At 35.7% G+C, this 60,948-nt stretch overlaps 4 protein-coding genes across 6 annotated transcripts; 2 read left to right on the top strand and 2 right to left on the bottom strand.

The window, feature by feature from the left end:
* The first annotated feature begins 20,181 nt into the window (after positions 1 to 20,181).
* LOC133824779 (probable arabinosyltransferase ARAD1) lies at positions 20,182 to 24,961 on the top strand. Of its 3 annotated transcripts, none has more exons than XM_062257754.1 (3): positions 20,182 to 21,607; positions 23,347 to 23,897; positions 24,512 to 24,954. In XM_062257754.1, the coding sequence occupies exons 1-3, from the start codon at positions 20,639 to 20,641 to the stop codon at positions 24,714 to 24,716; spliced, it is 1,725 nt and encodes a 574-aa protein (XP_062113738.1). In that variant the 5' UTR covers positions 20,182 to 20,638; the 3' UTR covers positions 24,717 to 24,954. The 3 variants fall into 3 exon arrangements, with proteins under 3 accessions (XP_062113738.1, XP_062113739.1, XP_062113740.1); XM_062257755.1 differs by having other exon boundaries at positions 24,515 to 24,954; XM_062257756.1 differs by having other exon boundaries at positions 20,185 to 21,607; positions 24,492 to 24,961.
* Positions 24,962 to 26,997: 2,036 nt separating this feature from the next.
* On the top strand, positions 26,998 to 40,374 carry LOC133824782 (S-sulfo-L-cysteine synthase (O-acetyl-L-serine-dependent), chloroplastic-like). Its single transcript, XM_062257758.1, has 12 exons — positions 26,998 to 27,231; positions 35,535 to 35,759; positions 36,423 to 36,532; positions 36,839 to 36,896; positions 37,065 to 37,328; positions 37,458 to 37,595; positions 38,238 to 38,289; positions 38,382 to 38,431; positions 39,123 to 39,182; positions 39,272 to 39,352; positions 39,699 to 39,868; positions 39,990 to 40,374. Exons 1-11 carry the CDS (start codon positions 27,013 to 27,015, stop codon positions 39,777 to 39,779), a joined length of 1,338 nt encoding a protein of 445 aa, XP_062113742.1. The 5' UTR covers positions 26,998 to 27,012; the 3' UTR covers positions 39,780 to 39,868; positions 39,990 to 40,374.
* LOC133824781 (cytochrome P450 71AU50-like) lies at positions 28,336 to 30,666 on the bottom strand. The gene is made up of 2 exons (XM_062257757.1): positions 29,691 to 30,666; positions 28,336 to 29,201 (listed from the first exon to the last, which is right to left on the bottom strand). Exons 1-2 carry the CDS (start codon positions 30,579 to 30,581, stop codon positions 28,587 to 28,589), a joined length of 1,506 nt encoding a protein of 501 aa, XP_062113741.1. The 5' UTR covers positions 30,582 to 30,666; the 3' UTR covers positions 28,336 to 28,586.
* A 1,546-nt stretch (positions 40,375 to 41,920) lies between the features above and the next one.
* On the bottom strand, positions 41,921 to 44,023 carry LOC133821716 (replication protein A 14 kDa subunit B-like). The gene is made up of 3 exons (XM_062253866.1): positions 43,950 to 44,023; positions 43,601 to 43,859; positions 41,921 to 42,185 (listed from the first exon to the last, which is right to left on the bottom strand). Exons 1-3 carry the CDS (start codon positions 43,962 to 43,964, stop codon positions 42,121 to 42,123), a joined length of 339 nt encoding a protein of 112 aa, XP_062109850.1. The 5' UTR covers positions 43,965 to 44,023; the 3' UTR covers positions 41,921 to 42,120.
* Positions 44,024 to 60,948: the final 16,925 nt, after the last annotated feature.

A 60,948-nucleotide genomic window follows, 5' to 3' on the forward strand; every position in this document is an offset into this window, starting at 1 on the left:
TTTGGGACATGCTTTATATACTGAGTATGATACTGTTCAGAGCTTGAGCCTCTGTGTTTATGCATGACCCTAATAGCACTACTACCTGTTTGGTAAGCATGCTAAATGCCTCATTTATGGATGTGGAACATGTGATATGTGATTGGTGGCATGTCTTACTAGTGAAAGACACTGACTAGTCAGGGACCGACTCTAGAGTCGAGAATTATGCATTGAATGGCTCTATGGCATTAATGCTAGACTAAACCTAAGGTCGAAGAACTTATAAGCGCTTGCCTGGTCTATGACCAGATGTTTATGGCCAAGGTATATGACCCCGGTGACCGTTTGTCACATGGCTAAGGGACGTTGTCCATAGTTTCGACTCTAGAGTCGGGAGGAAGGTTATGTTGGTGACTAATCACCTTGCACCTGTCCTAAACAAGCTTAAGTCGAGAATCACGCATTGAATGGCTCTATGGCATAAATGCTAGACCGACCCTAAGGTCGAAGAACTTATAAGCGCTTGCCTGGTCTATGACCAGATGTTTATGGCCAAGGTATATGACCCCGGTGACTGTTTGTCATATGGCCAAGGGACGCTGTCCATAGCACGACTCTAGAGTCGGGAGGAAGGTTATGTTGGTGACCATTCACCTTGCACCTGTCCTAATCAAACTTATGAAAGGATCACTTATCAGTTGAGCCCTGGTGACCTTATCGTCACATGGCTAGAAGGAGCGATGCTCATTATTGTGACTTTTGGCTATTGTCACCTATTTTCTTGGACTGATAGTCCTAAATGGTTATTATGATCGTTGTTGATATTATATCATGCTTTATTGTGTTTTCTTGCTGGGCTTCGGCTCACGGGTGCTACGTGGTGCAGGTAAAGGCAAGAGGAAGCTGGACCATCCTTGAGTTGGAGAGCTTAGGTGATGATGTGTACATATGCAGCTGCTCGTCCGCCACGGCCGAGGTTTAAAGTGGAACTAGGGTTAAACCCTGTTTTGCCGCTTAGAACGACCTGTTGTAAATATTTTCTGTAATAAACTCTGAAACTTTATTTTCGGGATCCCAATGTATAAATTAAACGTTCGAGTGAAACGTTACATCTTAACCAAAGTTTTTAATCCCTAAACCGCTAATCATACTTAGTTCACGATTTTGGCCAAATGACTCGGTTAGCGAGTTTAGCACTGTTTACAAGGCACACCGTAACGGTCCCTGGGGTTTGGGGCGTTACACCTGAGGTCCTTGTACCACGAGCTGGGGTGGGAAGGACCTTCACCTCAAGAGATTTTATATCTCTTTTGTTTAAAAAGTAACCCCTCCCGAGCTCGGGGAGGGGATGGATTTTACTACCTCTCGAGCTACCCCAAGGAGACGAAGGTTTTTGGGGATCTTCCCAACCACCCGCCTGATTTCAAAAGAGCCTTCTTCTGGACAGATGGTCTGTCCCCGTCTCGACATTATTCGTTCAGGCGGATTCATAAGTATTCTCGTTACCTTTATTTCTGTGCTCGAGACTTTAGTTCATAAATCCCTATTTAGTTGAAGTGTGTTTCGCCTTTCAGCTAATTTTCAGCGTCCTACCCCTGATGAAGCAATGAAGGGGCACAGAGAGGCCTTGCTCCAACTCCCTTATGGCAGGAGGTCTCTCTCGTTCCTATTACATGAGGACAAGCTCCGAGCTTGTGGGCTGTTGGGAGAGGGCCAGTCAACCTATGACTGGTCCAATAAAAAATATGAACACTGGGAGGAGGTGCCACTGCCCACAGGTGCCCTTCCCCCGAGGAGAGAATCGAAGCCATCGCTCCCAGTTCGCCTGAGGAGTCCGCGATCTGGGAATGAGGCCAATGATGAGGCTTCGAGCTCGGATTCAGATGAAGGTAAAGTCCTTCCTACTTCAAGAATGTGGTCCCCCACTTTACTAAAACACCGGACCAATAGGTTAGTCTCGTGCCCACAGGATAGATACCACTTCTACATATGGAGTTGGGTAGATGACTGTGTCCATAGGTTTGATAGTGGGCTCGAGAAATACGACACCATGTACACCACGGACAAGGTGTGGAATGGGATAGCTATGTAGTATGGGACCAATGATTATAGGGACCTCTTGAGGTTATCACCTACTTATAGGGAAGGCACTCCCCCCGCCTCCTCTGAAGACGGGGGAATTTCATGGTCCCCAAGCTCGAGCTCGGGGGAGAGTTCCAGTTAGGTTTCTTCTATCATCACTCTATATGTCTGATACTGAAACAACTTGTGTGCTTCACTTTACTCACCGTGTTGTGACTTGTGCAGGCGAGATGGACTCTGACCTTGACACCCTCATCGACACTGCTGGTGCCAAGAGGAGCAAACGCCCTAGGGCGGGGTCGCTGAAGACCGGCCAGCCGGGCAAAGGTTCTAAGAGGTCCAAGAAAACACCTCCCTTTGCTCCGTCGGTTCCGAGCTCTATTTCCGCATCGACTGCTCAGGCCGGCACTTCCACGACGGCGCCATCCTCGCAGGCCGTCGCCTCTGCAGTGACACCGACTACGCTAGTTGGTGCCTCCATCATGGTTGAGCCCCAACCTCTTGTGGTGGGTCAATCATCCTCTGCTCCGCTTTCCAAAAGGCCTTCTGCTTCCTGAGTTCAGAAGCTATCAATCTCCACCCATATGGACGCATATGCGGTGGACAATGCTGCTGGGTCCCATGGATCCACGCTGGTCTCGGATGTCATGTCCCGGATCGGCCAGAGCTTTGGCAGCCTCGAAGCTCCCCAGTGGCAGTGCTTAAATGATACCCGAGACTGCACTGCTCTTTATGAGAAGAGTATCGAGCACACTGCCGCGGTAAGCATTCTTCTATACTCCTTCCTTTTCTACTTGTAATCATACTGACCTGGAGCTAATGGCGGTTTATTTCCTTTTTAGGCTCTTGCCTTCACTGCTCAACTCAATTACCAGTTAAACCATGAGATCCATTCGAGCAAGATTCATGCTCAAGAGGCGAAAGATCTTCACCTCAAGGCGAGGGATGATTTGAAGGCAGCGAATGCGAAGCTCGAGGCGGGAGTTAAGGAGCGTGAGGGTATGGCCGCCGAGCTCGGGAAGTTGAAGGCCGAGCTCGAGGAGCATAAAAAAGAGATCACCCAGCTTCGGGAGACCAATAAGAAGCTCGAAGAGGACAAGGCCGCCACCTTCGGCATCATGGAGGATGCAAAAGCTCGTCTCCTTGCCGAGTACAAAGAGAAGAAAGAAAAGGCGGTCGACTCGGCCATGTACTGGATGTGGGCCTATAATGAAGATCTGGACACCAGCTTCTTAGGTCCTCATGAGGCGCCGCTTCTTGAGAGGTGGAATGCTCGGCTCGAGAAGGAAGAAGCTGAACAACTCGAGAAGGAGAAGGCTGAGCAGCTCGAAAAGGAAAAGGCTGCTCGGGACGCCGTTCCGGAGGGAGCTCAAGAGGATAGCCATGCTATTCGTCCTGAGGAATCCGGTGCTGCAGATGCTGAGAAGGCCAAGGAGACCCCTCTTCCTTGAATCTGACCTCGGGGAGATCATTTATTGGGGCTGCGTCCCCCTATTTTGCTATTATTTTAATTTATGCCCACGGGGCTGATACAATTTCTTTAACTATTCTTTTACATGCTTTACATTTCTTGGCTCGAAATATTTTGCACATTTTATTTTGATGAATCAGTTATGTTTATTTATTCATATAAACATAGTTTGGATTTTAGGCTCGAAACTCGATGCATTCATGCATAGTTTGATCGAATTACCCGCTTCCGACCTCGTTATTTATCAAGGTCGGATATTACTTTAACCATGAACCCGGAAGTACTTATATGGTATGTAACGTATATGGTTTGGTTATATCTTTTTGTTTAGTCACTTTTCCTCATCCTCAGTTTTTGCTCCGAGGTTAAGAGTTCGAAACTATTTTTCTTTAAGATATTCCAGCCTCGATCTCGACTCATCTCGAAGTAGGTTTGGGTTCCTACTTATCATCAATTAATTTTTTTGGTCGGTTTGTTCCAAACCTGTTAAGTTTGCACATCTGGTCAACTCCAAATGTTTTAGGTTTTTGATGGTTTGGTTATGTCTGAACTATCTAAGCTCGCGTATTTAGTTACATCCAAATACTTTATGTTTTTTGATAATTCGGTTATGTCCGAACTATCTAAGCTCGCGTACTTGGTTATATCCAAATAATTTATATATATTTTTTATTTTGTAAGCTGATGGTATATATACCAATGATGCCCCCTTAATATCCTATGAGTGTGACCATAGGTTATTAAATTAAGAGAGATTGCAAAAATAAAAAACAAAAAGAGATTACATATTGAACAAAATAGATCTTTTATTTGATGGAATTCAAAAACAGACAAGCTAATACATATAGAAAATCATGGTTACAGGCAACACACTTTCTACACTACTGATAGTAAGGTCTAAGGTGTTCGCCATTCCATGCTCACGGTACTAGGCTCCCGTCCAATCTCGCAAGTTTGTACACGCCAGGTCGGATGACTGACTCTATCTGGTATGGTCCTTCCCAGTTTGGCCCGAGCACTCCAGCTGCTGGGTCTCGAGTTGCTAAGAATACGCGTCTCAACACCAGATCTCCCATTCCGAACTTTCGATCTCGAACCTTCTTGTTGAAATATCTGATAGTGCGTTGCTGGTAAGCAGCATTTCTCAGCTGAGCCTCTTCTCTTTTTTCTTCGATCAAGTCTAGGATCTCTTCGAGCTGAGTGTGATTTGAATTTTGATCGTAAATTTGAGTTCGGATCGTTGGGATTTCGACCTCGATGGGCAACATTGCCTCGCAGCCGTATGCTAGAGAGAACAGGGTATGTCCTGTTGATGTCCAAGCTGTGGTCCTGTACCCCCAAAGGACTTGAGGCAATTCCTCGGGCCATCGTCCCTTTGCTTCCTCCAACTTTTTCTTTAGAGAGCTCTTGAGAGTTTTTTTAACGGCTTCGACCTGACCATTCGCTTGCGGGTGAGCCACTGATGAAAAACTCTTTATTATGCCGTTCTTTTCGCAAAAGTTGGTGAAAAAATCGCAATCGAACTGGGTTTCGTTATCGGATACGATCTTCCTCGGTACTCCGTATCGGCATACGATGTTCTTTACCACGAAATCAAGGATCTTTTTCGAAGTTATGGTCGCCAATGGTTCAGCCTCCGTCCATTTCGTGAAGTAATCAACGGCGACTACAGCATATTTTACTCCGCCTTTGCCAGTCGGGAGAGAGCCTATGAGGTCGATGCCCCATACCGCGATAGGCCATGGGGATGTCAACATGGTCAGCTCGGATGGTGGAGCTCGAGGTATCGTGGCGAATCTCTGGCATTTGTCGCACTTCTTCACATACTCGAAAGAATCCGTTTTAATGGTTGGCCAGAAATATCCCTGGCGTATGATCTTCTTGGACAGGCTATGCCCCCCGGTGTGGTCTCCGCAGAACCCTTCATGAATTTCTTCAATGATTTTCTTAGCTTCGGGGGGGGTTACACATCTGAGAAACGGCATGGAATATCCCCTTCTGTATAGTTTTCCGTCTAAAATGGTGTAACGAGGAAGTTGATACATCAACTTTCGAGCCTGATTCCGATCTTTTGGAAGAATTCCATTTTCGAGATAGTCGACTATCGGACTTATCCAGGTTGGCTCCGTTTCGATCATACTCACATCTTCCCTTTCTGGCTCGTTAATGCTGGGTGCTGATAGGTGTTCTATGGGTACAACATTCAGCTCTTCATTTTCGGTGGATGTGGCGAGTTGAGCTAAGGCATCTGCATTTGAGTTCCGTTCTCGGGGGACCTGTTCGATCGCATAAAACTCAAAATACTCTAATGCGGATTTTGCCTTCTCCAGATAAGCTGCCATTCTTGTGCCACGAGGCTGATATTCTCCCAAAATTTGATTAACTACGAGCTGGGAGTCACTATAGCAATGTATAGCTTTAGCCTTGAGCTCTTTTGCTATTCGTAGTCCCACGAGTAGAGCCTCGTACTCGGCCTCATTATTCGATGCTTTAAAGCCAAATCTTAAAGCGGAGTGAAATTTGCTCCCTGCGGGGGTGAACAGAATAACCCCTGCTCCCGCTCCATTTTCATTTGACGAGCCATCGACGTAAAGTTTCCACAGCTCGTGGGCCGTGGTTATTACCTCATTGTCGGCTATACCGGTACATTCCACTATAAAGTCCGCCAATGCCTGTGCCTTAATAGTCGTCTTTGGATGGTAGGTGATCTCGAACTGTCCGAGCTCAACAACCCATTTAAGAAGTCGACCTGAAGCTTCTGGTTTAGACAGGACCTGCCTAAGTGGTTGATCTGTCAGTACATGAATGGGATGTGCCTGAAAGTAGGGGCGGAGCTTACGAGATGAATGTATTAGACTAAGGGTGAGTTTCTCCATCAATGGATATCTTGACTCTGCCCCCAGTAATCTTTTACTGATGTAGTAGACGGGTTTTTGCACCTTCTCCTCTTCTCGAACGAGCACCGCGCTTATCGCGTGTTCGGTGGTTGAGAGGTATAGGTACAATACTTCTCCCGTCTCAGGTTTTGACAGGATGGGTGGTTCAGCTAAGTGCTTTTTGAGCTCCTGAAAGGCCAGCTCACACTCCTCAGTCCATTCAAACTTCTTACTTCCTCTCAATAAGTTGAAGAATGGGAGGCCACGATCCGTTGATTTCGAGATGAATCTGCTTAGGGCTGCCATCCTGCCAGTCAAGCTTTGGACGTTTTTTTGCTTCCGAGGTGAAGGCATGTCAATCAGGGCCTTTATTTTATCGGGATTAGCCTCGATTCCACGAGAGTTTACAATAAAGCCCAGAAATTTTCCCGATGATACCCCAAAAGTGCACTTCTGAGGATTTAGCTTCATGTTATACTTCCTGAGCACGCCGAAGCACTCTTCGAGGTCATCAACATGGTTCTTGTTGAGTTGAGACTTTACAAGCATGTCATCAACATAAACCTCCATGTTGTTCCCAATTTGTTCCGAAAACATCATGTTTACGAGCCGCTGATATGTGGCTCCAGCATTCTTGAGCCCGAATGGCATGACATTATAACAATATAGCCCTTTATCCGTGATGAAGCTCGTATGTTCTTGGTCTGGGGCATGCATGGGAATCTGGTTATATCCAGAATAGGCATCCATGAACGACATCAGGCCATGCCCCGCTGTGGCATCCACGAGCTGGTCAATCCTTGGTAACGGAAAACAATCTTTTGGGCAAGCTTTGTTGAGGTCTGAGTAGTCAATACAGGTTCTCCACGTCCCATTGGGCTTTGGGACCAACACTCGATTGGCTACCCAGTCAGGGTAAAAGGCGTCCCTAATGAAATGGTTTGCCTTTAACCTGTCAACCTCCTCCTTTAGTGCTTTCTTCCTGTTTTCGTCCAGCTACCTTTGCTTTTGTTGCTTCGGGGGGAAGCTCTTATCTATGTTTAGAGCATGGCTTGCTACATTCGGGCTTATCCCCACCATGTCTGAGTGTGACCATGCAAAGACATCCTGGTTCTTCTTCAGGAAGCAAATTAATTGCTATTTTGTCTCATCTGGGAGGTGTTTCCCGACCTTCACCTTTCTCAAGGGTTCAGCTTCCTCGAGCTGAATTTCTTCGAGCTCCTCTAGAGGTTCGAGGTCTACTTTCTCCTCAATCCTCGGATCAATCTCCTCGTCAATTTCTAAAACCGTTCCGTCTTTATTCTGGACGACAACGAGTGCCTGAGCACTCGTTTGCCTCTTTCCCCTCAAGGAGATGCTATAGCATTCCCTCCCTGCCAGTTGGTCTCCTTTTAATGTCCCGATTCCGCTAGGGGACGGGAACTTAAGGGCCAGATGCCTTACAGATGAAACTGCCCCCAGCCCGACCAGGGCGGGTCTCCCGAGCAGTACATTGTAGGCAGATGGTAAATCTACTACCACGAACTCCATTATCTTGGTCACCGAGACTGGGTAGTCTCCCAGAGTCACAGGGAGCTCAATGGATCCCATACATGCAGTTCCTTCTCCTGAAAAGCCGTACAAAGTAGTTGCACATGCCTTCAGTTCGCGAAGGGAGAGTCCCATTTTCTCGAGGGTTGCTTTGTAAAGAATGTTGGCTGAGCTCCCATTATCTATGAGAACTCGGCGAACTCTTTTGTTGGCGAGCTGAAGAGTAATAACTAGCGGATCATGATGTGGAAACTGAACATGGGAGGCGTCCTCCTCAGTGAAGGTTATGGGTTGTGTTTCAATCCTCTGGCTTTTAGGCGCCCTAGGTTCGGGTTCATAAGGAGACCCGTCCCCTGTCTTAAGCTCGTTAACATATCTCTTTTGGGCATTCCTGCCCCCTCTTGCGAGATGAGGCCCTCCCGAGATGGTTATTACGTCCTCTCCATCTATCGGTGGAGGCCTGTCTTCTTCCCGAGATCGGGAGTTATTATTTTGTGTCGTCGGAGGCGCGGCTACTTTCTGGCTCGCGGCCGTCTGTCCAAAACTCTGGTTTTTGACATAATTTCGGAAATAACCTCCCGAGATCAACCCTTTGATCTCGTCCTTCAGTTGTTGACATTCATTAGTCGTGTGCCCGGTGTCTCTGTGGAACCGGCAGTACTTACTGGAATCCCTCTTGGACTTCTGATTTCTCATTGGGTCCGGACGCCTAAAGGGGACCTGGTTTTCATTAGCCAGGTATATGTTTTCTCGAGACTCATTGAGCTCGGTGTATACCCTGTACACAGAGAAATACCTCTCCCCTTTCTTTTTATTTCCTCCCTCAGCTTCGGGGTTATTTCCTTCGTTCTTTTTCCTCTTGGAGGGATTCTTGGAGGTAGGCTGTGGAGTCGCTGGGTCAGCCGAGGTTGAGGCAGAGTTGATGTTTATCGTTGTAGTTTCGGTCTGCGAGGTTGCTTTGAGCGTTGACCTCGCCTCCTCTACATTGACAAATCTCTACGCACGTCTGTTAAACTCGGTTATCGACCTCACCGGTTTCCCTTGCATGTCATCCCAAAGGGCACTTCTGGGTAAAACACCAGCTCGGATAGCCATTAAGTGCCCACTGTCATCCACGTCCCGAGCTCGGGCGACTTCCAGATTAAATATGGTCAGGTAACTTTTCAGTGTTTCTCCCGGCTGTTGTCGGACGTTAGTTAGGGTGGATGCCTCTGGTCTGACTCCCATCATAGCTCGGAACTGCTTCTTAAAGTCTCTAGACAACTGCTCCCACGAAGTTATTGAGTGTCTTTTATATTTTTCGAACCAACTTTTGGCAGGTCCTGCCAATGATGTTGGAAACAACATGTACCTGAGCTCGTAACCCACGTTACTGGCTCTCATAATAGTGTTGAACGTACTCAGGTGACTACACGGGTCAGTCTTTCCTTCGAACGCTGGGACATGAGGAATCTGGAACCCTTGAGGAAATTGAGTGTTGGAAATGTGGGGAGCAAACGGCTCGAGCTCCTCATCAGAGTCCTCATATCGACCCAATCCTCGTTCATTCTTCAAAAGCCTAAAGGCTTTTTCGAGCTGATCGATTCTTTCTTGGACTGGGTCAGTAGGAAGTGCTGTCTGAAATTGACTGTCATTGATCGTAATTCCAGGCTCGCGTCTCCGCGAGGGATCTCTACGCCTATTCAAGCGATCCCTCAGGTCCGGATTTGTTTGATCTCCCTTCCCCCTACTCTGATTCAGATGATTTCGCAGGTCGGGACGATTCTTGTGACTTCCAGTATTTTTACGACCTCGGTTGTGTTTACAGACGGACTTGATCTCTCCGGACTCATCACTGGTGAAACTCATTGCTTAATCATTTCGTGATGGATTCTTCCCACGTCGCCTCGTCTCTGCAGTGCGAGACCGAGACGTCTGACTTCTCTCAGATGGTGCGGCTCTCCGCTCCTGGAAAGTCTCCCTGTTTCCTTGTCTTTCCCCTGTACGCCCTTGATCCTGATCTCGAGCAGGTTGAGCGTTTCTGCGGGGCGGCGAAGGATACCTTATGGGTGACGGAGGGAACCGTATTGGCAATGGTGGCTGCCACCCTTGCCGCGGTCTAGAGGGTCCTGAATTTTCCCGAGACGGGTCAGTTGCGTTCTGTGCGCTACCAGGTACCTGAGTCCGCGCCTCTGCAGGGGTTCGGTTATTCTCAGTTCCTGCAGGCACTTCTACAGGCGGGTTAGGCGGGACCCGAGCTCGGGTACTCCTTTGAGGCCTAGGAGGAGCAGATGGTTCTGCTGGTGCCGAAGGTTGAGTTGGCCTCCTTGTGGCAGCATCCTTTCGTGGACGTCCACGGGGCCTCCGGGGAGGAACATCCACATCCCTTGGAGGAGGGACTTGGTTTTCGCGCGGAGGCGGGGGTTGAGCCACCTGCACCTCTGCGGCTATCCTAGTCAACTCCTCATTCCGTTTGTTGGCCTCTGCTAACAGCTGTTTCAACTGCCGGTTTTCCAGTTCTACAATAGGAACGTAACGTTCGGGATTGTAGTACATGTCCTCATCCCTTGGCGGAGGCGGTGGTCCCCGGGAATCAGAGGACCCACTTCTCTCCTCAGCATCCAGGTTCTCCATTGGTTGTTTTCCAGGACGCCTTGGGTAGTTTTCATCAGGGGTGTTCTGATTGTTTGCGGCCATGATTTTTTTTTCAGGGATGAACGCTTAAGGATCTCAATGAAAGCACCAAACTGTTGACGCCGTTTTTCGTCAACAGTGAAAGAAGAGCACGTAAACGATAACTGAAAATGGCCAATTCAAATAAAACAATATAAACACACGATTTTTACGTGGTTCAACAGTTAAATCTTCCTAGTCCACGCGTCTTTGTTATTAAACTCAAGATTATCTCCAGAAATTCTTCAAGAATGAATTCTCCAGAGTTTTCTCTCAAGGATCAGAATTTCGGTCCTTTACAATGGTGCATGGCCTCTCTATTTATAGGGAAGGCTGCAGAATACTATCCCACATATTTTGGGTAGTTACTCTTTTTGTATATATAAAATAAATGGCTTTAAATGCCTATAATCAGATATAAAAGGAAACGTCTCCTGAAGACCAGGAGACGTATAACTGACCAAATAATATCCCACGATTCTAGGGGATTTATAATAATAAATGAGGATGACATCTCATATTTATAACACTTGTAGGTATTCAAGGCGGCTATCGCATATCTCTAAGGCTTTTGCCTCCCAGGTTTCCAATCATCTATCGAGCTAGAAACATCTCCCGAGGCCACATGGCTTTCGAGATCGTACGCGCGTCGAGCTCGGGGACTCCTGATCCGAAGTCGTCCCTGAAGATGAGTGTGTTGCCGGAGCTATCTTTCGAGATCATGAATACTTCGAGGTCACCATACTCGAGGTCGTCTATATCCTGCAAGCTCGACATACAATCCTGGAGCATGTTTCCAACCTTATGAGTCCACTGACTTGCGAATCCAACTTTCGAGGTCATAATTAACATAGCTCGAAATCTGGGTGTAACATCATGGGTAAATGCTTCTATAAGAGTTGAAACGAAACCGTAAGTCCACATTTGAAAAAAATTCCACTTTTCGATGGCAATTTTTGCAAGTTTTTCCCTTATGTTCGTACATATCTTAATATTTTGGTCGTATTACCCTCAACACACCTCGAAATTGCACGAAACTTTATAAATAGAAGCCTAAGACATAGGGCTAAAACTTTCATGCCCATTACACAATCAGATTTCTTAGTATTCACATTCAAAATATTTCTCGAATTCATATTATAGAAATCGACTTTTTCTGAAAAGGGTACCCCTTTGGTAAATTGGAGATTTCACTAATTTCTCTATAATGTATTACACTAGTGTTCTACTCGTTCGATATTTTTCCCCATGACATATGATGGGTAAATGCTTCTATTGGAGTTGATAAGGAGCCTTAAGTGCTCATTTGAAAAAAATTCCACTTTTCAATAGCAATTTTTCCATGTTTTTCCCTTATGTTCGTACATCTCTCAGTATTTTCGTTGTATCACCCTCAACACACCTCAAAATTGCACGCAATTTTATACATAGAAGCCTAAGACATAGGGCTACAACTTTTGTACCTATTACCCTTGTAGATTTCTTAGTATTCACTTTCAAAATATTTCTTTAATTCATATTATAGAAATCGAATTTTTCTAAAAGGGGTACCCCTTTGGTAAATTTGAGATTTCACAAATTTCTCCGTAATGTATTACACTAGTGTTCTACTGGTTCGATATTTTTCCCCATGACATCTCATGGGTAAATGCTTCTATAAGAGTTGAAACGGACCCTTAAGCACACATTTGAAAAAAATTCTACTTTTTTATGTCAATTTTTGCATGTTTTTCCCTTATGTTGGTACATCTCTCAGTATTTTCGTCGTATCACCCTCAACACACCTCGAAATTGCACGAAATTTTATACATAGAAGCCTAAGACATAGGGCTACAACTTTTGTGCCCATTACCCTTGCATATTTCTTAGTATTCACTTTAAAAATATTTCTCGAATTCATATTATAGAAATCGAATTTTTCCGAAAGGGGTACCCTTTTGGTAAGTTGGAGATTTCACTAATTTCTCCGTAATGTATTACACTCGTGTTCTACTCGTTCGATATTTTTCCCCATGAAATATCTTGGGTAAATGTCTCTATTGGAGTTGAAACGAAGCCTTAAGTCCACATGTGAAAAAAATTCCACTTTTTAATGGCAATTTTCGCAAGTTTTTTCCTTATATTCGTACGTCTCTCAGTATTTTCGTCGTATCTCCATCAACACACCTCAAAATTGCACGATATTTTATACATAGAAGCCTAAGACATAAGGCTACAACTTTTGTGCCCATAACTCTTGCAGATTCGTTAGTATTCACTTTCAAAATATTGCTTGAAATCATATTATAGAAATCGAATATTTCTGAATGGGGTACCCTGTTGGTAAATTTGAGATTTCAATAATTTCTCTGTAATGTATTACATTAGTGTTCCACTCGTTCGATATTTTTCCCCATGACATCTCATGGGTAAATGCTTCTATAAGAGTTGAAACGGACCCTTAAGTCCACATTTGAAAAACTTTCTACTTTTCGATGGCAATTTTTGCATGCTTTTCCCTTATGTTCGTACATCTCTTAGTATTTTCATCGTATCACCCTCAACATACCTCAAAATTGCACAAAATTTTATACATAGAAGCCTAAGACATAGGGCTACAACTTTCGTGCCCATTACCCTTGTAGATTTCTTAGTATTCACTTTCAAAATATTTCTCGAATTCATATTATAGAAATCAAATTTTTCTGAAAGGGGTACCCCTTTGGTAAATAGGATATTTCACTAATTTTTACATAATGTATTACACTCGTGTTCTACTCGTTCGATATTTTTTCCCATGAAATCTCATGGGCAAATGCTTCTATTGGAGATGAAACAGAGCCTTAAGTCCACATTTGAAAAAATTTCCACTTTTCGATGGCAATTTTCGCAACTTTTTCTCTTATATTCGTATATCTCTTAGTATTTTGGTCGTATCACCCTCAACACACCTCGAAATTGCACAAAATTTTGAACATAGAAGCCGAAGACATAGGGCTACAACTTTCGTGACCATTACTCTTGCAGATTCCTTAGTATTCACTTTCAAAATATTGCTCGAATTCATATTATAGAAATCGAATTTTTCTAAAAGGGGTACCCATTTGGTAAATTGGAGATTTCACTAATTTCTGGGTAATGTATTACACTCGTGTTCTACTCATTCAATATTTTTCCCCATGACATCTCATGGGTAAATGCTTCTGTTGGAGTTGAAACGGAGCCTTACTCGAAACAACATGTTTGAACTTAATTTTCGGTACTGTAAACTATTCTGAATTTTCTGGAAATTGGTAGGATGCTCTAAATAGCTACAATATACACGGTTATAAAAAAAAATCGTGCCGAAAACTGTTCACGGGTCGAGAACACTAAGAGCCCCACCGGTAAGGCATAAAGTGAAGCCCCTATAGAATAATTATCCTATGTTTATATAAATATATGTAATAATTCTTAAAGTTTTAATAATCAACAAATTTTTTTTTAAAATTATCCTTATAATATATATATGCCTACTTTAATTTATTTTCCTTTTTTTTATTTGATATTATTGTCTTTTATTTTAGTAAGTAGATTTATGTCCGACCATAGTAATGGGAAGAAAAAAAAACAGTGAAATAGTTTTAAAGTCATGTTGGGAGTACTATAGATTTTGGAAAATTTTGCACTAAATATGATTTTAAATGAAGATTCAAGAAAGTCTAAATTGGCATACTAAATCTTTGCATATGGTAACTCCATTTATTAAGTATTTAATTATTACAAAATATATTATTTGGTATTACTACTCTTATTATGAAATTTTCTTCTTAATTTTCATAATAATAAAATAAGTTTGGTTCCTTTCGAGCTAATTAGTCAGTTTCCAGCCACCCAACCAATAATCCTCTTAATCTTGCTTCTTTGTCCACACATTGACTAGACTGTATACAGTATGGTGAATTGACATTAATATTTTTATTAAATATTAATAACAAATAAAAACTAATTTAGCACATCTAAAAGTATCACTTATATCTCTTCTATATAAAAAATATTTAAATAACAAAAATTCTTAATTTTAATATTTTTTTCCGTTAATTTTAACTGAATATTCTTATATTTAACAGTAAATTGTAAACATGACTTATACTTAAATAAATAAATAATTAAACAAATTAAAATAGAATATTTTTGAGATATTTTACAATAATAATTATTTAAAAATAATAAAACCATGCATTTTATAACTTAAATAAAATTTAATTAAACTTAATATCATATTAAACATATAATATATAATATTTTGTTGTCACTATCAAATTCAAAAACTAGAATAAACATAAACTTAAGCAAAAATAAATTAATTAAAATAGGATATTTTTAAGATACTTTATGATAATTTAAATAATTAAATCATATTTATTTTAAAATAATAACTACATACATATCATTTTTTTATTTTATAAATTTGTATGATAGTTCGTTTTTTATCAAGTGATTGGAGCTCTTTTTCTTCATAAAACTCATCAAAGGTTATTGCGAGATATATACACTACTATCTACACTATGAACTAGTTTTTATTAAAATTATAGACAATATTTACAATTTTAAAACCAAGCAAACGTGCATTGTACGTTGCTTCTACCTAGTGTTAATTAAATGTATGCTTTTTTTTAAGAATATTTTTTGTAAATATTATAAATTTAATATTGTAATTTTACAAATAATTTTGATTCTAATAATATAATTTTTTGTTTAAAATTATTTATATTTTCCTTATTTTGTGTTAAAAAATAAAATTTAAAATTTGATTGGCTTATTTATTCCTTTTTTTTAATTGAAAGTATTAATTTTTTTAATTTACTAATTAAACTTTTTTTTTAGAAGGTTGTGAAAATAAATCTTAAAAATTTATAAGAGATTTATTTAGAAAGGGGTGAGAAGAGAAAAAAAAAACAGTGTACATATAGAAACATTCTTTGATTTATCACCAACTAAAAGCATTCATATAATCAATCATGGAAGAGTTTTGGATTCAAGACATGTGAGATGAGCATTCATAGAATCATGGAATGTATTATTACCGAAAAAATTGATTTGAGTATTAAAATGTAACTTTTTAAAAGATTAAACTATAGATCTACAATGGTGCAATACTAACAAAGATATTTTTGGATCAGTTTTTGAATGGACAAAGTCCTAACCTTAAGTAATAAGTTCTTGTATTAATTGACTTGGAAGAATTTTGAAATAAGAACTATGGGAATTTTTGTACAAGTTTTATACATGGGAACTCATATATCAAGGAATTTTTTGTATAGGGGCTTCACTTTAAGTCCTATCAGTGGGTGGGTTCTTTAGTATTATCGACTTGTAAACAGTTTTTGGTACAATTTTATTATGACCATGTATATTGTAGTTATTTAGAGCATCCTACAAATTTTCAAAAAATTCCAAATAGTTTACAGTACCGAAAACTAGGTTCAAATATGTTGTTTTCCACGCGCATAAAAAAAATTAGTCACGTGTGCAACAACATGTTTAAATCTAGTTTTCAGTACTGTAAACTATTCAGAATTTTTTGAAAATCGCGCCGATGCTCTAAATAACTACAATATACACAGTCATAAAAAAAAATCGCGCCGAAAATTATTCAAAAATCGAGAACACTAAGAATTTCACCAATAGGGTTTAAATTGAAGCCTATATAAGAAAATTGTCCAATATATATATATGTTTATTATGAAGTTACAAGCTAAAAATTGAAGATCTAAAAAGAAATTAGTTTTCTCCAATCATACACAAATATCCTATATCATTCAACAAGAGCTAACTCATTACATTTTAAATTTGTTTTTAAGGGAAAAAAAATCTCCCTAAAATTGGAGAAAGAAAGAGATATGTTTGGGAATTTTTTTAATTATAGCCTTAACCAAATAAAACCTTAAAATCAATAATAAGATATGAGCTATATACTAAAAAACAAGATCTGTCTTAGATATGATCGCCAACTTATTATTAATTATATTGCTTTGTTATAATTATTAAACAATTTCTTAGATAATCCTTCCAACCTACGCAAACCAACCATGTCTTTTTTTGGGATCCAAGACCAATTAAAACGAATTTAAATATAAAATATAAACTCTTTTTTTTAATGAATAAAATATAAACTCTTTGATCGCATCTTAGTCTCACACTTGCTATACCTATATTTACTATTTAAATACAATATTAATATTCTATACATCAAAGTATCATATCTAGGGTTTAGTTACAAGTAATATATAAAAATATATATATATATACTTGCTAGTAGGTCTGTCCTTTTTATATAGCAATTATTATCATATGTTATTTATTGCTTTGATAATCACATAACTTTATTAATTACGAGTGCTTTTTATAGCATAACAAAATTAGATAAAGTAAAAGTGAATTTTTAGTGAATGGCTTGTTAAATATAAATAATTATATGTATAATTCTATTTGTGTAAAAAATTTAAGAGAAAATACGTTTAAAGGATATTGATTTAGGATTTAGATTCAACTTTTTAAACTTTCTCTTATAAAACTTGAAAACAAAATTTTATTATTTCTCTCTATTTTTTTTATCATGTATTTTGTCTCATGACTTATTTGGACATTGTGTTTTAATAAATTTATTTTTGGAACTTGTGTTTTGTAAAATGATTCAAATAGATTCTAAACTCGATTTAATAAAAAAAATTAATATAAAAATACAGTTGTTAGGTAAAATAGTTGTACTTTTGGAATTATTTGTGATTTTAGTTCAAAAAATTTTGATCAAAATTGGATTTAGAGTTTTATTTGAAATATTTTACAAAACACATGGTCTAAAAAATAATTTATCAAAACAGAGAGTCTAAATAAATAATAAGACAAAACACAGAATCCAAACTATAACCGTTCTTTTTTTTTATTCATACGAAAACAACTCACCAATCAAATATATATTTGAATCCACTTAATTTTAAACTTCCAATAATTAACATTTTTAAATCGTAAAATTTCATATTATTATCTATAATTTTTTTTAAGAAAAAACTATTTTTTATTTTTTTTATAAAAATAATAGTAATATATTTGAAATTGAATCTGGTTGTTGAAAAGAGGTAAAGTTGATGGTGGCAGATAAAACCTTCCGAGTAAGTACCTTTAGTAGAGAGCATCATTATTTATGATATTATTGATAGATATTAAAAAAGATAGGTAGAAATTACACATTAGATTATTACAAGCCTCGATCAGGGTGTAGTTCATATTATTGTAGGAATAAAATCAAATAAAATAATATTAGCCCAATTGACAGTAACACATTTATTACAAAGTATTATTTTATTTAATATTATAGGGTGAATCATTACCTAATAATTTTAAGTCAAGTTTGCAAAGTATTAAATTTATTATATTTCTAGCACTTAAGTACTTAAATTATTTTTCTAGTGGTGAAAATACATTTTATCTATATTTTGGTACAGTATAATACAACCGTCAATTCTCACCGTTAAGTTTAATTATGATACGTAGGCGAAAATACCTAATTAAATGGATATTTGTGACGAAAATACCTAATTAAATAGGTATTTGTAGCGAGAATACCCAACTTAAGATATATTTGCGCTGAAAGTATCCAAGTTATAAGTAAATTTCACGTTATGATGGTGGACTTAACGACGAAATAGATAAATGCACTAAATTGTACCAAAATATAAATAGAAGGTACTTTGGTTGCCAAAAAATTAATTTAGATACTTATCTGGTACAAATTCAATAATTTAATTAATTTCATGGCAAATAATATATATATATAAATAAATTTAACTGCCCTAATTCCAAAGTCATACTATCAGTGGAAAATAGGTACAATCTCTCACTTACTCTAATAAATTCAATGTAAGCATGCTTATTAATTATTATTACATAAGATGTGATTTTTTTTATATATAAATTTTATTTGTGAAAAACGAAATAGTAAATTTTGTCAACCAAAGATTAATATGCATGAGTGAATGAGTGGTTATCCTTAGTCATTATGATGGTGATCAATTGTCATTAAGGATTCACTAAAGTTGTGATTATTTTGTACACAAGCTTTTTCAAGATTAGAATAATGCACTATTACTATACAAAATAATATCTAATTATTAATACAATTTTAACCCCAAAACCAATAATGGAAGAAAAAACAACCAATTGGTCCAATTATAAAACTTAACAACAAATGAAGAAATTCTGGTCATATTTTTGTCAAATTTAGTATGTTGTATATCAATAGAGAAATTATGGTAAATAATCTTATTATTTCACAAGTTCTCTAAGAAAAAAAAAATCTTATTTCACAAGTGCTTATCATATTATACATAATCAAAAAATCAAATGTTTTTTTGGTATAGTAAAGAATGATTTTTTTTTCAAATTAAGATGAAAAAATTCAAAAAATAACATCTAATAATATACAATAGTAGACATATATTAATATTGACCAATTAAATTTGAAGTTGAATCTACCAAAAAGAGAGAGATATATTGTGATGGTTAGCCTAATTCGAAAGGGACAATCTTGAAGTGGACTAAAACAAAAAGGGGAAATCAACTCAAAAATGTTTAAACATTAAGAAAAGCATTTATCAATAAGTAGGAAGATTAATTGAGAAAATGAAAGAGCTACCCTTTTATTTTTATCATGTTATTAGTTTTATTCTATATTAATTATTCTAATTCCTATAAAGAAAAAAAAATACTTGGCTCTCTCCTTTGAAAAAAAAAAGTAGGTATGAAATTGATTCTCTATAAACTTTAGGTACAATTATGCAAGGAGTAGGACCACAAAAAATGTGCATATAATGTATGACTTTTATACTATGTCTTGTCTTGATCTAGAGAAAAATAATAGTAGATATATATATATTAAAATTATATTTTTTTCAACTAATTATATTTATTTATTGACAAATATAATTACATTTATTTAAAATTACTCAATAAAAAAAATCACTATAATAACAAAAAATTTGAGCTTAAAAAATGACTCATTATTCAAATATATGGATTTTTTTTTCTTAGATGATATGATATATTAATTAGAATGAACATTTTTTCAAAATCATAATTTTTATTTTATTATTAGACTTATAATGTACATTAATTATAATGTACAATAATTGGTAAAATTTATACATGTAGTATTAATTTATTTAAATTTATAAAAATAAGATTTAGTGACCTTTTTTTTTGTCGGGCTTAATAGTTAGTAACTTAATTATTACTTATTAAATGTTAGAGTAGGCACTAAGCACATATATATATTTAAAAACTTATTTAATAGAATGTTGGAAACATATAATAAGAGAAATATTTTTCTCAAAAAAAAAAAGAAATATTTTTTTTAATATTAAAATGCATAATTGATTCTCTAATTTCTTAAATAAAACAATAAACTTTAATTACTCCAATTCACGGTTGAGTTTTTATTATTAATTTATTAATATGAGGAATAAAGTAATCATGGTTAAGTAGTATTATTTTGACTAAATAAATTTATTTTATTTTATTATAACTCAAATAAGTCTCATTGGGAGAGAAAAGAAGAGAACCGTAGAGCCAAAAAAGCTTTCCCGGTTCCATAGAAGAAAGATATAAAGAAAGGAGAGCCCCCTAATCCTATTCTCACGCTTCTTCTTCCATAATCCATTTCATTCGTTCTCTCTCTTTCTCTCACACACAAACAACAAACGACAACAAAAAAAATCTAGTACGACAACACCCATCATCTCATCCTTTCTCCATTTTCATTCCTCATTAAACCCAACAAGAAAAATCCAATCTTTATCAGTTTATCCTTCCCTGCTCCCATTTTCTGTTCTGGGTTTTCTTCGTTTTGCATTTTCCTACGATGGGTTTGGCCGGAATTGATTAGATTCCATCTGGGTTTTCTCTCTTTTGTCGTTTTGTCGATGTAGAAGAAGGAAAGAAGGAAGCTTTGGGTTCTTTCATTTCTATGGTACTGAATGCTTTTCTCTTTTTTTGTTATCTTTGATGTTTGATATCAGAATTATGTAAATGAAAACCGAAATGGCTGAGAGGAATGCTTTGGCTCCTGGAATCGTTGCTCGTAAATCATTGTTTTGTCTGTTTACCATTGCTTCAATCATCTTTATATTTTCGTGGTTCTTTGTATTGCGTTCCACCGGTCGTCCTCGTTTCATCGATCACAGCTTGCTGCCAAATTCTAAGGTGCTTTCTTTAATCAACAATGGCGGTTCTACTACACAGAGTCAAAGTGATCAATCAGTCTTGGTAGATAATGAAGAAGGAGATGCAGAAGAGTCTTCTTCTTCTTTTTCTTCTCAAGATAGCCATGGTGGTGTTGCTACATGCCAGACCAATAGTAATAAAGCAGCCCTTCTTAAGGTGTATATGTATGATTTGAACCATGAATTCCATTTTGGGCTATTGGATTGGGAACCAGAAGGAAATGGACAAGTCTGGCCTGATCTTCTAAATAAAGTGCCTGATTATCCTGGTGGGTTGAATTTGCAACATAGTATAGAATATTGGCTTACTTTAGATATTCTTGCTTCAGAACTTGCTAATCCACCAAATGCTGATTCTGTAATAAGAGTTCATAATTCTAGTGAAGCTGACATTGTTTTTGTACCATTCTTTTCTTCTTTGAGTTACAATCGGTATTCGAAGACGAATCCGCACCAAAAGAAGAGCAATAACAAGTTACTTCAGGATAAATTAGTGAGGTTTTTGACTGCTCAGAAGGAATGGCAGAGATCAGGTGGAAGAGACCACTTAATTGTGGCTCACCATCCTAATAGTTTGTTAGATGCAAGGATGAAACTTTGGCCTGCTACTTTTATTCTTGCTGACTTTGGAAGGTATCCTCCTAACATAGCAAATGTGGAAAAGGATGTGATTGCACCATACAAGCATGTGATTAGAACCTTTGTCAATGACTCATCTGATTTCGACAGCCGTCCTACTTTGCTGTACTTCCAAGGAGCAATCTATAGAAAAGATGTATGTCCTCTTCTTCTTCTTCTTTCATGTATACTTTCTTTCAAACATAACTTTTATTCCTTCTTTGATATGACTGTTAATTTTCATTCCTTGAATGTAGAGGTAAAATATTTCTTTGTTCTGGTAATCCTGGCCTTGCCATGTTCTTAACCTTAACCAGGTTTTCTGACATGTTTATAAGAGCAGCATGTTTAAAGAGTTTTGCTTATGAAGATGTTGATATATGAATACTTAGATAGTGTTGTTGTTGTTTGGTATATACATGAAAAGAATTTTGCATTATATAATTTTTAGATTGTGATTTGTATTTCTAGTTAGTTTGGTCAATGAAGCAGGATTGTTAATCTTACTGAATTATGTCTATGTTAGAAAGTGTAAAAGAAATAATCATGTAAAGCGGAATAGTATTGGACAAAAATGTAGTTTCTCAATGAGACTTAATTCTCACATTTTTTTTTTGATAACCGAGAGTATCAGGGGCCCCACCCCCACTAATCCCTCGAGGGCCCCCACTAATCCCTTGAGGCCCTGGCACTTGCAACCGGCATATTTAACCGGTGTTCGACCTTGAGACTGCCCCAGTGGCCCCAAGAGGTATTTAGACGCTCGTGGGGAATCGAACCTGGGATGGGTAAGATCTTCAAGTTCACCCTTACCACTTGAGCTACCTCTTGGGGTTAAAGTTGGTCTATTTTTTAAAGTCATTTTGCACTCTAGCCTAGTTTTAATAATTCTTTGCAAAATGGCCTCTCATAATTTAGATTGATGTTCGGTCGAAAATTTTAGACGGCTATCGAATTTTAGAATTTTGCAAAAAATTATCAACCAGAGTGCAAAACCACCAAAAAAAAAAAAACACCCTATTTTCACCAATTTCTCTTTAGACAATCATCTTTCTGATCATTTGCTAATAATCTGCCCAAGTATGGCTTTGTTAGGAACCACAAGAAATATTTATAAGCCTCCATCCCTGCCCAAGGATTCCAACTCTGTCTATTATAGGTAGCTAATTATTAATACGCAATCCAATTGTGCTCAACACTGCTCTCAGATGCATGGATAAAGGTGATGGTAGTTGGATGTCTTTTTCTTAGGGATGCCAGTGACAGTTCATGTAGGGAAGCATTTAGAATTGTGGTTGGGTTAAGTTTATGTGCTAACAGTCATTGAATTCTCATTATCCATTGCCCTGTTTGGTGGTTGGCTCTGTATAATGACAACTAAAACGACAATCTTTGCATAAATAATTGATGCACAACATCTAGACCCTCAATTATGTGATTCTTCTATACCCTCAATTATGTAAGTTTCTAAATTAGATATTTAAGAATCCCCATTTAAATGAATTATGCATTGTTCGGTTGGGCGTGGCAATGGTTCCTGAACCAAAATTGTTTTCTTGGTGAGCTGCTCAATAGATAATACTGCAGAGTGGTTTCAGTCTCTCTTTTCGATTTCATACCATTATGAATTCAATCTATACAGATAAACTTGCTCTGGATCCTCACTTGCCATGACACAGTTATTTCTTTTTGTTCAGCAGTAAATTTCCTTAAAGAAATGTATAAATGTGAGCAATCAATACCATATTTCATCCAGCTTCAGATAAAATGTTTCTGTATTTGACTTTTCTTCTGTATTTCCAGAATCTCTATTTCCCTTTTGGTTTCATTCTGGCCATTGTAATGGGTGTTTGTATCTTTTCTTACATTGTTATATACTTGTGGGTTCTATCTCAGGGTGGCTTCATTAGGCAAGAGTTATTTTATCTTCTGAAAGATGAAAAAGATGTGCATTTTGCATTTGGGAGTGTTCAGAAAGACGGAATTCACAAGGCTACACAGGGAATGCACTCGTCAAAATTTTGTCTCAACATAGCGGGGGACACCCCCTCTTCAAACCGCCTCTTTGATGCCATTGCCAGTCACTGTGTCCCTGTCATCATCAGCGATGATATCGAACTCCCTTACGAGGATGTCCTAGACTACTCTGAGTTCTGCATCTTTGTCCGTACAAGGGATGCTTTAAAAGAGAAATTTCTCATTAACCTTGTCCAGAGTATAGGGAAGGAGGAATGGACTCGAATGTGGAATAAACTGAAAGAGGTTGAAAGTTTCTACGAGTTTCAGTTTCCATCGCAGGAAGGTGATGCTGTACAAATGATTTGGCAAGCTGTTGCTCGGAAAGTACCTGCTATTAAAATGAAAATACACAAGTCTAGACGATTTTCTCGTTCTCTTGATGGCAAGGAAAGCGAGTTTAGATATGTACCAACTCCAAACAACTTCTGGTAAGAAGAGAATATCCAGAAGTAAGATTTTTTTTGTCTTCCTTTTTTGCTCTTTTTTTATGTTGTTAGAGCTCTTGACACAAGCCACACATCAGGTTACATGCACCTTTGGAAAGGTGAGAACTGCTAGGCATTCTCACTGCACATTTTTTTGACTGACATTATTACAATGTTCTTGTAAAGAAAGGGGAAAAAAAAGAAAAGAAAGAATAACAATCCTTTACTGTTTTTTTATTACTATTATGACTTGGGTCATTCCATAATTATACTTTTGTAATCTATCACAATTTTAGTATCACATTCTGTACGTATCATTATGCATAATTGCTCCAATCCTAAGAATTCAAAAGCCTGTCTTTTTAAAAAAAGTTTGAGAGATTGTGATTGCTTGTTAGGAGAACATGTAGTTTACTCATGGTTATAAAAATCCTTCTAGTACCTTTTCTCTTAAAAAAAAAAAAACTAATTGGTATAATCTGATATCTTCTTAAATATAAAGATCTTCTTCCTTGAAACAATACTACTTCTTTCATGTAGCTCTACCTTTTAACAAGAGCTTCTCTTGTGTTCTTGAGTTAGTTTTTTCTGTTATAGATGCAATGCCAATTTACTAGCAGGTTGGTACAAAGGCATAGGAGAAAGTATCAAAGGAAGCATCCTCGCCAGCTCAAAACCCAACATCGGTTTACCCCAAGGAAGCGAATCCCAGTAAGTCGTGCCATTAGGCAACTCCATCGAGGACGAGGTTTCATAGGTCTTGGCCGAAGGCTTCAACGACCTATAGAGAATGGGGTGGCTCGCCAACTAAAGAACATGTAGTAGGCTTTCTCGTTATACACATACCAATTGATCGCCCACTTCTTAGCTAGCATTGGAAAGGAAAGAAATGAATCCATCAACACTTTAGACCTAAACATACCCTTAGAGTGAAAGGAAAAAATGGACTAAGATTTCTCCTAACTTAGAAAGAAAACACTTCCCTTCTACTAGGCTAGTTGATTGTCTAGTTTGTAACTTTACAAGGTATGTACAAACAAGAAGCAATAAATTAAAATTAACAATTCAAAGGCAAACAAGAAGAGAACATAAATCACTCATGTCACAATAATGCGAAAACCATCATAGCACATTTTCCTTTCGCTCATGTCACTCATGACCATTATCAATGAGAAGAGGAGAGTTAGACATGGTAGAGCTATCCTCTATAAAAGTGGCATCCTCCTTATCAAAATCATTAAGGATCTACAAATACATTAGGCGTATGCATAACACAAGAATCCAACTCAGAAAAACATTCACCATTGAATGAGATGAATGTGTGTGGTGTAAGGCTAAAAGATCTTGCCACCATTGAGGTGGAGTCGATCATGAACATTGAAGCGCTATAATGATCGAACCTTGTTGCAGCTCGAAGCTTGAGGCTGAGGCTGAGGCTAAGAGAAGGCCAAGACTTGGCTTTGTGATGAAGATTGGGACTACAATGCCAATTCCTTCGTCCCAAATAATTGCATCCAAAGAAGGCAGAGGGGCCTCCTCATAATCCCACGAAGACAACAACTTAAGATCCTTTTCTTGAGTAAGAACATCACTATAATCAAGATGTGTATGCTTAGCTTTAAAAGCTATCTCAAGTTGGCCAGAAGAATCTAATTCATTAACAAACTTGGGCTTCAAAACATCATTCTTAGGCAATAGTATGATGAATCGATTTGCAGTCCTAACAAAAATTTAGAAGTCGTTCATAGAAGATGTAGAAAAAAATACAATAATTGGGACGTTCCAATATAATCGTATGTTTCAAAGATTTTATAAGATCAACGTATGCTAAGATTCTTGCAAAATGATGAAAATTATTGTCAATAATTCATTAGTCAATTTTTAAAGGAGTTCCAAGGCAATAAGCCAATGAAAGCAACATTAAGGGGTGAAAATACTAGCTACCGAGGTCATAATATAAAAGAAAGCCATACTTGTGTGTAGTGGTACCAATTAGAATTAACATCATCTTGTGATGCTCAATTGGTTGCAAATTAGGTGATAAAAGATCAACGAAATGTGTCTAAATTACCTTGGGTTTAACTTAGTGGCTTGGATTTCCACAAAAAAGAACATACATTTTTTTTTTTTTTTTAAATGAGAAAGTGAGTATAAAAGGCAAGACAATAAAATTTCAACTAAGTTGGGAACTTGCTCAAATACCTAAAAGCCCCACCCCTAAATTATTTTAAAGGTCAAGATGTTTGGAGAAAATGTTTCACCCAATAAACTCACTATCTACATTAAGTGTAATCTACAAATATGTAAAACATGTACTAGAGAAACATTTGGAATGAAAGATAATGAATTCAAAATTCTCCCTTACGATAAAATCTTTCTGAAAAAGATATAAATATAATAGTATATTAATAAGAAGTACAACTAAATCATTAGTCTTCAATACTTAAATCACAACCATCTAATTTGTACAATACACACCTCAAAAGGAACACTTTAACAATTGTGTACACACATATATGTAAATTGTGTATGCACATATCACTACTCTTATATAAATAAATGATGAAATTATGAACAATTTTATATCTAAAAAAAGAAAAGAAAAAAAAAACACAAAGTAAAGTTATCCACCATTTATTACATTCAAAATAATACTTGTAAGTTATTGCTAGTATAAATTAAGGGAGTAATGATATGTGCAACAAAATATTACAGACAGTGACATAATAATATTTTTTTAAAAAGTGAGTTTCGATTTTGAGAAATGTGATTGACAATGCTAAATTGTTACGTCATTATGTGTAATGTTTGAATGCACCTATCATTACTCAAATTAAGATGTTTAGATCTCATAAACTAAAATAGCAAAAAACTTAAAAACATCTCTTCTAAAAACCCTTAAAAATTTAACTTTCATACATAACTAGAGAGGGTGTCCTTGACATTGCAGCTCAAAGATAAGGACAAACTTCAAAACATTAAAAAAGAAGAGGCTGAATTTGAAAATATGAAAGAAATCAGGGACTTATGGCACAAAATTCAAAACCTTTTCTCGAGGCTTAAGCTGGCACATATCTCAATAGCTAAACCCCTCAGAAACCTTTCGAAACAGTCACAAATGGCGCTACTACCAGCTCCTCTGCTCCATCCTCTTCCTTATCCATTCTCTATTTCTCCACAACGGTGTCGTTTTCTGCACTCTGGACCTCCCAACGCCATTTCGTTTTCCGGCAGCGCTTTTCCCCGGCAGCATCTGAAAGTACGCCGGAGTTGTATTAATGCCATTAGAGAAGAGCTCGAATTCGGAGCCGTCAACATAGCCGAAGACGTAACCCAGGTGCTTTGTTTGTGTATTATACACTATGTGCTTTCTTTGTGTGTTCCACGAATTCCAACTATGGAGAATTTGACTCAGTTGAGTGGTTTAGATGAATTGATAACAATTTACATTTCTCATTTGGTTTAAAGTTGTTAAATTTCAATGCTTTAGCAATTTTTATTTGTGGGGTCACGTTTTATTTTTGGTTACTACATTATTATCTCTTAGGATTATCTTAGAGTGGAACTGTAGTCTTGTGAGTATGCTCCATAATTTGAAGATTGAACTAACCTTGAAAGTAGTGATGAACATTGTTAAGATGTCAAGTAGACCTTTTTACAGTATTTAACTTGGTTTAGATTCTAGTAAGATTCACCGCAAAAGAATAATCACATGTCTTCCTAAAATACTGCTTCAAAAATCACAAAATCAAAAACCTCCTTAAAAAAGTATCACGAGAATTTAAGAAAGTAAACCTATACAGAATTTCATTAATATATACAATATATATATATATATAAATACCTGCTGAAAAATGAGAAGCTGTGTAGGACAGTTTTGAGGAGAGGTCAGAGGGTGAATAAAAAAACAATATGAAAACAACTGTACGGAAAACCTACCCAACCAAAAAATGATATAAAAATAAAATAATATTAGACAACTATACATAAATCTAAAACCTAAATAATATAGGGTTAGAAAAACAACTTAAAATCAATTAGACGTCAACATCACAACAATACAACCAAAATATTGCATCAACCCAACATAAGTTATAAAACAACAACAAAACAATAATTTTGTTTGGCAGAAACAAGAAACATATATTTATTAAATATTACCTCCAATACATAATATATAATTGTGTGTTAAAGTATATGTTATATATATAAATATAGAGATATATGATTTTATTTACATTTAACATTAATATAATAATAATAATATTCTCACTATAGAATTAGGTGCAGACAACTTTCTCTCTTTGTTAAACAATCAAACAAAAAAACAAGTATAAACAATTTTGAAATCAAAACAGATCCGTTCATAACCAATGACCTAAAAATCAACTTAAAACATTAAATTATAAACTAATATGGTGATGCTGAAGGCAATAGTAGATGAAGATTGTATAATTTGTAAGTATATATGGATCAAATTTTACAGATCAATCAACTTCATATGAAAACTAGAAAAACATTGATTTTTTTCTTCATAATCATCATGAACTCAACACAAGAGTCATTATATAATATATCAAACTAGAAACTTTTCAATACCACCAAGAGTTTACTAGATAACATTCTCATCTTTCCCAAGAGAAAATACATGTTCTACATCTTACTTCAGAGCTAAAAAAAAGCTTACATTTTCTACATCTTAAGCCGGTAACTAGGAATAGCCACAAGATGTTTAGTCCTAGGAGTAGTCAAACCAAACTCCTCACTCATATCCAACTCAGAAGCCACCATACCATCAGGGAGTTCCCAATTAAAGCAGTGAACAAGCTGAGCCACCATTGACCTCACCACAGTCAGCCCAAGCTGTATTCCAGGGCAACCTCTTCTTCCAGATCCAAATGGAATGAGCTCAAAGTCTCTACCTTTCAAATCTATGTCACTCCCCACAAACCTTTCTGGGAAAAACTTCTCTGGCTCATTCCAACACTTGGGATCTCTCCCAATTGTCCAAGTGTTTATGATCACACGTGAGTTTTTGGGTATGTGGAAGCCATTGACCATGCAATCTTCCATGGCTGCATGGGGAAGCAACAATGGTGCCACTGGATGAAGCCTCATGCTTTCCTTTATCACCATGTCTAAGTAGGGCAACTTTTCTAAGTCTGATTCTTCAACCATTCTTTCCATGCCCACCATGGTTTTGAGCTCTTCTTGGAGCTTTTTCATTGGTGTTGGGTGCTTGATGAGTTCTGACATTGTCCATTCTATTGCTGTTGATGATGTATCCAAAGAGGCTAGAAGCATGTCCTGCATAACCAAATTTAACTTGGTTGAGTATTGTTTTTATATATTTTTTTTTTTTACCATTTTTGTTATATGCAGAGTTTGTATTTGATATATATATATATATATTCAGTATGTTGTTAATATAGATATATATTCAATGTAGACTTGTTATCAAGTAGAGAGATTGCATTTCTTTGAATTAACAATTTGAAAGAAAAGAAAAACATCTAGAGACTTACACAACCAAAGTTAATTGATATTGAATTTAGAGATATTTACATAGAATTCACTTTTTATTATGATTTTTTTATTATAGTTTTTGGTATATATATAATGTATAAATATATTTGTAATGTATGTTCATATATTCAGCATGTGTTTGGTATGAGATATAAAGACCTTATCTTAAAAATAGTCAAAAAAATTCCTTGGTTTTAAATCATTATTGCACAATTTCATATAATCTTTTATCAACATATGAAGCATATTTAATGAGAAAGTAAGTAGTACCAGGATTATAGCTTTAATATTCGGTCGTTCAATGTTGTATTCAGACTGTTCTGACCCCATAATTTTCAACATGACATCAACAAAATCCTTGGCTTCATGATCATCTTTATCTTTGGATTGAATATGCTCATCAATGATCCTATCCAAGAATTCATCAAACACCTTTCTAACAGCCTTCATGCGCTTTGTCAAGCCCTGCAAATCAAGTGGAGCAAGGAAAGGAATGTAATCTCCCAAGTTAGGAGTGGCTGTCAAGTGCATAAACTCTTGGACAATTGCCTTGAAACCTCTTTGATCAAACTCATCATCAGAGTACTTCTTCCCCAACACCATCTCACAACTCATGTTGGCATTGGTGGTTGTGATCTTGGCGCTAAGATCGACCGCAACACGATCAGAAGCAGCATTTTTTGCAAACTCAATTAAAAGGCCGATCTCTTTTCTCCTCATATCTCTAAAAAAGTTGATCTTGAGAGTACTCAGAAGCTCGAGTGTGCACATTTTTCTCATGTCGCGCCAATAAGAGCCATATGGAGCAAATCCCAAGTTCCTTTGCTCCCAAGAAATGTGCTTGAAGGCCTCATGAGGTGGTCTAGAGGCGAAAACAAGATCATGAGTCTTGAGAAAAAGCTCAGCAGCCTTAGGAGAGGAGACAACAATGGTGGGAATTAGGCCAAGTTTGATATGCATGATTGGACCATATTTTTGGGACAAATTTTGCAAATCTCGATGAGGGTGTTTGCCTAATAGGTTCAAGCTTCCAAGTAGAGGATACCCTTTTGGGCCAGGAGGAAGATTCTTCTTCTTCTCTTTGGTTTTCTTCCTTAGAACATAACCATAACCAACTAGAAAGAGCACTAAAGTTACGACTTTCCATAGCCAATCAGTCATTTTTTCTTTTGGGTGTGTTTAGAATTGAGGCCATTCATCGAGATATTGGCTTAGATATTTATCTACACAACTCAGGACATTAAAAAAAGTTTTAAGTTGAGATCAATAAATGGATTTTTATCATGTTTTTCAAATGTAGGATTTTTATTTTATATTTTATGGTAGTTATAAGAATAAGACATTTCCAATGTAGGGTCTTCCTGTTTCAAGCTGGCACTTAGCTATGAAAAAGTCATGAAAAGATAGGGTACAAGTGGATGGGATGCCTTTAATATTTTTCAGATAAACAAAATCAAAAATTATAAAAAGAGTATATGAAATTTTTATGGCAGGCCTTCAAAAAGAGCCCTACCGGTGGGACTTTTTTGTGTTCTCAACCTGTGAATAGTTTTCGGCGCAATTCTTTTTATGACTGTGTATATTATAGTTATTTAGAGTATCTTGCAAATTTTCAGAAAATTTTGAATAATTTACAGTGCCAAAAACTAGCTTAAAAACAGGTTATTGCACGCGTGACTAATTTGTTTATGCGCGTAGAAAATAGCATATTTGAACCTAGTTTTCGGCACTGTAAATTATTTGGAATATTTTGAAAATTTCCAAGATGTTCTAAATAACTACAATAGACACAACCATAAAAAAAATCACGCTAAAAATTATTCACAGGTCGAAAATACAAAAAAACCCGCTGGTGGGCTCTTTTTGAAGCGTCTACCATACAATAATATAATATATCTTTCTTTAAATTAAAACTTGAAAATTGTACAATATATGTGTAACATATATGTTTGATGGACTTATTTTGCTGCTGATGTGAATGCTTTTCATAAAGCTCATGTCATATTTACTTTTTTAAGTCATTTTGTAGCCTAATTTTAATAATTTTTTATAAAATGACCTCTTATAATTTAGACAGCTAGTCGAAAATTTAGACAGGTGGTTGAAAATTTTAGACAGCTGGCCGTAAAATTTAGACAACTGGTCGAATTTTAGATATAGGTCATTTTGCAAAAAATTATCAAAAGTAGGTCAAAGTGCAAAATTACTTAAAAAAATATGTCATTTTCAACAATTTCTTTTAAAGGTGCTTGGTGCAAAATGACCCTTAATGGTGTGTGAAAATAAGTAAATGTCCATGTTTTTAATTTTGTAGTAAAATGACCTAACTACAATTTTAATATTACATATTACCAAATATGCCCTTAGCAAATTACTATTTTATTCTAAATATTTTAATATTATGGTATATGTATATTAATTTTGTTTAATTAATTTTTATTTTAAAGTTATTTTGATTTTTTTTTCGTTTTTATGGGTTGTTGAATGATATATTATAACAAAAAAATACATATACTGAGTTGAAAAATAATATACCAACAAAACTTACAAAATTATTACTAAAAAATATATATACTTTTCTAACAAAATTATATACTCCCATTAAAATATATACATACTATGATACAAAATTATATACTATCATTATTTCTAATAAGATAAAAACTAATTATCATAAAAATATGGGTTTATATATTTTTAGACCCTGTGTTTTGACTTATTACCTGTTTAGACCCTGTGTTTTGACAAATATATTTTCTCGTTCTCTTGATGGCAAGGAAAGCGAGTTTAGATATGTACCAACTCCAAACAACTTCTGGTAAGAAGAGAATATCCAGAAGTAAGATTTTTTTTGTCTTCCTTTTTTGCTCTTTTTTTATGTTGTTAGAGCTCTTGACACAAGCCACACATCAGGTTACATGCACCTTTGGAAAGGTGAGAACTGCTAGGCATTCTCACTGCACATTTTTTTGACTGACATTATTACAATGTTCTTGTAAAGAAAGGGGAAAAAAAAGAAAAGAAAGAATAACAATCCTTTACTGTTTTTTTATTACTATTATGACTTGGGTCATTCCATAATTATTCTTTTGTAATCTATATTATGCATAATTGCTCCAATCCTAAGAATTCAAAAACCTGTCTTTTTAAAAAAAGTTTGAGAGATTGTGATTGCTTGTTAGGAGAACATGTAGTTTACTCATGGTTATAAAAATCCTTCATTTTTTTACTAGTCTTTTACTTCTCTAGTACCTTTTCTCTTAAAAAAAAAAACTAATTGTTATAATCTGATATATTCTTAAATATAAAGATCTTCTTCCTTGAACCAATACTACTTCTTTCATGTAGCTCTACCTTTTAACAAGAGCTTCTCTTGTGTTCTTGAGTAAGTTTTTTCTGTTATAGATGCAATGCCAATTTACTAGCAGGTTGGTACAAAGGCATAGGAGAAAGTATCAAAGGAAGCATCCTCGCCTGCTCAAAACCCAACATCGGTTTACCCCAAGGAAGCGAATCCCAGTAAGTCGTGCCATTAGGCAACTCCATCGAGGACGAGGTTTCATAGGTCTTGGTCGAAGGCTTCAACGACCTATAGAGAATGGGGTGGCTCGCAAACTAAAGAACATGTAGTAGGCTCTCTCTTTATACGCTTACCAATTGATCGCCCACTTCTTAGCTAGCATTTGGAAAGGAAAGAAATGAATCCATCAACACTTTAGACCTAAACATACCCTTAGAGTGAAAGGAAAAAATGGACTAAGATTTCTCCTAACTTAGAAAGAAAACACTTCCCTTCTACTAGGCTAGTTGATTGTCTAGTTTGTAACTTTACAAGGTATGTACATACAAGAAGCAATAAATTAAAATTAATAGTTCAAAGGCAAACAAGAAGAGAACATAAATCACTCATGTCACAATAATGTGAAAACCATCATAGCACATTTTCCTTTTCACTCATGTCACTCATGACCATTATCAATGAGAAGAGGAGAGTTAGACATGGTAGAGTTATCCTCTATAGAAGTGGCATCCTCCTTGTCAAAATCATCAAGGATCTACAAAGACATTAGGCATATGCATAACACAAGAATCCAACTCAGAAAAACATTCACCATTGAATGAGATGAATGTGTGTGGTGTGAAGCTAAAAGATCTTGCCACCATTGAGGTGGAGTCGATCATGAACATTGAAGCGCTATAATGGTCGAGCCTTGTTGCAACTACGAAGCTTTGAGGCTGCGGCTGAGGCAGAGAGAAGGCCGAGCCTTGGCTTTGTGATGAAGATTGGGACCACAATGCCAATTCCTTCGTCCCAAATAATTGCATCCAAAGAAGGCAGAGGGGCCTCCTCATAATCCACTGAAGACAACAACTTAAAATCCTTGTCTTGAGTAAGAACATCAATATAATCAAGATGTGTATGCTTAGCTTTAAAAGCTATCTCAAGTTGGCCAGAAGAATCTAATTCATTAACAAACTTGGGCTTCAAAACATCCTTCTTAGCCAATAGTATGATCAATTGATTTGCAGTCCTTACAGAAATCTAGATGTCGTTCATATAAGATGTAGAAAAAAAAAGTTACAATAATTGAGACATTTCAATATAATCATCTGTTCCAAAGATTTTAAAGATCAACGTATACTAAGATTCTTGCGAAATGATGAAAATTATTGTCATTAATTCATTAGTCAATCTTTAAAGAAGGAGTTCCAAGGCATTAGTCAATGAAAGCAACATTAAGGGGTGAAAATACTTGTTACCCAATTCATAATAAAAAACAAAACCATACTTGTGTGTAGTGGTACCAATTAGAATTAACATCCTCTTGTGATGCTCAATTGGTTGCAACTTAGGTGATAAAAGATCAATGAAATGTGTCTAAATTACTTTGGGTATAACTTAGTGGCTTGCATTTCCACAAAAAAGAACATAGATTTTTTTTTTATAAATGAGAAAGTGAGTATAAAAGGCAAGACAATAAAATTTCAACTAAGTTGGGAACTTGCTCAAATACCTAAAAGCCCCACCCCTAAATTATTTTAAAGGTCAAGATGTTTGGAGAAAATGTTTCACCCATTAAACTCACTATCTACTATAAGTGTAATCCACAAATACGTAAAACATGTACTAGAGATACATCTGGGATAAAATCTTACTGAAAAAGATATAAATATAATAGTATATTAATAAGAAGTACAACTAAATTATTAGTTTTCAATACTTAAATCACGACCATCTAATTTGTACAATACACACCTAAAAAGGAATACTTTAACATTTGTGCACACACATATATGTAAATTATGTATGCACATATCACTACTCTTATATAAATGATGAAATTATGAACAATTTTATATCTGGAAAAAGAAAAGAAAAAAAACACAAAGTAAAGTTATCCACCATTTATTACATTCAAAATAATACTTGTAAGTTATTGCTAGTATAAATTAAGGGAGTAATAATATGTGCAATCAAATATTACACCCAGTAACATAACATTATTTTTTAAAATAGTAGGTCTCAGTTTTGATAAACGTGATTAGCAATGCTAAACTATCACATCATTGTGTGTAATATTTTGGTATACATATCATTCATCAAATTAAGGTGTTGAGATCTCAGAAACTAAATTCTCAAATAGCAAAATACTTAAAAACATCTCTTCTAAAAACCCTTAGGGGATGTTTGTTTTGAGAGAGTGACCTTGGAAAGTATGGAGGAGTTTAGGATGGAGGCGATATTAAACTCACATATATAAAATAGTTCATTTTACCTTTTAAAATACATGTGGGACCCACAAAAATTATTAACTTTACCCCTAAAAAATTAAACCAAATATAAGAAGTGTTTTAGATTCTCATTCCCACCTTCACTTTACCTCGTACCAAACGCCCCCTTAAAAATTTAACTTTCATACATAAGATAAGAGAGGGTGTCCTTGACATTGTAGCTCAAAGATTAGGACAAACTTCAAGACATTAAAAAAGGAGAGGCTGAATTTGAAAATATGAAAGAAATCAGGGACTTATGGCGCAAAATTCAAAACCTTTTCTCGAGGCTTAAGCTGGCATATCTCAATAGCTAAACCCCTCAGAAACCTTTCGAAACAGTCACAAATGGCGCTACTACCAGCTCCTCTGCTCCATCCTCTTCCTTATCCATTCTCCATTTCTCCACAACGGTGTCGTTTTCTGCTCTCTAGACCTCCCAACGCCATTTCGTTTTCCGGCAGCGCTTTTCCTCGGCAGCATCTGAAACTACGCCGGAGTTGTATCAATGCCATTAGAGAAGAGCTCGAATTCGGAGCCGTCAACATAGCCGAAGACGTAACCCAGGTGCTTTGTTTGTGTATTATACACTATGTGCTTTGTTTGTGTGTTCCACGAATTCCAACTATGGAGAATTTGACTCAGTTGAGTGGTTTAGATGAATTGATAACAATTTACATTTCTCATTTGGTTTAAAGTTGTTAAATTTCAATGCTTTAGCAATTTTTATTTGTAGTTCCATGGGAGCCAAGTAGAGGGTCACGTTTTATTTTTGGTTACTACAATATTATCTCTTAGGATTATCTTACAGTGGAACTGTAGTCTTGTGAGTATGCTCCATAATTTGAAGATTTAACTAACCTTGAAAGTAGTGATGGACATTGTTAAGATGTCAAGTAGACCTTTTTTTACTGTATTTGGGACTAGAAAACTATAACATAACTGTTGCTATAGAAGTTTGTAGACCTTTTTGAGTATTGAGTATATTTTATGAGTTTCCTGGCCTATTTGTATATTGTGTTATCACAAGTTATACACTTTCTTTAGCTTCGGGGAAACCAAGTATGAATGATCGCTTTCTATTTTCCTTTTTGTTTTTGATCGAAAGGAATACAATGATCCTTTGCTAATTTTGGCTTTGATATGTTGATATGCATACCGGGTGATATTGCCTATGTTTCGAAACTAAAGAACTTATTTATTTATTGTTATACTGAAAAATTGATGCAGTTGATTGGAAGAACTCCTATGGTCTACCTGAACAAAGTTACTGAAGGCTGTGTGGCAAATGTTGCTGCCAAACTTGAATCTATGGAACCATGTCGAAGTGTCAAGGATAGGTAGCTTCTGAACTTAGATTATATGGAACTAAATGCCATGTTAGACACTTATCAGAGTTTCATCCATTTTTAGTTATCATCATGTTTTCACTTTGTGGTTTATTTGATACTAGAATATCCATCATATTTTAGTCATCTTATTGATGCAATTATAGGACGAGGACAATCTGTGGTAACTCACCACTTTTTAGTGGAACAAAAGTTCTTGTTTGAAAAAAAAAAAAAATTAAAAATGTAATAATGCCTGCACAGATTTTCCCATGTCTTAATTGGTAGCATGATATTGATTTTAAATATTATCTTCAGAATTGGTTATAGCATGATATCTAGTGCTGAAGAAAGTGGAGCAATATCTCCAGGGAAGGTGAGCTCGTGGTGCTGCTATGACATAAGAAGGTTACTTTATAGATCATTTTTCTTTGGTGCCTGAAATTATTAAGCAATTTGTGTAATCAAATTTTTTAACTAGGTGATAGCCTTATATTTGTTTGCCTTATATACGAATCCTACATTTATATATGTGATTGTGCAGAGTATATTAGTTGAGCCAACTAGTGGAAATACTGGAATTGGTATTGCTTTTATTGCAGCAACTAAAGGCTACAAACTTATAGTCACAATGCCCGCGTCCATAAATATAGAGAGGAGAATCCTTTTACGTGCGTTTGGGGCAGAGATCGTTCTAACAAACCCAGAGAAAGGCCTGAAAGGAGCTGTTGATAAAGCTGAAGAAATTGTCCTTAGAACACCAAATTCATATATGTTTCAACAGTTTGATAATATTGCAAATTCAGAGGTTGATTTTTTTCCCCTTCCCAGTCTCAAGCATTCTTCAAATTTTTATTTACTTTACTTCAATGTTGGTGCTTATAAATCAATCTTAAATAAAATTCCTTGTTTCAAACAAAAAATTTGATGAGTGCAGATCCACTTCGAAACCACAGGGCCTGAAATTTGGGAGGACACCATGGGCAATGTTGACATCTTAGTTGCTGCCATTGGAACTGGTGGTACCATTACAGGCACTGGGCGATACCTCAAAATGATGAACAAAGATATACAGGTTGGGAGATTTGACTGAAAAGTAGTTTCCAAATAATGTTCTTGCTATGTTTGCAAAATTAGACCTAATTTTTACTACAAGAAAGAAACCTAATCAACATTTCAATGTAATAGTGAGTTTATATTGGTTTTAAGTTTACAACTAGGCTCCATAGTCCTATTAAATCTGACTTCAGTTGTCTTGATATTATTTATATAGTACTACTTGTATCCTATAACATTCGTAGACCAAGATGCTTAAAGAAATATAGTGGTAGTAGCAGAGATTTGAGACAAAATGGTGTCTTTAACTTAACATCAGTAATACTATGAAGTGTGGCATGTTTATATAGAAAGGATGAAGATGTTTATGTTGATGCAACTCCTGGATAAACCTCCTCAAAAGTTGATGAGCATATATCCATATCGATATTGATAACAGAAAGTTCAATAAATGACAAATGTACCTTTAATAAAAGGATTTTTACTGAAAGATTAATACATGTTAAAGTAGCCCATTATGCTTACACATCATAGGATGGTATGCTCTCCATGATAAGTGCAATTGTTTTTTTGGTCACATCTCTAGAACATTGAGTGCTTATATTCATCTCAATACATCTTCATTTTAAGCTTTATATCCTTCTCGTTTCCTTTCCTTTAGGTAGTTGGTGTGGAGCCTGCTGAAAGAAGTGTCATATCAGGCGAAAATCAAGGTTGTTATTAGCACTCTACTGGTCTTCACTTTTGGTTCTATCAGATAAATTTTTTATTGAAGTTCTGTACCTCTTTTGTTAACCACATGCAGGTTATCTCCCAAGCATTTTGGATATTAATTTGCTTGATGAAGTTATGAAGGTACCAGACTTATACCAAAGAAACAAGTCCTTAGACAGTTGCTTGTTGTTATTAATATAATAATTTTTTTGTATTTGCATTCTTTAAATTCTTACCAAGATTCACGTATTTGTTAGTTCTATATTGCACCAAATTTCCAATTTCTATAATTAGTTCTCTCATATTTGTCCTGCAATCAGTATCCAAAATCCCTTTTGTATTTTGTCATAGTTATCTTCATTTTCACTTTTAAATTTGGTTGGAAAAGCCAGATTGTAGCATTTCAGAGTTTTTGTTCTTTTCAGTATAAATTTATACATACATGTTCTTTTGATTTTATTTTTCCAAAATATTTAAATCAAAAATCAATTTTGTTTCTTTTAATTGAAAAAGAACCAAGCTATTGAAGTAATTGACATTATCAACAAACATTGTTTTTCCAACAGACAATTTTTTATTTTTTATTTTTGAGTTTTTAGGATAGAGATCTCATTGTTAGATAGTTAGACTCATAGCAGGTTCAATCTTTGGGTTTGCATTTCCCTTGAATGTGATATTTGGAAAGGGACATTATTCTTTAATATGTCAATATAAACATATTTTCATCTCAACATTTTTTTTTTTGGTTTATAAGATCAAGTGTGAAGATGTTAGCTTACTTATGTTCGATGAAGTCAACTATCTGATAATATGTGGCGGAAAAAAAATGCAGATTACCAATGATGAAGCCGTTCAAATGGCAAGGAAGTTGGCTTTGGAGGATGGTTTACTGGTAAAACCTTCTACTTTTAGCATTTCACCTTCTCTTGGATGTGTATAAATTATGTAAATTTTATGACATGATGATATACTTGTCCATAGGTTGGTATTTCTTCAGGAGCTGCTGCAGCTGCCGCATTAAATTTAGCAAGAAGATCTGAGAATGCCGGGAAACTTATTGCGGTCAGTTTTCCGTTTTTGAAGACAAATAGTTGGTTCTCAATTACCTAGCAGATGGAAATTGTTGAACTTGAACAGGGATTTGAAATATTGCAAATATATACAAGAAACAGAAAATATGTTTATCTGCAAGGAAACTGTGATGATCGGTTCACAAGAATTTGCAATTGTGTTTTGGTGTTTGGAGTTTTTCATGTTGGAATGATAACATGAACTATATATTTAGGCATGAATTTTGTATTTTCTTATAAATTTGCTAGTATCATAATGATTTATTTTATTTTTTAAAAAAAATATTATGTTTCATCTTAATTGCCTTTTCTGTCTGTCATCGTCTGTCATGTTACAGGTTATATTTCCAAGCTTTGGTGAGAGATATATTCCAACTGTCCTTTTCCAATCTATATATGATGAGGTCCAGAAGATGTGACAGAGAGTTTGATGAAGCTATCCAGCTTCCAAAATATTGGGTTCATCTCCTATTATCAATCAAAAGCAGCAGTCAAATTCTTCTGATAGGTAAACTTTTGTAATAGTACAATTTATCCCTATGACTATGTCAATATTGAGCTTTACTGGATTTCTCATTCACTTTCTTTTATATATATATATATATATACATATGTATTGGTTGGTTCAGATGTAGAATATTTTGTAGCTGTATCCTGCACTGTCTTGAGTACTGATGTCAGAGCTAAAGGATCATATATACCTTAAGGGATTTCATATTTGATTACATGGATCATCCAGAGGTGTATTATTGTTCTCAAGGAGGATATGTGAAGTGATTACAGAAAAGAGATATGTTGTTGGGAAGTTTTGAGAGCTAATTTAGTTATTTAGTTAGTTTTATTGGCTAAGGAATTTAGAAAATTTTGATGGAAACTTTGTGAAAGCCTTAGATTGTTGTTATGTATCCTATTCTATGTAAATCAATTTATTGATTTTATTTGTAGGTCGTATTCATTATATTAAGACATTTCATATTTTTATCAAATGATGATCAAAGGGCTCCTTCCTTGTTAGTACAATTCAAGATTAGAATTTGCATCTATTTAGCGATCAGTCTGCTAGTTTCTTTGATCCCACTCGGTGTTCTTTTTCCATTTGCTTCCAATTATTCAACCTATCTAGAAAAATTGTCGGTGAAGGAATTTGAGCGCTGATGTAGCTAACAACCGCCTTCATAGTCGATTCATCAGGGTCGTCACCAACCACATCTTCGTAATTCCAAATACCCGGATTCGCACAAAAGAGATAAAAATAACTGAAGTTTTGATGTGATTAGTTGATATTCAAATTAGACTTTATATCATGAAAACATTTCCTATGCCTGGCGGATAACCAGTATGGAATGGGATCCTCGCTCCAACGGGCAAATAAAATTTTTTACTTTGTTTTTACTATTTATAAATCCTTAGTGTCAGCATAATTTGTCCCTTTTTTATAATAAAATAAGAATTCATTTGTCTACTCTTTTGAATATGTTTTCTCAAGTTTGCAACAAATAATATAATAAAAATTATTTGCAACAAAAATTCCCAAGTTTGGTCATTTATTACACTTATGTAATCAATCTTTTTATGTTAATAATCCTTAACGTTATGTCTTATTTGCCACATGACACTATTTTTTATTGGTCTAATAATTAAATAATGATAAAACATCTAGATAAAATAAATTTTGGAGATTAAAATTATTTTAATTTATTAAGATGAAACGAAAGTTAAAGATGCAGCTCCTTATAAAGTCTATACATGTGTTAGTGCACTGCACAATATTCTCTCATTATGTTTTTGACCTTTCAAAACATCAAAACTTTTAAATATCAATTAAACTCTGAAATTGTTAAAAGACAATGGATTCTCAATTTTTTTGGCGAACCAGGTTTTGAAAAATACCACAAATTCGTATGATATTTAGAAAAATATCTCAATTCAATATAATGTTTTAAAAAATGCCATTTTGTGTTTGTGTCACTTTAGATTTACATGGATCTCTGTAAACTTGTGCAAAAATATTAGCAAAGCAATTAATAGTAACTTAAACCAAATTTTGGACAAGGTAATGCATATGTCATGTCATGTCTCATCTCATCTCTTCTCTCGTTAGGTACTTGAGTTAGGGATGTCAATTTAACTAGTTGGGGTAGGATCCCTGTGGCTGTGGGGACCCACCCCTAATGGGATGGGGGTGGAGAACATAACTCCCGAACCCACCCTGTTTATATTGTAAATTTATTATAATTTATTTTTTTAATATAAATATTATTAAAAATATATAATATAATAATTTATACAAAAATATATATTTTCGGTATATTTTATTGTTTTTTTTAATTATTTTATATTAAAAAGTATTAATTATTTTAATTTATTTGATCAATTTTTAAAAAAAAAATTAAACTTTTTATTAAATAGGTATCTGATGGGCCCCGACCTCGAGACGAAGCAGGGTTGGGGACCCGCTTACATCCCTAACTTGAGTGTCTACTAAGGCCACTTATACCCATCCTCTTGCATAGACTATGAAACTCAAAAGTCACACACCTCGTATGATGCAAACATTCTATGACTCAAATATGTAAAACTCAAATTGAAAGTTTAACTTGGAACACAGTTTTCATTCATATACATACTTGAAATCATCAGCATGACTTGTACAAGGAGAAAGCATAAAAATTTAAAAGATGTCTCGCCTGAAAAAATTATAAAAAAAGACCGCGAAAAGTTAAGGCCAACTTGAAAACTACTACTTGCCCTTGATGATCATCAGATGAACAAGTGTTTGAATTCTCCATTAGATAGCTGACAAAGCTGATTGTAGTTATGTGTGTCTGCCAACACAGGGAAAAAAAATCACTTTTCAGAATCTACACAGAGGTTGATGAAATAATAACACTATCACTGCATAGAGAGCCAGATGATTAAGCAACTATAACACTAATACTGTGACAATGTTACATAGAATTTCAGTAATTAAAGGATAATTTCAGACAAGCACAGCATGCATGGCATTCGAAGCAAACACTTTCATTGATCTGAAGCTGCTTCACAGTAGTGTAAAAGCTCAGATTTAAGTTCCTAGACCGATGGTAAGAATTTAGTACTCCAACTCCTTACTAACAATAATTGACTAGAACACTTCTTGTAAACTAGGTAGCACTAAGTATTGCATAAGAAGTTAGATGCAAGTCAACTAATTATTTAAAGAACCATGTTAAACCAATTTTTTTTATCGGGAATATAATTTATTACTATTCAGATTGTAAAGGAAAAAGAGTACAAATTGGAGGAAGGATTTTCTCCAACCAGTAAAACTCATCGTTTAGCCCAAGAGCATGGTTCGCCAAACCATGAGCCGCATTATTAAACATACGGCCAACATGGGACAGAGACAGAGATGCCCTCGAAAAAGTAGACAATAAAGTTTTAGTAATGCAACATTCACACTCCCCCCTCTTCCATTTCTAAGAGGCAAAGCATAAGAAATAAGGCCAGAGGGTTTTCTTTTTTATTATTATTGAAAAGGGATCTTGTGGTACTAATATCATCTTCACCCCCTTTGGCTAATAGCAATCTCGAGAACCATCGAAAGTGGATGGGATCTCGTTGAGTTCTCATACCATACCATACATTCGTCCAGTGAGAGCTACACCCGAGTTCCAAACAAAAACTCTTAAACTCATAATGGAGAGTGATATTTGCAGGGCTCAAACTCTGAATGGATAGATGGTAGAAAACCAGACAAGTGTTCCAACCAATACACCAAAGAGTCCTATCCCCTTGGGCTAATAGCACCACAGAATGAATGGAGCTTAAACAGATTCTCATACCATACATTGGCAGTTGGCACAGTAGGAGCTAAACTTGAGACATACCCAATGCATCTATAGTCCAAAACTGGAATGGTGTCCTTTAAATTCCTCATAACAAAGAGTGACATTTATGAAACTCAGAACTCTGGATGGTAAGGAACCAAACAAGCATACCAACCAGGCAAGGCAACCACTACATCAGAAGGTCTTATCTAATGTCCTAAGATAAATCCACTGCCAGGGGCCAAAGGAATAAGACAAACTAACAGAACTATTCAACTTCAAGCGCTACAAAAAAAGAGTCTATAATCTACAATCATATGATTCTTCTTCTCTCAACAAAAAATCCAACCTTCAAAAGTTCACAAAAGCAAGAATATAGCAATAAATAAGGACAAGATTTCTCATTTAATATATTTATAGAGGTAACATACCAATTTCATCACCAAAATTGGTCCAAACTTCAGCACGAATGGATTTATCATCATCAGCAATACCAATCACCTCAACAAAACTTGTGAGAGAGCCCGGCGGAGAACCCTTCACAGAAATCTGATGATTATCTGTTGATTTTCCAATCACAGCTCCATTTTCAGTTCGGATAACCTGAACCACTGCCCGAACCCTTTTTCCAACGTACGAGCGCAGAAGCTCGCCATTGACGAAAACTGCTGGGCTCGATGAGTCCGTATCCTGAAACCATACTCAAAGTACAGAACTTTAGAGAAAACGCAGCCCTAATCGATGAGTGGTACAAAGAAATCTAGGGTTTAAGAGCCTTACCAGATGAGCAGCCATGGTAGAACGGAGAAGACTGTAATGAGCCAAAAAAAAAAATGGGCGCCAAAATTGAGAAGAAAGTGAATAAATTAAATCAGATTTAGTTAAATACCACTTTTATTGTATTTTTATAAAAATAACAAAGTTGGTACATTATTTGCAAAATTACCAATTATTTTTAAACTTTAAAACTCGTGTGCAAAATAAAAAAAATGGTGATAAAAGTGCCAAACGCTATTGTTTTGTTTCTTTTCCATAATATTTTTATTCTGAACATGTTAACTTTCTATTTATTTTTGAAGTTTTAAAATAATTTAATAGGATATTAGTGATAAACAAATTAATTCTTTTTAAATTGTAACACTATTTGTTTTGGAGGTTTTCCTTTTTTTTATTTTTTGAAAGTAATATCTAAGGGGGTGTTTGGTACGGGGTAAAGTGAATGAGAGAATGAACCAAACATGAGAAGTGCTTTAGTAAAGTTAATAATTTTTATGGGTCCTACATATATTTTAAGGGTAAAGTGAACCACTTTATACACTTGAGTTAAATATTACCTCCATCCTAAGTTCTACACTTTTCAAGGTGACTCAACTACTCAAAACAAACACCCTTAAGTATCTAATTCAAGAAAGAACTAAGGATCAAGTCTAACAGAATAGCTCTAGGATAAGCTAAAACGATAAATCACTACTACAAAAGGCAAGCAAATGGTAACAAAGACTACTAAACCGATACAAGCCGAAATCATGGTCGTTCAACATACCTAAACTAACTAAGATAGTTGGATAATGAAATACACTAAAGATACATGCTACCAATCCCACACGGAAAAACAAAACAAAAGTGGAAACCAAATCATACTATTTGTTTTGGAGGTTTACGAATTTTAAAATTGAAAGGGAAAAAAAACCAAATCATTATTTTATTTTGATTAAAACAATGATTTTAATATTATGTCTTTCAATTTTAGAAATATCCTTTGGGAGCTTGAACCTCTTTTAATTAAGATTTTCATCAACCGCATCGTCTGCTATAAATTAAGATTCCTTTATCTTTCATCTGCCTTACACATTATCTTATTCTTCACTCTATAATTAAAGTCAAAAGTGTCATGTAATTAAAAACATAACATTAACATTTACAATAAAAATAAGAAATCATAACAAAATATCTAATCAAAGTACTCAAGATGGAGAAATTATCTTGATAATATCCCATAATTTATTTTTACTTGTCTCCGAAATGTCATCCCATTTGTCGTGTGTGATTGACACACAATGTCTCACGGTTGATCCAACCACCGATGTACAAGTATTCCTCGCCTTTTTATCATTAATCATATGCCTGAATTCATTCAACACGAGTGGCATCTTAATACATTCACTACACAGTTTGGCAACCTCAGCTATAATGCATAGTCCTCTATCGAGTCCTCGTTCCTCTAGAGCATCTTCTTCCTCATCCTCATCTTTCATTTTGGCCTTCAGACAAACATCATCAAAGTCGTCAAGTCTAGAGAGTGGACAATCATCATCATTGTCTAGTGGAATGACCATGAGTGTATCTGTAGAAGAAAACAAAATAAACATACAAAGCAACCAAAAGAAACTAAGTACTGAAGAAATCTGTACAAAATCGACCAGCATTTACCTAGCCAACTGTCACAAATAATTCAAATAACATGCAAGTTTTCATCCTTATATCATCACAACTTATAAAACCCCCAAAACCCACTTCACTAAAACACACAAATTATCATCATTCCGTTATTACCGCAATACACAATTATGATCTTAGAACCTACTTTACTATTAATGAATATATAAGATATTCAAATTTCTCTAACATTTGCATAATATTAAGAAAATAATAATAATAAAACCCTACATCTTTCAATTTATTAGCAAGCTAGCTAATTACATTTTGCGACGCTTTCAAGCTAATTTGATCAAGTTAATACCTAAAAGATTAAAAATTAGACATAAAAAGATAACACATCAAAAAAATTAACACTCATTAATAAGAAAAAGTAAACAATGTTAACTTTGATACGCTTATGCAACAAAAGCTACCACCACACCACTACATTAGCTAGGGTATAAGCTTTTGTTGTGCAATCAACTTCACTGAAACACCCACAATTAACCATATAGTAAATTAAAGAGTTCAAAAAAAACAAATTAAATGTTGCCCTTTTATTTAATAATTATATTTAATATAAATTCAAATGTTATAAAAAATAATAAAAAAACAACATGTTTTCTTTTTTAATATAAATAATAAAAATTAATATTACATAATAATATTTGTATTAAATATTATTATAATAATGACATTTTATAATATTAAAATTTAAATTAATATAATTACTAAATATTTATTCTACTAGAATTTTAAAAAATTAGAGTTATGTATTATATATTATTATAATAATAATATTTTAGTTATATTAATATAACTACTATATATTTATTCTACTATATTTTTTAATTAGTTTTAATGTATATTCTGTTATATAGAAGAATAATACTGAAAAGCAACTAATTAGTAAAAATGCATAATTGTTTATATATATATATATATATATAATCATTTAATTTGATCCAACTAAGAGTCAATGTTAAGTGGCTAGTTGAAGAAAAATGTTAGCCGATTGAAATTTTAAAATTTGATGTATGTTCACATATGAGTCAAACTGGTCCCATAATTCTAGTCTAGATTGCAGCCTTAACTTACTATTGTACACTTGTATATAATTGACCAAAAATTTCATGGTATTAGGCCTTCCCTTCTCCTAATCGTGCCACACACTAAACCCAATCTGTCCTTATCATCTTCCTGCCTTCTCAATCTCATATTCTTCCTTCTTTCTTCTCTTTAATGGCTGAACAAACAAAGTTCCATCCCGCTCTTTTTGTTAACAACATTAAGAACTTCATTCCTATTACCCTCGAGATGGAGAAAGTTCAGTATTCGTCATGGGCATAATTGTTTAAAATCCATTGGCGTGTGTACCAAGTCTTCGATCACATCATTCCTCCTACACTGAAACCTATCGACAAGACCAAGGAGAAAACTGATGCTGATACAGAACTTTGGTCGCGTTTAGATGTTGTCGTCCTCCAATGGATTTATGGCACGATATCGAACGTTCTCTTGCACACCATCATAGAACCCAATGCCACTGCACAACAAACATGGAAAAGGTTATATAGTCTTTTCTACAACAGCAAGCATGCTTGTGCTCTCTACTGGAAAATCAATTTACTCGTGTTCACATGGATAATTTCCCCAAAGTTTCAGTTTTTTTCCAAGAACTCAAGATGCCTTCTGACCAACTTGCTAACGTTGATGCACCAGTTTCCAATCATAGGTTAGTGTTACAATTAATTGCAGGTTTGAATGAAAATTATGATGGTGTTGCTACGATCCTTCAACAGAGTACTCCTTTGCCTCCATATTATGAGGCACGTTCGAGGCTAATTCTCGAAGAACCCACAAGGCTAAGCAGGCCGCAACTGCCGCTAAAGCTATTGATACTGCCCTCCTCACCAACGATGATTCAAGAAGCTCCAGTTTTGATTCTATCAATGCAGCAAACTGCTCCAACAAAGGTCCGAAATGCAGTCCAAATCGGAATAATAATTGCGGCAAAAATAATGACGGTAGGGGCCATGGCCGTGGTGGTGACAACTACGAAAGTGACAGCAATAACTAGCAGCGACAGCCCCGGCAACGTCGCGGGCAACAACAACCTCAGTCGTGGACAACATACCCACCATGGGCTAATTGGATGCCTTGGGTAGCCCTTCCATGCCCGTACCCAACTTATTCTTGGGATAGACCTCCTGCTCGTCAGCCCAACATTCTTGGTAGTCGTCCACAGCAAGCATACATTGCCCATACAAACCCCTTCTTCAAGCCATGCACCAATTGACATTGAGGCGACTGCACACTATGATTCTCAATTCTCCTTATGAAAATTGGTATATGGACACCGACACAACCTCACACATGACGACATGTCAAGGTAATCTCTCGTCTTATTTTAATATGAGCAATAAAAGAAATATTATTGTTGGAAGTGGACAAGAAATTCCAATTCGTGGTTTTGGGCACGCAAACCTTCCCTTCCCTCACCCACCTTTTAACCTTAAATAATGCCCTTCATGCACCTAAACTCATTAAAAGCTTGATATATGTGCTTCGTTTTACTACTGATAATAATGTTTCTATTGAGTTTGTTCCTTTTAGGTTTTCTGTGAAGGATATTTCGATTGGGATGCCAATAATGATATGTAATAGCAGTGGGGAACTTTATCCTCTCACCACAACCATGAGTCATCCTGCCATCTCTCCATTCACCTTTCCGCTCTTTCTCCTGTTTAATGGCATAATCGTTTGGGACACCCAGGGCACATGTTTTACGCTCTCTTAAGAAAAATAATTTTATTGATTACAAACAATCTTCCTATTTTTCAGTTTGTCAATCTTGTGTGTTTGAGAAACATGTTAAACTACCATTTTATGATTCATCCCCTTTTACTTTAATGCCATTTGATATAATTCATAGTGATTTATGGACATCCCCTATTTTGAGTTCAGCAGGTCATAAATATTACATTCTTTTCTTGGATGATTACATTAATTTCCTATGGACTTTTCCCATTGGAAAGAAATCACAAGTTTATTCTATTTTCTTGTCCTTCAGTGCTTTCATTCGGAACCAATTTGAAAAGAATATTAAATGTTTTCAATGTGATAATGGGATAGAATTCAATAATGAGCCTCTTAAATTGTTTTGTCACAAAAATGGTATGGTGTTTCGTTTCACTTGGCCTCATACTTCTCCTCAAAATGGAAAAGCCGAACGCAAATTCGAACAATTAATAACTTAATTCGAACCCTTCTTGCTCATGCTTCTTTACCACCATCCTTTTGGCATCATGTTTTACATATCGCAACTTATCTCCTAAACATACTCCCTAGCATGTTACTCTCTAACTATTCCCCAACTCACATGTTCTATCATCGGGATCCTCCATGCACACATCTACGGGTTTTCAGGTGCTTATGCTTTCCTCTTTCTCCCTCCACCACTATAAACAAGCTTCAAGCCCATTTTACTCCTTGTGTCTTTTTAGGATACCCGCCTAACCATTGGGGATATAAGTGTTATGACTTGTCTAGCGGCAAAATAATTATTTCTCGACATGTTATCTTTGATGAGTCCCAATTTCCATTTGCCAAAATCCATACTCCCACACTGCATACCTATGATTTTGCAAATGATGGCCCACACCCACTTCTTCACCATCATTTACTAAATTTGTCACCTCCAGCCCACCAAACAAACACTAGATCAACTCAAGTGACCCAACGAAGTACTGACCCAATGCCTTCTCCTTCACCACCTAGAACACCTCCATCATCACTTTCCCAACAAGCCTCCACCACTAGATCAACCTCATCACTACCAAGCCCACATCAAAACCAATTGGCCACAACACTACTCGGACCATGGCAACTAGTAGCATGCATGGGATATTTAAGCCCAAACGTTAATATAATTTGACAAATTCGGTTACACCTTCCCCTCTTCCTCGTAACCCGAAGGATGCCTTGTCCAACTCAAATTGGAAAGTTGTCATGTTAGATGAATTTAATGCTCTTATTAAAAATAAGACGTGGGATTTGGTGCCACGTCCACCTGATGTGAATGTAATTTGTTCAATGTGGACTTTTCGTCATAAAAGCAATCTGATGGTTCCTTTGAAAGGCACAAATCCCACCTTGTTGGTGATGGCAGGTCTCAACAGGTTGGCATGGATTATGATGAAACATTTAGCCTGGTGGTGAAGCTTGCTACTATTCAGACTGTTCTTAGCATTGCTTTGTCAAAATCATGGCCCATTCATTAGTTGGATGTCAAAAATGCATTTTTGCATGGTTAGTTTCATGAGACCGTTTACATGCATCAGCCTATCGGGTTCAAAGATCTCGTATATCCAGATTTTGTGTGCTTGCTGAAGAAATCCTTATATGGCCTAAAGTAGGCTCTTCGTGCTTGGTATCAACGATTTGCTGATTTTGTCTTTACTATTGGCTTCACACATAGCAAATCAGATCATTCTTTGTTTATTTACCGGAAAGGTAATGACATGGCATACATACTCCTTTATGTTGATGATATCATCCTTACTACATCATCTGATACTCTTCATCAATCCTTCATGTCACTCCTTGTTTCTGAATTTGCTATGAAAGATTTGGGCCCGTTGAGCTACTTTCTAGGCATTACAATCACACGACATCCAGGTGGATTATTTCTTTGTCAAATGAAATATTCCACACATTATCACAGTCTAGCTGGAGCTTTGCAGTACCTTACTTTTACGAGGCCAGATATATCCTATGATGTGCAACATGTTTGCTTACATATGCATGATCTGAAGGATGCACACATGACTGCTCTAGAAAGAATTATGTGATACATTCAAGGTACTCTTGATTACGGCTTACATCTTTACAAGTCCTCAATCTCTGGTCTTGTTTCTTATGCTGATTGGGGTGGATGCCCCGACATGAGACGATTCACCTCTGGTTATTGTGTATTTTTTGGAGACAACTTGATATCCTGGTCTTCTAAGAGACAACCTACTTTATCTCGATCTAGTGTTGAAGTCGAGTATCGCGGGGTCGTTAATGTTGTCTCCGAGTCATGTTGGCTTCATAATCTTCTCTTGGAATTACATTGTCTGATCTAGAAGGTTACATTAGTTTTATGTGATAATGTTAGTGTCATATACATCTTAGGTAACCTCGTGCAACATCAGCATACTAAAGAGCACGTGATCAAGTACGTGCTCTTCATGTCCCGTCCCGTTATCAGATTGCTGATATTTTTACTAAAGAGCTTTCGCGCACACTCTTCGATGATTTTTGGGACAATCTTAGCGTACAGGAACCTCCCATGACTGCTGATGTAATGACCCAAATTTCCTAATAAGGCTTAGGGCCTTGATTAGGGGGCCAGGATGGCAAATCTTGGAATTATATGATATTTATGTGTATCATTATGTGATTATGTGAGTTATATCATAATATGACTTGATATGCATGTTTAGGTGTATTCAATATGCATGTTGACCCATTTCTGTTCGATTTGGTGATTTTCATATTTTGGCTATTTGGGGTATATTTGGCATGTAGGTGGCATGTGTGTGGTGTTTCATTATTATTTGGTTATGATAGGGTTACACTACAACAGAAATGAGTATTAGAGGCGGAGGCTTCCGCCGGTAATAATAGGGCATTCCGCCGGTAATACATATTACCGGCGGGGGTCCGCTGGTAATAATCCGCCGGTAATACTCGGTCGGTGATTAGGGGTATTACCGGCGGACTGACACCCCGCCGGTATTCTATTAATACCGACGGATTAATAGGGGCGGGACTCCGCCGGTATAAAACTTATTTAATACTAGCAGTCCCGCCCCTAGTAATCTGCCGCTAATAAATATAATAATTTAAGGAACAAAAAAATAAAATAATAACACCATTAAAATAGGAAACAACTTATAAAAACACAAACAAAATTGAAAAAATATGAAATCCATAAACAAATCTCATTAAAATAATTTATTAAACAACACAATAAACTTAAGAACATCATAAATCTGAAATATGTGAAATCTGAAACATGTACAATAAAAAAAAATTCATAAAACAACATAACAAACTTAAGAACATCAAAAATCTGAAAATTGTCATGAAATCCATGCCGTGTTCAAACCCCATCAGTGGCCAAACTCTCTGCCATGGTCAAACCCACGAACCTCACAGCCCCACTATGAACCACCACCACCTAAATATTAGAAAAACCAATTAGAGAGAGATAGGTAGAGTGCGTGTTAAAGAGAGATATAAAGAGAGACTTACCATGTGTATCGCCGTCACACACCTCGACCCCAACCATGGGCCAATGCACACCCAGAGGCCCTTAGCTTCGTCGACACCAAAGGCCACCACATTGGCTCCATAAAATGCTCGGACAGAGGGGCGGTGGTGGTGCTCGGACAGAGGGGTGGTGGTGGTGCTTGGACAAAGGGGAGGACTGAGAGAAGAGTGCGTCTGAGAGAGGGAGAGAAGAGAAATGAGAGGGACGGACGAAACGATGTGCAAAATTTTCAATATATAAGATTATTAGAGGCGGGGACCCGCCACTATTAATATTGTCCCGTCGGTAATAGTCTTATTATCGGCGGATATTTACCCGCCGCTATTAATATAATCCCGCCGGTAATAAACTATTAGCGGCGGGACCCGCCGCTATTAATATATCCCGCCGGTAATAGTCTTATTAGCGACGGATATTTACCCGCCGCTAATAGTATTAGCGGCGGATAGTCCGCCTCTACTAAGGGAAAATACCCGCCACTAATAATTTTGAAACTTAATACCCTTTCGTTTCCCGGGCATGGTATTAGCGGCGGACTACCCGCCGCTAATAATTGGTAAGTCCGCCACTAATAAAAAAAATAATTTTTTTTATTAATTTCCACATTATTAGCGGCGGACCCAGTAGTCCGCCGCTAATAACCCGTATATTACCGGCGGACTAAGTCCGCCTCTAATTGTTCCGCCCCTAATTTTAGATTTTCTTGTAGTGTTACTCAGCACGAGACGATCCTAGGAGGTAAGCTAGTGGGAAAGTCACAACGAGATTCATACTTGACTCGGAGTGAGTCAAGGGGTACTTTGAGTATTTAGTACATTAATGAGTTATTGGGTAATGGGAATAAATATTTGATGATAAATTGGGAGTTAGTAAGATTAGGGGGAAATCCTGGGGGTTTTGACTATTTTACCCCGGGGGGGCGTTTTCGGGACCCCGAGCATTAGGGTTTGCTTGATGCTACTTAAGCTTGAAGTAACCTGTTAGAATTATAAAAGAACATTCAGAACGTTCTATCTTCCTCCTATTCCCTTTTCATCACCCAATCGCATGTTTGAAGAAAACTTGAGTTTTAGGACTTGGATTCAAGCGAGGATCGATGCATAGCGATTCTATGGAAGATTAGAAGCTTATTAGCCGAAGGATTTAGCTGGGAAACAACATAATCGGAGGTAATCCAAGTTTTAAGTTCTTAATTTTTAAAGTTTTTAAGCTTGGATTGGATTTTGTGTTTTGATGAGTTTTTGGATGAATTGAAGCTTGGGTTTTATTGATTTTGGGAGATTAGGATGTTTGGGAACTTTAATTTTGAGATTTGGATAGGTTGGGGTCAGTTTTGGAGCTTTGAAGCTCGAAGAACATGAAGCTACAGAGCTAGGTGCCCTGTTTGGGGGAGTTGGGTCTACTTGTAGCGCTGTAGCGCCCAAAGGTAGCGCTACAGAGCCTTCAGAATGTGGTTTTTCGGTACTTTTTGGGGTTTTGACCCGAGGGCTTAGGGGATGATTCCACCACCTTTTTTGGTGGGATTGGAGGTCCTGAGAGCGCAGGATTGGTCCCGGTATTGGGTTTTAGAACTTGAACTCATTGAAACACTATTTATGGTTGTAACTAGGTTATCGCTAGGGGCTTGGAATCAGGATCATGCTTATAGCTCATTTATTGGTAACTTGTGCATGGACCAAAGGTAAGAAAATTTCACCCAGTATGTGATGCATGTGATGCATAAGATACATGTGATTAGGGCATGACATGCATATTAAACATGAGATTGATCAGAGCTTGAGTCTCTGTAAATGTGCATGATCATAATTATTCTAGTGAGTCTCTGAATGCCATACATTTGGATATTTGACATATGATATATGCTTGGATGCATTGCTTACTTTAGAGTGGAACTGACTCCATAGTCAGAATCGGCAATGGTGTTAGTATTGATTGTGAAGCTGCGACTCATTAGTCAAGTTCAGCAGTAGTACTGAGCATTGGTCATATGGAATTGACCTATAAGTCAAGAACGGTATTAGCGTATTCAAGGCAAGTCGAATAGATTAGATCTAATCGACATAAGCATTGAATGAATTATCATGACCATTAATGATCGACTGACCTCAAGTTCGATGAAAATTAAAAGCGCTTGTCTAGTCTAAAGGCTAGTAAATTAGAGCCAGGGTTAAAAGGCTCAGGTGACTGCAACGTCACATGGCTATGGGTGTTGAACCCAAGTTCGTGACTCACTCATCTAATTAGGGCTACAAGCCCCAGTATGATTATAAAAATCATAAAGTATTATTCACCCATCTGATTAAGGCTACAAGCCCCAACATGATTACCAGAATCTCAAAGTGTTAATCACTCATCTGATTAGGGCTACACGCCCCAACATGATTATCAGAATCTCAAAGTATTAATCACTCATCTTATTAGGATTGACTTGATAGTCATCCATACAGGAGGGCAGGATCCACAATCATTATTTGGACTTATTTGCATGCATGAATAGGGCTATTATTGCTAGGCATGCCTATTATGACTTAGTAACATGTTATTACTGTTCATGAGCATATTGAGTTTTCTTGCTGAGCTTCAGCTCACGGGTGCTATGTGGTGCAGGTAGAGGAAAAAGAAAGTTGGACCATCATTGAGTTGGAGAGCTTAGGTGATGATGTGTACATATGCGGCTGCTCGACCGCCACGACTGAGGGTTAAAAGAAGAACTAGGGTTTAACCATATTTTGCCGCTTAGGTCGACTGGTTGTAAATATTTTATTGTAATTAACCTTTAAATTATATTTTTGGGATCCCAATGTATATAGTAAACGTTTTAGTGAAACGTTGTATCTTAACAAAAAAAATTAACCATAAACCGTTAATCATACTTAGTTACACGATTATGGCCAAATGACTCGATTAGCAAGTTTAGCACTGTTTAAATGCACACTGTAACAGTCCCTGGGTAGTAGAGCGTTACAGCTGTGGTGTGTTAGATTATGTAAAATAATCAATGCATATTTTATATTTGGAATGTATATTATCTCATGTATATCCTAGGATGGTAACCATAATTCTAGCCTAGATTGTAGCCTTACGTTATTATTGTACACTTGTATATAATTGACCAAAAATCAATGAGAAAGACACTTGTAGTAACAATAATATTCTATATACGGTTATTGTAATCGACATAGGATTAGCCTTATAATATATATGGTAGTGATTGTCCTATATATTATGTTAGATAATAGAGATCTAAGACAACACAACACAAAGAATACAAAGCAATAATCAACACACAAAAGTTCTGATGATAAAGATCCTACATCTAAAAGAAGAACAAAACCTAATCAAATTCCACTAGTCACAAGTCAAAGATTACACCCTTTTCACTCTTTTAGATTTGCTCTCTCTTGTATAAGAACACTCAAACAAGAAAATGAATCTCACACAAATCAACTTTTCTCTCAAGCAAACACAATGAAGTATAGAAAGAATTTTCCAAATCTCTCACAATATTTTCTTGGCTGTAAAATGTTATGTTGCTTCTATATACACAACCATATATCTATATACATATATATATATGTATACATATATAATTCAATGTTATGCATTAGTTAATCTATGTTTTAAAACTAGTTTTGTGCATTCAACGCACATTCTCTATAACTCTATTAAATGATGAATTTGGTAAGTATAACTAAACATATTTAACTATTAGATCATTATTTGATGAACAATTTTAGTAATTTACTAAAATTATTTAATGAATTATGACAACTCTTATCATAATATTGAATTAAAATCTAATATAAATATTCATTTATTAAAATTATATATTATTTATATATATATATACAAGATGGTGATAGATGGAAAGCTCTGATAGCATCACTTTCATATTACTATCACTCCTACCTAACAATACATGGTTGACATGTGAGTTAAGAGCCACCCTATAATACATGGTAGTGATCCTCATCAATAGCCTTTCTTCTCTTCTTCACTTGTGAAATTTACCATTAATTATATTTTTGCTGGTTAATTAATCATAGGACCACATGCAGAGAGACCAAGAGTAGTACGTATACACTCGTTCATTTTGAATGAGGACACGTGGCAGTTTCCTGTGAAGCCACATAGGCTTGGTTTAGGTTATTATTTATGCAAAAAAAGGTCAACACAAAAAAAAAATAACATTGGCAATATATATAGTATATATATGGAGAAGACTAGTTATTGCTCAATTACTTTCTGATGATCCCCACTACCTTTAATGCAATTTCACTTCTGTCCAATCTTCAAACACACAATTATAGTGTTGTGTATTTATATATATATATATATATGTGTGTGTGTGTGTGTGAGTAGTGTGTGTGTATCAAATCATCTTTTTGCAATAAAGTGGAAAAAGATAAATGGGTTGCTTATGAATAAGTCCACTGCATTTAAGTGACCTCTATTATAGAGCCTTCGAATTAGGGAAAGTGATTAAATTATAATGAAATAATAAAATTGAATACCTAGCCTCACTTTTTCTTAGCCATGGAATAATTCGAACACTACTTATCATCAATAATAGATATATATATATATATATATAACCTTATATGTACAAACAAAATATCAATATAACATCTATTTTGTATCTTATGTATTATTCATAAATTATGGAAAATAACTTCACTTAATTAAAGTTTTCTATATATTGAATTAATAATTGTTATATTTTGTGTAGAGCTTGACTATAATCATGTGATCAAATATTGTTAGAGAATATTATATATTTCAATGGAAATAATGGAAACCAAAATAGACAAAATATAACACAAGGGACAAAGTGATTGACTAAATAAAGGTATAATTTTAATGCAAAAAATACAAGTAAAATAGATATACGAAGAAGTAGAAAAGAAGAAGATTACAAACTCAAGACAATAACAATACAAATAAAATAAAAACAAAGAAGAATAAGAGAATAAAATAAAAACAATTGAAAAAAATATGAAGAAACTCTTACACTCACACAACCTTAAGTGAAGAGTAGTGGAGATTACTAGACTTGAACAAAGGTTCGAAATATTTGTCCCAAAGTTTATTTTCCACATATTCTCTTAGCACTAAGGGACTCTCAAGCTCAGGAAATAACTCCCTAAAATTATCAAGTTTTTTTTGTTTTCCAGCCAAGTGCTAAACTAGATGAAAAACTCATATTCACAAGTGACCAAATGGTCTCTAATTATAGAGTTTTGAGACACCATTTGAATTTCAAAGTCCACCAACCCCTTGGTTGTTACCAATGTTAAATTGGGTGTTTATAGCATTAAAAGGAAGATTTGAGAGTTGCTTGAAGTGTTCCAAACGTTCAAATTGTTGAAAATGCAAAAATGGGATTTGGCTAACAGCATCCTAGACCACAACCTGATGCCATTCTAGACTGCGGAGGCTCTGCCTCCCAGGCTGCGGAGCGCTTGTAACCTCCCAATTTTTGCACTTTGCCAAAAAAAAACATCAAAACTCTTTCCTTTTTGATTTTGTAACTTCCATACACTTGATGAGAGTCAAAATCACATCCTCAATATTCAACATAATAGCTCATGAGATTCAATTTGAAATATGTAACTCTTTTTTTTTTACACGTGGAGGTCACAAATGGTGTATGCTTTTGTAAGATGTGTAACTCCCAAAAATATGTTATAATTATTTGGACACACACATTTGTCTCACTTATTTGTTACTCTCAAATTATACAAAATATGATAAACTCATTTTGTCACATATATTTAATCTAACATCATATTATGGTATATATGTATGACATATGTAAGTTAGTTCAAGGATATGAGGGAGCTAATTAATCTTTCATATATTTTAGGGGACAGTGTTATTTTTTTTATCAAATTTATTGGTATTTTTAAAAAAATCGCAAAAATAAACATAACAATATTTATGGATATTTTTAAAATTATTAGAATATTACATGTAAATTTATAAAGAACCCTTATCAGTATGTGATTAACCCTTATAAATATTTAATTTCTAATCTATAGAAGGGAGAAGGGAGAAGGAGAGATTAATAATATAATAACAAATATACGTAGGTAATTACCATAACAAAAAAGAAAGAAAAAAAAGTCGAACCACTACAAAATGAATGCGTGTTCATTTTTTTTTTACTCAAATCTAAGTTTTAGTTACACATTAAAACCCCACCACTTCATTAACAATTATAATTATAAATGTAAAACACAATACCTCCACAATAATATATATTCAATGTAACGCCCCGATTTTCCGAGACATTACTTAGGGAGTCCATTTAAAAATAACAAACAATAAATACTTTAAGATACTAAGAGAAAATATTTATTTAAAATTTACACAAACAATGAGATCTCATTATTTAAAAATAAAAATGTTGGACGCTAGGTTTAATAACAACAACATAAAGAAAATAGTCGTTCAAGTCTAAAAATTTAAAAACATAACATTTATTTCTAAAAACATAAAATAACTGGAGTCCAGCCTCTAACATGTTCCGTCCATGCCTCGAGCCCGCACCACTCACTGCTTTGTTTTGTCTTTACATACACACAAAGTACCCGTGAGCTAACACCTAGTAAGAAGAGCTATGTAGGACAAAACTCCCCAAACTAGAAAAAAAAATAAACAACATAAACATAATAACCATCGTGCGATATATAAGCACCATATCACACTAACATAATGTGTATTACACTCACACACACACAAATACTAACAAGTCATGTTGATCGGACATGAAATGTAATATGACGTCTAGGAGCTAGCGGTCGTCGAGGTGACACATCAAGTGGTTCGGGACACGTCAGCGGAAAACACACTGCTTAAGGTAAGAAGAGTGGACATCTGCGCACGGGGTGTACGTTATGCGTACAACCTTGTTTTCTTATTTGTTTAATTATGTAATTATGTTTGTGACCTGAATTGTTGCATTAAGTTGACTAGCATGAAGATAGTGCTAGAGATTTTAGTTAGTAGACATGCTTAGATGATAGAGTAAGCGTGCTACCAGATTCTAGCTGCTTGTGTGAGTATAGCACCTGCAGGAATTATCTTGGGTGTGTATAACTCAGGATAATAGGATGTCACCACGGAACTGTCGAGTGTGAGTACAGCACAAGCAGGGCAACGATGTCTCGAGGGAACAACCGAGTGTGAGTACAGCGCAAGCTAGACTAGGTGCCACCGTGGGAATGTCGAGTGTGAGTACAATGTAGGCTAGAATAGGTGCCACCGTGGGAATGCCGAGTGTGAGTACAACGTAGGCAAGGGAAATTACATTTCATGTCTGATCAACATGACTTATTAGTATTTGTGTGTGTAAGTATAACACACATTATGTTAGTGCGATATGGTGCTTATATATCGCACGATGGTTATTATGTTTATGATGTGTATTTTTTTCTAGTTTGGGGAGTTATGTCCTACATAGTTCTTCTTAGCTCACAGGTACTGTAATGCCCCAAAATTCTTAATGTGGTTTAATGGTTGGAATGGTAGGCCGGGAGGGCCATAATTATTTTATTATGACATTAAACTATTATATGCATGTTTATGTGAATTATATTATAATATTATGTTAAATGCATGCATGTGGGTCCACATTTCATTATAGGGGTGTTTTGGTAAGTTGGCCCATTGAGGGCGTAATTGTATATTTGTATGCATGTCGATGATCTATTGTTGAGGCCACATTATAATATGGATTTCTTCGAGCAATTCGGCATGAGACGATCTTTGAGTGAAAATTAGCGGGTTAGTCATAACGGGATTAAGTTCAGGGCTCGGGGCAAATCTCGGGGTAATTTGGAGATTTGAACGTTGTCGGAATTAAAAGGTAACGGGATATGAATTATTGGTAATTGAGAATATCGAGAATAACGAAAATTTGAGAGTGTTAATTATGATTAACGAAATAGGCGGGAAAGGACGGTTTTGTCCTTGGGAGCCTTTAGAAACCTTTATTTGACCTAGGGGTATTTTAGTCTTTTCACCCCTAGGATTGGTTTAAGCCATTGAAGGCTGTAGAAACCTGAAGAAAATAGAGTATAGAAAATTTCCTCCCGTAACTATTTTCTTCTCTTTTTCTCTTTAGATTTCTAAGCTTAATTTGAGGGTTCAAGCTTGGGAAGTAAGCCTTGAGGGCTTGGGATTGTGTTCCTCCATTAAAGAGCATCATAATCTGAGCTTGAGGTAAGATTCTAGCCAATAAATCTCTGGTTTGCTCTGTTTTTGTCTTCGTTTTCAGCTGTGATTTCTAGGTAGGTTGAATGGGTTTGATTGGAGTTTTTGGCTAGGGTTCTTGGGGTTGTGATGCCTAGGACATGTGGGGGTGGTTTTGGGGTTCATTTGTGTAATGACCCAACTACTTTAGACTTTGGACCATTAATGACTACTATACATAGACACTAATTTTTAATAAAACTTACAAGTGAAATAATCATAACTTCATTAAAACTTGAAAAAAAACAAGTGTTAAACTATATAAAATTTAAAGTAGGATATGGGATCCCATTGTTTTAAGAGAAAAATATAACATAATTTTAAATAACATGGATTACATAATAAAGTGCGGAAAAATACATATAAAATTTAAAGAGACTCCATCCTCTAATCGAACGCTAGGTCCTTCGATTCCATTCTGCCTCAATACACATCCCCAAGCTTCCAAGAACCTTTCCTGCCACCAAAGCTATTTTCCTGCACATATAAACATAAAGGAGTGAGCCTAATGCCCAGCAAGGAAAATCTAACACATAAAACATATACATAAAATTCATATCAACATATACTAAAACATATCATAACATATGTCACACATACTATAATGGCCATTATTACTTGGGGGTCCTATAAACTAAACAAGTCATATGCCCATTAGATTTGTGGGGCTTGCTAGCTAAGCAAGTCATATGCCCATAAATTCATTGGGGCTTGTTAGTTGTACAGGCCATATGCCCAAGTCTACAAACATACATAACACATAAATCATAAGTTAACATAACA

Source organism: Humulus lupulus, chromosome 3 (genome assembly GCF_963169125.1).
Source record: "Humulus lupulus chromosome 3, drHumLupu1.1, whole genome shotgun sequence".
NCBI classification, from domain to species: Eukaryota; Viridiplantae; Streptophyta; class Magnoliopsida; order Rosales; family Cannabaceae; genus Humulus; species Humulus lupulus.

Coding starts and splice junctions, on each gene's coding strand:
- LOC133824779 (XM_062257754.1), top strand. CDS start 20,639: ATGAAAACCGAAATGGCTGAGAGGAATGCTTTGGCTCCTGGAATCGTT. Junction 21,608..23,346: donor GAGCAATCTATAGAAAAGAT/GTATGTCCTCTT, acceptor GTTCTATCTCAG/GGTGGCTTCATTAGGCAAGA. Junction 23,898..24,511: donor CCAACTCCAAACAACTTCTG/GTAAGAAGAGAA, acceptor CCAATTTACTAG/CAGGTTGGTACAAAGGCATA.
- LOC133824782 (XM_062257758.1), top strand. CDS start 27,013: ATGGCGCTACTACCAGCTCCTCTGCTCCATCCTCTTCCTTATCCATTC. Junction 27,232..35,534: donor TAGCCGAAGACGTAACCCAG/GTGCTTTGTTTG, acceptor CTTTCGAAACAG/TCACAAATGGCGCTACTACC. Junction 38,432..39,122: donor TGCTTGATGAAGTTATGAAG/GTACCAGACTTA, acceptor AAAAAAATGCAG/ATTACCAATGATGAAGCCGT.
- LOC133824781 (XM_062257757.1), bottom strand. CDS start 30,581: ATGACTGATTGGCTATGGAAAGTCGTAACTTTAGTGCTCTTTCTAGTT. Junction 29,202..29,690: donor ATATTAAAGCTATAATCCTG/GTACTACTTACT, acceptor TTGGTTATGCAG/GACATGCTTCTAGCCTCTTT.
- LOC133821716 (XM_062253866.1), bottom strand. Junction 42,186..43,600: donor CAATTTTGGTGATGAAATTG/GTATGTTACCTC, acceptor CTGTGTTGGCAG/ACACACATAACTACAATCAG.